Source organism: Camponotus vicinus, unplaced genomic scaffold (genome assembly GCF_025532165.1).
Source record: "Camponotus vicinus isolate PSW18456_S1 unplaced genomic scaffold, iyCamVici1.0 SCAF_13, whole genome shotgun sequence".
Classification (NCBI taxonomy): domain Eukaryota; kingdom Metazoa; phylum Arthropoda; class Insecta; order Hymenoptera; family Formicidae; genus Camponotus; species Camponotus vicinus.
Window position 1 is genome coordinate 10,203,057 of NW_028141949.1, and position 72,089 is coordinate 10,275,145.

At 38.3% G+C, this 72,089-nt stretch overlaps 2 protein-coding genes, 1 long non-coding RNA gene and 2 pseudogenes across 3 annotated transcripts in view; all 5 read left to right on the forward strand.

Annotated features, from left to right (window-relative positions):
• Positions 1-425, forward strand: part of LOC145963957 (uncharacterized) — a 3,534-nt gene extending 3,109 nt beyond the window's left edge. The window contains exon 3 of the mRNA XM_083086319.1: positions 90-425. Coding sequence (XP_082942445.1) covers positions 90-425 — 336 coding nt within the window. The remainder of the gene's footprint in view (positions 1-89) is intronic.
• A 23,348-nt stretch (positions 426-23,773) lies between these two features.
• Positions 23,774-31,255, forward strand: LOC145964442 (uncharacterized; annotated as a pseudogene).
• On the forward strand, positions 28,647-29,824 carry LOC145963865 (uncharacterized). The gene is made up of 2 exons (XR_014436269.1): positions 28,647-29,222; positions 29,598-29,824. It is a non-coding gene; the product is annotated as an uncharacterized LOC145963865 (long non-coding RNA).
• Positions 31,256-52,405: 21,150 nt separating the features above from the next.
• On the forward strand, positions 52,406-54,204 carry LOC145963958 (uncharacterized; annotated as a pseudogene).
• Positions 54,205-61,802: 7,598 nt separating this feature from the next.
• LOC145963959 (uncharacterized) lies at positions 61,803-66,303 on the forward strand. Its single transcript, XM_083086321.1, has 3 exons — positions 61,803-62,162; positions 63,937-64,754; positions 64,851-66,303. Exons 1-3 carry the CDS (start codon positions 61,803-61,805, stop codon positions 66,301-66,303), a joined length of 2,631 nt encoding a protein of 876 aa, XP_082942447.1.
• Positions 66,304-72,089: the final 5,786 nt, after the last annotated feature.

The following is a 72,089-nucleotide window of genomic DNA, read 5'->3' on the forward strand; positions in this document are numbered from 1 at the left end:
TGTTATCAATATTTGAATTAAAAAAATAATTATAATCGATTACTTTTTATGTTAGTAAAATGTAATTTAATATTTTTTTCTTTTTTCAGATACCTGGAGATATTGAACAAATGTGTATTGAAAAACAAAACAAAATGTCTCAGATGAATCTTACAATGCAGCCTTTTATTATTGTTGTTGGTCCCGAAATAACTTCCATCGATAAAATATATGTGCGACTCGACAAAACTATGTATGAAATACCATCTGTATTGAAGGCCGTTGATGTACTTTTTAAAATATTTATCACTTTTAATGCGTGCTATCCAAAAGAATGCGAGAATTTTTGGTATTTGATTCAATGGAGCATCTATGAAATTTATACATCTTCGGACCAAAAAATTCCATTTGTTTGCAATATTTTACATAAATTAAAACAAGGTTAGTTATTTTCTTACGTTTTTAAAAACGATTATAATTTTCTGAAGTATTTTTAGAAATTTTATTAACTTCTAGCCCTTTCATTTTTTGTAAATCAATTAGCAAGCTTTTTTTAGATTATTATTTTTAAGCAATATTTGTATGCAGCGTTTTATTTTTTGATTTTCGTATTAATCTGCGCAATTCTATTCATTAAACTTATGAAATTGATTAATAGATATTAAGTACATATATAGATATTAAGGTAAAGAAAAATAAAATTGGAGATGGAACAATCAATCAAAATAAATTGTCAGTTTTATTTAAAGCAAATTTCTGGAGATTACTCAAATACATATCTAAAACATTTGAAATCTCATCACTCATTTGAAATATCGTATAATTGTATTTTCTCAAATTGTTATAGAAAATTTTATAAATTTTTTACTTTGGAAAAACATTTAATAAAATGTTCATTTCGAGTTAATCAAACAAAATCAGTTTCCAATAAAATAATTCAAAATGATACACTTATAATAAAAGATATTCGTCATGAAGAAAAGTCTACACATAATTTCTCACTCGATTATGATAATTCTCCAAAAGAGAAAGATGTATTAGAATCCGATGATATTCGGAATTATGTTATGAAATATATCGCTAGGTTATATAACAAACCTAATGTTCCTAGATTGTCCAAGAAATTGTTGAGGAATTGAAGGAAGTTATTCAGAATATTTCAGAACACTTTCACGATAAATTGAAAAAGGAATTACCTAATGAATTTCAAAATATTTTAAAAAATTGTTTTAATATTTTAATATTAGATGATGTTGGAACAGAATACAAAAGATTTGAATATCTCAAGAAATCGAAATTTTTTATTCGACCGGAATCTCTCTTTATCGGTGATTTATATGATGATAGAAAAGATCGACAGAAAACAACTCTAACAATTAAGAAATGCGAAGGTCAAATTGTTTCAATGCGTGAAATATTAAAATCTTTACTAGAAATACCTAATTTTTACAAGGAAATATTAAACATCATTAACACTGATAGCTCTTCGTTATATACTAATAAAGTGTATGCTAATCTTTGTGATGGGACCATTTGGAAATCAATACGAGAAAATTATGGTGATCGAATAGTCATACCGTTGTTCTTATATTACGATGACATTGAAACTGGAAATCCTTTGGGAACAGCAGCAGAAATTCATAAAGTAGGTGCATTATATGGATCTATAGCAACTTTACCTCCTCATCATGCTTCCTCATTAGAAAACATTTTCTTAATACAATTTATTTATTCGTCTGATAGAACGCACTTTGGAAATACCAAATGTTTTAATAAAGTCATTGAAGAAATAAAATTTTTAAGTAACACAGGAATTGTTATACATATGTGATAAAAAGAATTGTAAAAGTAGAGTATATTTTGTTGTAATAGCTTTACTAGGAAATAATTTGGGTCTCAATAGTCTTTTGGGTTTTAATGAGAGTTTTGTTAGCGAACATTTTTGTCGTATTTGTAGAACTCCAAAATCTATAACACGCTGTGCAAAATTTGAAAATGAAAATTTATTGCGCACATTTGAAAATTATGCTCAAGATCTTGTAAATTTTTCATGTGGTGTAAAAGAAGATTGCATATTTAATGAAATCCCGCATTTCGATTGTACGACAAATTATACGTGCGATATAATGCATGATATCTTTGAAGGAGTTTGTCGATATAATCTCGCGAAGATCATACATTTTGTAAATAAAAATTATGTAACATTAGAGCATTTAAATTACCGAATTAAATATTTTAATCATCAGTCAGACTTTGATCGAGGAAATAAAATTCCTTTGATTAGAAATGATCATATCAATAAAGGTTATTTAATAATAAGCGCAGCCGAAATGTCAGCGTTGGTATGCTATCTCTCTTTTCTCATCGGAGATCTTGTACCTGATTATGATGAAGTTTGGGAATTCTATCTCATATTGTGTGAAATTATTAAAATAACCACAGAAAATGTTATATCTGATGATCAAGTAAATTATCTGAGATATTTGATTTTTTCACATCATGAGATGTTTATGCGATTATTCAAGGAATAATTAAAAACCTAAATTTCATTTTTTAATTCATTATCCTGGAATTATTCGAAAAATGGGACCATTAAAATATTTGTCTTCCATTCGATATGAGGGATTTCATAAGTTATCGAAAACTTATGCATCTGTTGTGACTTCTCGAAGAAATATTATTTCATCACTTGCGATAAAATTAAAACTTCAATTTTCTTATAGATTATTAATCAACAAAGGTATCGATGACTTATTAAAAATAGGAAGAAACATAGGAATAGCGTCGATTGAATCGACTAACATTTTCCAAATAGATAATAGGCACTTGACTGAAGTTTCGTGGGTAAAATTTAATAGCATTTTATTTAAACGTAATTTTGTAATAATTGCAAATCTTGATGAAAACAATTTATTATTCGGAATAATGATTCATATTATGTTGGATGAAAATAGAGATATTTTTGTTTACTACAGAAAATGTGTTACTTTAGGTTTAGATATACATTTCAAAGCATATGAGATTTCTTTACCTTGCGGAAATAATCAGACAGAATTAAATGTAATAAAGATTTCAAAGTCATTGAATGAGAACATGCAATTATCATATTTCGGGTAATGGCAGATATTTTATTTCAATATTTAATATTTAAGAACTATTTTGCATGATTTATAATTAAGGATATATTAAGTATTATTTAGGAAATAATAAATATTTTTTATAATATATCAAATTATAATACATTAAAAATTATTTAGTTAATCGAAATATTTGATATTACTGCTACTTTATTGAAATTTTTTCATAAAATATAAAAAAATTAATGTAAGAACTTATACGTATTTTGTCGTATCTAGATTTATTTATAGATATGAGATGTAGATATAGACAATGTATTTTGTATTAGATTGTGTTAATAAACGTTTCGAAATATTTTCTCAAATAAATAGATAAATATTTTATTTATATTCATAAGTCAATCTTTGAGTACGAAACATATATAAATTCTTATAAAATTTTTTCTTGTAATATTTTGTGTAAAATATTTTATTATAGGATATTAAATAATAAAATAAATTAATTTTAACGAAATGTGTTATAATTGAAAATCTCATTGAATATTTTATATTCAAATAATATTACATATTATATATTACATAGTTATTTCACATTTCGTTAAAACTAATTTATTTAATTATTTAATATCCTATAATAAAATATTTCATACAAAATATTACAAGAAAAAATTTCATAAGAATTTATATATGTAATATATATATATATATATATATATATATATATAGTGTAATAACTATCACTAAGTAATTTGCTAATATTTACTAAATCATCTGTTTATAATTATCATATAATTTTATAATTTAGTAACTATTACTAAATAATTGATTTATATTTACAAATTGATTTGTTATACTTATCGTACTATTAGGTAATATTTACTAAGTAATTCAATAATTATTAATAAGAAAATCATTTATATTTACTATATCATTTTGTTATAATTATCATATGTAATTGGTAATAATTATCAAATAATTCAATAATGTTTAATAAACAATCTGTTTATACTTATCAAATCGATCGGTAACACTTAACATTACTTGGTAATAATCATCAAACTTTGTTAATATTAATCAAACCGTATTAAGTTTTGCTAAAATTATTTGTTAACATTAACCAAATTATTTTGTCTTAATCACCTATACGTTTAGTTGAAACTATTTCACCACAGCGATGGGTAACATTTACCAAGTTTGGATTATTATAACCAAGCCTTTTTTTCAGTGTAATGATAAAATTGAAACGTTATGTTAAATACGTAACATTTATGTATTTTGATGAATGTAGATGTGTATACTCTAAAAAGTTCACAATTGCTACATAACAGAAGAATGACATGCATATATCATTCAAAAAAAATATCTGGTGCACATTTTTATAAACTTTTTTTTAATATATAATTTTACTTTCTATATTTATAATTCTATATTAAGAAAATGTATCACATACATTTTTCAACAAATCAGTAATAACAAGGCAAATGAACCACACGCGTAGCTGGTCGACGCAAAACACAAAAATTATATTAAGTGAAAGATGTATTAAAATACACACATAATAATGTTTAATAGAAGTAAAGAATAAACAGTTCCAATAATCAATATGTAAATAAACGCAGACGTTGACCATAACCAACCACAAAACCATGGAAGCCCTTTTGGAGGAGGATCCGGGCCTAAGGATCGAGAAGGAAAGGAGACCGCTTTTTCGTAAAGACAGATACCTGTCATCAGCTCTATTGACATCAGAAATAGATTATCTTCTAACCTATCGAGCGAACAAGAGGGCTCTGAAGAAGGAGCATATCCAGCTTCTTGAAAAAGTAGAAAGATCTGATGCACGTGTTCTAAAAAGTGAGGGGTTCCTTCCCTGGGCCTTTAAGAATTGGAGATATATGGGGGTCTCAACAGAGCCTCTGACCCCCTTAACAACAGCACTAAAAGTGGCAGAGCACGCACTTAGGATATCTCAGAAGGACTATGCAGACTTAGACAACACGATAACCATAACACCCGCCTCTGAGCTGGCTATGGCGTACACAGTGAAAAACAATTTCGACAAAGTTATCCAGCAAATCACGTACTCAACAGAGTTCCACCAACACTACCAACATGGGAGATATGCATGTGATGCATTTAGGAATCTCCATCTTATTTGGCAAGACAAGACAACATGCTGGTTAGTCACACACGTGCATTTGGTAGCGTTGCGAGATGCTATCAACTCTTGGTTCGATGCATATTTATATGGCTTATGCACATCTGACAAGTATACAGGCTTCAACTTCTATGAGGAGATATGTGTTGTTTTGGAGGCAGGTAGAGATTTGGTTGCCTCATACGGAGCGCTGTCCTACACACTTATAAAATCATGGCCGTCGTTGGTCATTGCAAGCATTCTAAGAGACACAGAAGGGAAGACCATCTTCTTCAAAACACTGGAAAGCACTCTAATACCATTCAAAATGACCACCTTTTATAAACTGGCAACAAGAGCACTTATATCCGACATTCAAGTACACCTTGCACTTGAGCTTACAGGGTTACGGAAATGTTTTGGTCACCAAGACATAGACATGGATGCAAGTGTACGCACCTGGGTGGAGAAAGGAACCGCAACAAAGGGACCATGTAAAACAATGTCATGCATTCTTGTCTGGGCATTTAGATTGGAGTTCTGCCGTCAATTTTACAAGATGCACAAACGATGGCCAGTCCTGTACATAGGAGACCAAACCCCCACCAAAATTCGGAGTAGCTATCAAAACAATGTGTGGGCTGAAAGGTCGACCCAACCCTGGACTCCGGAAGATTTCCAACATGTTCAACTTGAGAAGAATCTAGATTTTGATTATCACATAGATCTATCAGATCTTCTTTCCGATAAATCAATAATCCCAGAGAGAGGTCAATGGATATATGAGTATGATCAACAAGCCCATAGAACAAAATATGGAAGGTTCCCAACAGGTCCACCTCCAACATCCATGAGTGTAATTGCATTATCTAAAAAGAGACAAGATAACAACAGATGAGGTTTTAAATCAAATTCAAACAAACACAGTTCCTGATTCCTGGAAGGTGATGGTTGCGATTGCAAAGGAGAGAGAGTTTAAGCATACCAACGCCCGTTTTTACGGAAAAATGTGCTTTGAGATGCGACTTTACCAGACTGTTACAGAGAAAAATATAGCAGATCATATTTTTAAGTATATAAGACATCAATCCATGACCATGAGTGAAGAACAGCTTACACGAACCATCCTACGCATGAACACCCCGGTCTTACACCTTGAAGGAGAAACGTATGTGTTCATTGTCTTAGACTTTTCTTCCTGGTGTACCAACTTCCGTTATGAGTTGGCCACCCCCTTGTTTTCTGAGTTGGATCGATTGTTTGGTTTGAGAGGAGTTTATGCTTTCACTCATAAATTCCCGATATTGTCCTATCTGCTATTTCAAGACAGATTTGAGCCGCCTTGCCAAGGCCCTACTGGACTTCCACAAGAGGGGCCGCGATGTTACACCTATCCCGAAGCTTGGTTGGAGGGCCTGCGCCAGAAGGGGTGGACACTGGCGACTATGTTGATAATCTTATTAGCTTCATGGCGATGCGGGACGTCTGCCTCTCTTTTGGGGCAGGGGGACAACCAGGTCATTCTTCTTAGGATCCCCCCAGAAGATCATCTGGAGAGAAGAGGTGTGGATCAAGAGGGGTACATCAATTTGTTCTTAACTGTCTTGAAGGACTACTGTGCTCAAGCTCATATTGTCATAAAATTGGAGGAAACATGGCACTCAAGAAATTTGTTCGAGTACTCACGAAAGTATCATTACAAGGGAGCTCAAGTCAGTGGATGCTGCAAAAGGATAACTAGGCTAGCCAGTGAGGCAAATCAAGTGATACCCTCTTTGAATGGAGATCTTGCAGGTATTTTTTCAACAGGAGCAACTGCAACAGCAGAGGACACAACTCCGAGAGCCTCATATTTCTGCACTGTAGTGGAGGCCGCTCTCTCACTCTTCGTGTACGCACCTAATCTCCTGACTGAGCCCTGGGAGTATGTCTGCTGTCTTCTATTAACAACTAGATGTTTAGGTGGGTACCGTATTACAATATACGCGCAATTTTGTACACGTGCTGTGCAAGACGTTTTGAGTGCAAATCTGCACCTCGTGAGGACAACCCTGAATGACCCTATTCTTGGTAAGCAAATGAGACGAGCCTTCACTCTTAGGTGCGGAAGACACAAGGATTTTCTTTCTTTAATCAAAGACCCTCAAAGCATACCCTTAGACATACCAATGCAACCAGAGAACTATGTACGACGTGAAGTGAGGAAAGGAATAATTGATTTTGATGTAAATGAAGATATAAGATGTCTTTTCTCCCTAAACGCGGACCAATACCAACAAGATCTTGTAAATGATCTGGCAAATATAAAACCCTGTAACCCCAAGCTCTTAAACAAGCTATATGCGCTATCAAATGTCGGATTACAGGAAAAATGGACAGGTATATTTGCCAATACAAGATCGATACATCAAACAGCCTTTAAAAGTTGGAGCAATGAACTAGAGGTAGTAGAGACTGTAAAGAACCTGGAGGCAAGATATGCACTTTATCTTCAGAAGAGAAAAGAGGAAAAACTTGCCCATTACCAGATACACCCAAGCCGTCCGTGAGACAGCGTGGGGCATTGAGATTGAGGGGATCACCATGCCACCACAGCAGGAGCAAACACAGTTCTTCTTCTGGGATCGCATTCCAGCTCCTTATGCTAGCCGATCTATATTGATAACAGAACAACTCGAAAGGATGATCACCAAAACTCACTTCAGAGGACAATACACCCCATACTTTGGATCAGCAACACGGTTAAGAGCGAAACGTGCAACACTGCAGGTGATAGAAGTAGGGAGTGTGGTCAACAGCGTTAAGCAACTAATGGAACTTCATGGATGGGTTAAGGGAAACGAGACACTAACTCAGTTAATTGAAAGATTGATAACAGAGAAAACTGACCTGTCAATGGGTGACCTTGCAAAGTATACACGTGAGGTTTACTCAGGGGCGATATCTCACAGACTACCCTGTCCAGCTCTGAGAAGAGGTGGAATGGCCAATTGCAACCTGAACCATGCTAGTTTTTACAAAGTAACATCTGACACAGCATTGGAGTATGCTAAAGGGGGTACAAACTATACAATCTGTTTCCAAAGTTGCTTTTTGTACGGGCTAGCTGTGTTGGCTCATCGGTACGAAATCTGCCTACCTACACCCAGACAAACAGGACTTGTTTTTTACTGTAGTGGTTGCACATGGATTCTCCCTCCAGAGACCTTCACATTGGATGCTGTGACATACAAGGGGCTGCCTCTTAATAGGCGTTTAGATGCCTTGCATCATAAGGATGTATTTGAAAGATATCCGTTGAACAGACAAGTGGATGCAGCCATATCTTACACGGTAATATCTGCTAGAAAGTTTGCCGCATGGATTGTGGGGAGGAGAACCGTAGATCGGATAACCACTCTTGACAACAGAGAGGTAGAAGAAAGCCTTACCCCAAGCTTTATAAATCTGGCTGAGTTCAGTCGATTACAGGCGCCTTTATTTCTCTGCTCGTATATTTTTTATTGTACCCTGTTTGATGCAACATACTTTCTTCATCAGTATGATTATTTCAATGACATTCTGGAGGGCTATGAGAAGAACCCTTATGATGTTCTCTTAGATACACTTTTAAAATGCGGACATTTGCATACTCTTTGCGTTATGCTGAATATACCTGCCTCTCTCTAAGGTGGGCGTGGATATTTGAGGCTCTTGCTTTATAACCTTGTGACTCGTCTTTGTGATGATATGAAGCATATCCTTATTACCGCTTACATCCTCACACAGGAGGACAACATTGGTCTGGTCATAAGAGCCATGACTATTTGGTTATCTACAAACGAGATAGATTGCCACTTCACTACAAATATGACTAGGGAGGACGTGGATGACGTCATCCGAAGAGAGTATAGCGATTACCCATCATTGATTCCTCCTTGTGCCTTATCAGAGGAAGATGCCATTGCTTTGATCCGTCAATCTGAAAAGGAGAAACATGTTCCTGTTCACTTGAAAGTGCAAGATATTTACATTTTGTCCCCGCTAGAGGAGGGTTCTGTATCTGTCAATGCTGGCACATGCTTGTACTCTCTGTACCCTGTTCTTGAGGCCTCGGCCCTTGCCGAGTTGTGTGAGCGCCCTGAGTTTATCACCAAAGTGACCATGGACTATTTTGTCACCACGCCTGACAAAGAAGGCCTCTGCTACGCAATAATGGCACACACTCTTTTTCTGAAAGGAGGTTACCCACATGATCCCCATCAGGAGCACTGGGACAGAGACCCATTATACTTGGCTGAAGACACCTGTCCACTGATTTGGGAGAAAGCAGAATACTTGAGGAATAGCCCGCGCACAAGACCAGCTGTTCCTGACGGATCTTTGGTTGTGTTTTGCGCTGACAACCATGCGGAGCCTGTGATGAACTTTGGATTCATTCTGCAGTCATTTGCAAGCCATATCCCATACAAGACAGAGATTACTTATCGCTGTCATGCCATGCCGAGCAGACTTTGGGCTCTTTGCAAATACCCGTATGAGCCAGTGGATCATACTCCTATCCCAGACATCTATGACAAAAGACACGTATCGAAGAGGATTGCCTTGAAAACTTTGGAGTTCTACCTCAGACACGAGCTTGCTAAACCATCTTGCATATCACCTTTTTCCGAAATCTCCATGCTTTTGGGTTGTCTTCCGACCACACAATCAGATCTCATAATTAGTATTCGGTCAAAAATTAGACATCTAGTTCACGGATTAGTTCCCTCGAAACTCCGCCATGCCAAAACATACGAACATCTTCTCACAATACGAAGAAAAAGACTAGTAAGGACACTAGTGGCAACACAGATAGCCAAATGTCATGTTTTATATGCGTTTCTGAGACTTCGTGACTGGGAGAAGGTAGGTTGTAGAGGATCCAGCCAATATCATGTACATGAAACTATGACCCAGTATAGGCTATGCTGGAGACAGTGCGGCCGTGAGTCCGAAACCGTCGACTATGCAGCGGTTGTTTCTACTTTTTGCCTTGCTTTCCCTGCATAATTTATTACTAGTATGTATTGCGCTCTATTAATTTTCTTATAATTTTCATTTTATTTTTATTCATTATGACTTCTTTTTTTGCTTATTCTGCTTTTTGTTTTGCTTGGTATTTGGTTGCGGGAATGCGTGTTGCTCTGCCTGTTTTTAATTTTTTCAGATCCTGGTTTATCATCTATTTGGATTTAACATTTATTGCAAAATAAGACGCTTCATTCTCGGTTGCGAGGCGGAATTTTCTTGAGCTGTCATCGCCCGTATTATTCCGAGAACATTTTTCTTTTTTCTCCATCTTTTTTACTCAGCTCCGATCTGTGTTTGAGAGCACAGGTGAGTAACGCATGTATCGCATGCGAAACGGCGCAACGTACTGAGCTGAGCGAAAAGAAGCTTTAGGCATACCGATGGAAAGGAGGGGAAGGGGGCAGAAATTCAGGTACGGAGCGAGCAAAGAAAGTAGCCATAATTATTTTGAAGGAAAAGATTTTATAATAGGAAGATAAGCTTTGTCTAGATTGATGGTGTCATTTTGTACATTCAAACTATTTTTTTGCAGCGTAATGTGAATCATTTCAGAAATGATTCTCCTTAAAAACGAAGAATCTTCATCTAAAATTTTCACTTCATCCCAATTAAATTCGTGTCCTTCTAACCTGTGTTGAGAGACAACTGAAAGGGATTCGAAGGGCCTATTAATGTTAGATATATGTTCCTTGACCCTGGTGTTGAGCTGTCTGCTGGTCTGCCCCACATAAGATGCTGTACAATTTTCGCAGCAGATTTTATACACCACATTAGAATGATTTACAGATGGCAAAGGATCCTTGTAAGCTTTAATAAAACGATTTAATTTGTTTAAGACCACAAAAGCTAATGATTTGTTCAGCCTCGCGGCGACATCTTTGAAATGTTTAGAGACACCATCAATAAATGGAATAACAAAAAAAGGAACGAGAGGAAGAAGGAGGGGAAGCAGGAGAAGAGGGGGGAACGATATTACTACATATGAGAGATTTAATTCTATGTGTCACAGTAGTGAAAATAAATTCTGCAGGATAACCATTCATAAGTAGTGTGTCAAAAATAAATTTAAAATTCTTTTCATGATAACGCGGGTGAGATAACTTAAAGATTTTATCAGTGAGTCCAATGACGACACCCTTTTTGTGCGCTAATGGATGTTGCGAAAAGAAATTTAAAAAGCGACCAGAAAAAGTCGGTTTTCTATACCAATCGAATTCGATATGGTTGTTGTTAATGATAATAGACACATCTAAAAAATTAAGGCAATTATTATCCGCAATTTCGATCGTAAATTGGAGTCTTTCATGGAAAGAATTAAAAATTTTTAATGTGAAATCAGTGAAAGAAGAAGGAATAATCAAAGCAATATCATCGACGTATCTGAAATAGAAAGGAATATGGAAAGGAAGGCGTGCAATAGCCTTTTCCTCTAGATCTTGTAAGACTAAATCCGCGCAAATCGGAGAAAGCGGGGACCCCATAGGAGTGCCGAAAATCTGTTTGTAAATGGTCCCGTTAAACTTGAAAAAAGTGGAATGGAGAACTAATCTTAACACAATTAAAAATTCATGATATGGAATCCTGATTTTATTTTTTAACATGTCGCTTAGCGACTCCACCAATAATAAGATCTATCGGAACGTTCGTGAAAAGAGACACTACGTCGAGCGAAATGAGTTTTAAATGTTCTTCCACGTGTAACGTGCGGTTTTCGTACCGCAGAATCTCAGCTTCGGATAGCCGTCGGTTCCAGGTGGCGGATAGAATAATATTTCGCGGGTATCTGTTTAGAAATATTTTATTTGTGTCTTGAATGAGTGTACAGAAGTGTGAGTGTGTGTGTGTGTGTGTATATATGTAGGTGAATCGGTGTAGGTGAGAGTGCGTGTTTACAATTGCGCGCGTGTGAGTGTGTGTTCGAGTGCAAGGCCGTTCGAGATTTCATAGCGCGGGCCGCAACCCTACGGATCTCGTACCGGGATAATCGCCGCGGTTGTATTCGGCGTGAGTTATGCGTCAGAATACGTCGCTCGGTATACTCGTCGGGTGGAACGTGCCCCGGAACCCGTAGCGAAGTTAATAATTGTTACAATTAGTAGCGCGGAACAATATAATTCGCGCTACGTGCGATATGCGATCGCACGTGCGATACGGCGCGCTCGTGTTTTTGCGACTCGTCGGGCGCGTTTTTGTCGCGTTTCTTGGCACGGTTCTTATTGCCTCAGCTGTGCGGCTTAAATCGGTCGGCTTTAAATCCGGTCTAATATATTCGGGTTGCCTTTAATTATTTCCCCGGATGGAAGTCGGGTTTCGGAAGGCGTCGCGACGCTAGCGAGCGTCGGAGGCGGCTCGTGTTCCACCTCATGAAGGCGCGACGCCTGATCTTGGATCTGGTTTCGGAGGCGATTTCGAAGGCGCCGATATCAATCGGTAGAGGCAGCGTTCGCACTACCTTCTGGCCTTTTTACTCTCGCCAGGATTTCTCGTGTTTGCTTGCTTGCCGTCAGACTAGCTTAGCTGCTCGAGAGGGATCAGAAGGATCTGTCCGTATGTGCCGCCGAGAGCCCGTTTTATACTCGGTTAATTGCCCGCGCCGGCGTAATCGGTAATTACTCCCACCGAGCGGCGGTAAAAATATCGGAGCGGTTCGGGTCCGCCCGGGGGAGTTCGGGGTGCCGAGCGCGGGTTCTCAACTGTCGGCTCCCGACGGCAGTGTCGCGATAATCGGTTATCGTACTTCCTACCCGGTTGTTTCCTAAGTTATTAAAAATGGGCACACAGCGCCTCTGCCAATGCCCGACCGATGTTCGTCGGGCGGCAGCTTCCGGCCGGTGTTCGCCGGGAAACGATGCATTCGGGGGTGCATCGTTACACACGTATAAATTGTTTAATTTGTCAACTAATTCGTAGCTGTTACATATGTGGCTCTTGGCATGAGGTAAATTATCATATAAACAATTATGGAGAAAAGTCGCAAATTTATGGAGAGGACTGTTGATGGATGAAACAATGATTCTTAACGGGCAATTGACTTTGTGAATTTTCGATAAACCATAAGCTCGTGGTAACACTCCATCGCTAGTCAAAAGTGATCTCTTAGTAAAAGAGGAAATATAATCTTTCTGTTCCCACCTCTTCAAAACAGAATTGAGATCGTTAAAAATTTTTTTAGTAGGATCAGTCTTAACTATCGTGTAAGTCTCCCTGTCACTCAATAAATCGCTCATCTTCGCTAAATAAGTATCCCTGTCGAGTACAACAGTGGCATTGCCTTTATCAGCTCTTGTAACAATCACTTCTGGATGGTCAGCCAAAAAAACTTTAGTAGTTTTTGCCAAATTAAATAAGCTCCGATCAAACTCAGACATAATGTTAGACGGAGAAGCTCGATACTCTTCCAAACAATGTATAGTATGATTTCTAATCTGGTGGGATACCTCTGAATCTAACCTTTTTACATTGCATTCGATGTATTTAATAAACTCAAAAATAATCCGATGTGAGTTATTCAAATTCGGTAGACTGAACTTCTCTCCTAATTGTAGAAGGCATTGTACCTCAAAATGGACGTCAACGGATGACAAATTGATAAACCACTTGTTATTAACAGAATTTAAACAAGAAACAGAGGAAGGAAGGATGGATGTACCGGGGTTAATAGAGATTTTCAAAGGGACAGCAGGAAGGGGGGGGAGGGAGTGGAAAACACAAAGGTAGAAGAACTTTTTTCAGCACCAGAAGCACAATTATATGATCTCAATTTTCGTTTATAGTTAATCATGTCTGATTGAGGAGAAAAACTGCAGTAATAAGAAAAAGTGAGTGACCGGTAGAGAGCTTTTTTCTTTTTGGTGACCATCCATCCAAGCTTGTTATTCAATCTATGTCTCTTGCTTTCAAAAAGGCGTCGGAAAAAACGAAATTGTCTGTTGAAAAAATTGTCTAGTAAATAAGCTGGAATTGAATTATAAATTACACGGACAAGATGTAACTCTTCTAAACGATTACGTCGCAAGGATCTATGTGCATCCGCAATCTCAATGTTTAGGATACGCAACGCTGTTCTAAATCTAACGCAATTATATGTAGCAACCGACCTCCTATCTGCAAAAGAGACATTCATCAGATTATTCGATAGATGTTGGGGGAGTAACTTATGTCTTTTGCACTCTTTCAAGAATCGTATTCTTTCTCGTATTTTTATGATTGAAATGTGAATGCGAGATCATTTCTTTAAGCTGTTTTTTACATTAATACCGAAAAGAGACTGAATATAATTAAAAAAACTGAAATTCTGAGAACGCATATTCGCCAGCGTGATATTAAAAGGAATAAGAATTAACAGTGGTTACAAAGATAAGAATCAACAAATCAGTAATAACAAGGCAAATAAACCACACGCGTAGATGGTCGACGCAAAACACAAAAATTATATTAAGTGAAAGATGTATTAAAATACACACATAATAATGTTTAATAGAAGTAAAGAATAAACAGTTGCAATAATCAATATATAAATAAACGCAGACGTTTCGATCCTCTCGGATCCTTTTCAATGCTATAAAAGTATTACAAAAAAATTTCAAAAACATAAGAATCATGATGCAATGTCACGCTCGGAGTCGTCGAAAAAATTTTTTGCTAACATACATAAGTTTATCGTAGAGTCAAAATTTAAGTAACGGAAATGACAATTTTTAAAATCGAAATAGATAATCCATAAAGTAGTGACAAAAGAATTTCGCAAATATAAATTTAACTTCGCTGTGGTAATGCCTGCGAGTCCGCATGTTACTCACCTGTGCTCCCAAACACAGATCGGAGCTGAGTAAAAAAGATGGAGAAAAGAGCAAAATGTTCTCGGAATAATACGGGCGATGACAGCTCAAGAAAATTCCGCCTCGCAACAGAGAATGAAGCGTCTCATTTTCCAATAAATGTTAAATCCAAATAGATGATAAGCCAGGATCTGAAAAAATTAAAAACAGGCAGAGCAACACACATTCCCGCAACCAAATACCAAGCAAAACAAAAAGCAGAATAAGCAAAAAAAGAAGTCATAATGAATAAAAATAAAATGAAAATTATAAGAAAATTAATAGAGCGCAATACATACTAGTAATAAATTATGCAGGGAAAGCAAGGCAAAAAGTAGAAACAACCGCTGCATAGTCGACGGTTTCGGACTTACGGCCGCACTGTCTCCAGCATAGCCTATACTGGGTCATAGTTTCATGTACATGATATTGGCTGGATCCTCTACAACCTACCTTCTCCCAGTCACGAAGTCTCAGAAACGCATATAAAACATGACATTTGGCTATCTGTGTTGCCACTAGTGTCCTTACTAGTCCTTTTCTTCGTATTGTGAGAAGATGTTCGTATGTTTTGGCATGGCGGAGTTTCGAGGGAACTAATCCGTGAACTAGATGTCTAATTTTTGACCGAATACTGATTATGAGATCTGATTGTGTGGTCGGAAGACAACCCAAAAGCATGGAGATTTCGGAAAAAGGTAATATGCAAGATGGTTTAGCAAGCTCGTGTCTGAGGTAGAACTCCAAGTTTTTCAAGGCAATCCTCTTCGATACGTGTCTTTTGTCATAGATGTCTGGGATAGGTGTATGATCCACTGGCTCATACGGGTATTTGCAAAGAGCCCAAAGTCTGCTCGGCATGGCATGACAGCGATAAGTCATCTCTGTCTTGTATGGGATATGGCCTGCAAATGACTGCAGAATGAATCCAAAGTTCATCACAGGCTCCGCATGGTTGTCAGCGCAAAACACAACCAAAGATCCGTCAGGAGCAGCTGGTCTTGTGCGCGGGCTATTCCTCAAATATTCTGCTTTCTCCCAAATCAGTGGACAGGTGTCTTCAGCCAAGTATAGTGGGTCTCTGTCCCAGTGCTTCTGATGGGGATCATGTGGGTAACCTCCTTTCAGAAAAAGAGTGTGTGCCATTATTGCGTAGCAGAGGCCTTCTTTGTCAGGCGTGGTGAAAAAATAGTCCATGGTCACTTTGGTGATAAACTCAGGGCGCTCACATAACTCGGCAAGGGGCGAGGCCTCGAGAACAGGGTACAGAGAGTACAAGCATGTGCCAGCATTGACACATACAGAACCCTCCTCTAGCGGGGACAAAATGTAAATATCTTGCACTTTCAAGTGAACAGGAACATGTTTCTCCTTTTCAGATTGACGGATCAAAGCAATGGCATCTTCTTCTGATAAGGCACAAGGAGGAATCAATGATGGGTAATCGCTATACTCTCTTCGGATGACGTCATCGACCTCCTCCCTAGTCATATTTGTAGTGAAGTGGCAATCTATCTCGTTTGTAGATAACCAAATAGTCATGGCTCTTATGACCAGACCAATGTTGTCCTCCTGTGTGAGGATGTAAGCGGTAGAAAGGATATGCTTCATATCATCACAAAGACGAGTCACAAGGTTATAAAGCAAGAGCCTCAAATCTCCACGCCCACCTTGGAGAGAGGCAGGTATATTCAGCATATCGCAAAGAGTATGCAAATGTCCGCATCTTAAAAGTGTATCTAAGAGAACATCATAAGGGTTCTTCTCATATCCCTCCAGGATGTCATTGAAATAATCATACTGATGAAGAAAGTATGTTGCATCAAACAGGGCACAATAGAAGATATACGAGCAGAGAAATAAAGGCGCCTGTAATCGACTGAACTCAGCCAGATTTATAAAGCTTGTAAGGCTATCTTCTACCTCTCTGTTGTCAAGAGTGGTTATCCGATCTACGGTTTCCTCCCCACAATCCATGCGGCAAACTTTCTAGCAGATATTACCGTGTAAGACATGGCTGCATCCACTTGTCTGTTCAACGGATATCTTTCATATACATCCTTATGATGTAAGGCTCATCTAGGCTTTTTTTTTTGTACGCAGGGGAAATCCTCATGGATACCCCCTCTCCCCGGGGAGGGAGAGGGGATTATGCCGGACTCTTACCGGCTAAAACCCCTGCGGGTGTCCTCCACGGCGGTGACACGGGGGGGCCACGGGTACGCCACCGGCACTCTTCCGCGACCCCCCCACCGCGTTCCCTCGTTGTAGCCGGGAGGGAGAACACCCGTCCACCTCCCGGCTCCGCCTCCTGGGGTCTGTCCCGGTAGGAGATCCCCCGCTCTCCCGGGTACCCCACGCCGTAGCCCCCAGACACGGGACCTCTTCCACTGCTGGGCGGGGCGGGGGGGAGGAGGGGGGACCGCACGAATAGGTCACAGGACCTCCCACAAGCCTCAGAAACCTCCCCTCATGTACGCCCCGCTTATAGGCTCATCTAGGCTCATCTAGGCTCATCTAAACGCCTATTAAGAGGCAGCCCCTTGTATGTCACAGCATCCAATGTGAAGGTCTCTGGAGGGAAAATCCATGTGCAACCACTACAGTAAAAAACAAGTCCTGTTTGTCTGGGTGTAGGTAGGCAGATTTCGTACCGATGAGCCAACACAGCCAGCCCGTACAAAAAGCAACTTTGGAAACAGATTGTATAGTTTGTACCCCCTTTAGCATACTCCAATGCTGTGTCAGATGTTACTTTGTAAAAACTAGCATGGTTCAGGTTGCAATTGGCCATTCCACCTCTTCTCAGAGCTGGACAGGGTAGTCTGTGAGATATCGCCCCTGAGTAAACCTCACGTGTATACTTTGCAAGGTCACCCATTGACAGGTCAGTTTTCTCTGTTATCAATCTTTCAATTAACTGAGTTAGTGTCTCGTTTCCCTTAACCCATCCATGAAGTTCCATTAGTTGCTTAACGCTGTTGACCACACTCCCCACTTCTATCACCTGCAGTGTTGCACGTTTCGCTCTTAACCGTGTTGCTGATCCAAAGTATGGGGTGTATTGTCCTCTGAAGTGAGTTTTGGTGATCATCCTTTCGAGTTGTTCTGTTATCAATATAGATCGGCTAGCATAAGGAGCTGGAATGCGATTCCAGAAGAAGAACTGTGTTTGCTCCTGCTGTGGTGGCATGGTGATCCCCTCAATCTCAATGCCCCACGCTGTCTCACGGACGGCTTGGGTGTATCTGGTAATGCATGGGCAAGTTTTTATCTCATTTGCTTGGGGGTCCTCTTTTCTCTTCTGAAGATAAAGTGCATATCTTGCCTCCAGGTTCTTTACAGTTTCTACTACCTCTAGTTCATTGCTCCGACTTTTAAAGGCTGTTTGTTGTATCGATCTTGTATTGGCAAACATGCCTGTCCATTTTTCCTGTAATCCGACATTTGATAGCGCATACAGCTTGTTTAAGAGCTTGGGGTTACAGGGTTTTATATTTGCCAGATCATTTACAAGATCTTGTTGGTATTGGTCCGCGTTTAGGGAGAAAAGACATCTTATATCTTCATTTACAACAAAATCAATTATTCCTTTCCTCACTTCACGTCGTACATAGTTCTCTGATTGCATTGGTATGTCTAAGGGTATGCTTTGAGGGTCTTTGATTAAAGAAAGAAAATCCTTGTGTCCTCCGCACCTAAGAGTGAAGGCTCGCCTCATTTGCTTACCAAGAATAGGGTCATTCAGGGTTGTCCTCACGAGATGCAGATTTGCAAAAACGTCTTGCACAGCACGTGTACAAAATTGCGTGTATATTGTTATAGGGTACCCACCTAAACATCTAGTTGTTAATAGAAGACAGCAGACATACTCCCAGGGCTCAGTCAGGAGATGAGGTGCGTACACGAAGAGTGAGAGAGCGGCGTCCACCACAGTGCAGAAATATGAGGCTCTCGGAGTTGTGTCCTCTGCTGCTGCAGTTGCTCCTGTTGAAAAAATACCTGCAAGATCTCCATTCAAAGAGGGTATCACTTGATTTGCCTCACTGGCTAGCCTAGTTATCCTTTTGCAGCATCCACTGACTTGAGCTCCCTTGTAATGATACTTTCGTGAGTACTCGAACAAATTTCTTGAGTGCCATGTTTCCTCCAATTTTATGACAATATGATCTTGAGCACAGTAGTCCTCCAAGACAGTTAAGAACAAATTGATGTACCCCTCTTGATCCACACCTCTTCTCTCCAGATGATCTTCTGGAGGGATCCTAAGAAGAATGACCTGGTTGTCCCCCTGCCCCAAAAGAGAGGCAGACGTCCCGCATCGCCATGAAGCTAATAAGATTATCAACATAGTCGCCAGTGTCCACCCCTTCTGGCGCAGGCCCTCCAACCAAGCTTCGGGATAGGGGTAACATCGCGGCCCCTCTTGTGGAAGTCCAGTAGGGCCTTGGCAAGGCGGCTCAAATCTGTCTTGAAATAGCAGATAGGACAATATCGGGAATTTATGAGTGAAAGCATAAACTTCTCTCAAACCAAACAATCGATCCAACTCAGAAAACAAGGGGGTGGCCAACTCATAACGGAAGTTGGTACACCAGGAAGAAAAGTCTAAGACAATGAACACATACGTTTCTCCTTCAAGGTGTAAGACCGGGGTGTTCATGCGTAGGATGGTTCGTGTAAGCTGTTCTTCACTCATGGTCATGGATTGATGTCTTATATACTTAAAAATATGATCTGCTATATTTTTCTCTGTAACAGTCTGGTAAAGTCGCATCTCAAAGCACATTTTTCCGTAAAAACGGGCGTTAGTATGCTTAAACTCTCTCTCCTTTGCAATCGCAACCATCACCTTCCAGGAATCAGGAACTGTGTTTGTTTGAATTTGATTTAAAACCTCATCTGTTGTTATCTTGTCTCTTTTTAGATAATGTACAATTACACTCTTGGATGTTGAAGGTGGACCTGTTGGGAACCTTCCATATTTTGTTCTATGGACTTGTTGATCATACTCATATATCCATTGACCTCTCTCTGGGATTATTGATTTATCGGAAAGAAGATCTGATAGATCTATGTGATAATCAAAATCTAGGTTCTTCTCAAGTTGATCATGTTGGAAATCTTCCGGAGTCCATGGTTGGGTCGACCTTTCAGCCCACACATTGTTTTGATAGCTACTCCGAATTTTGGTGGGGGTTTAGTCTCCTATGTACAGAACTGGCCATCGTTTGTGCATCTTGTAAAATTGACGGCAGAACTCCAATCTAAATGCCCAGACAAGAAGGCACGACATTGTTTTACATGGTCCCTTTGTTGCGGCTTCTTTCTCCACCCAGGTGCGTACACTTGCATCCATGTCTATGTCTGGGTGACCAAAACATTTTCATAACCCTGTAATCTCAAGTGCAAGGTGTACTTGAATGTCGGATATAAGTGCCCTTGTTGCCAGTTTATAAAAGGTGGTCATTTTGAATGGTATTAGAGTGCTTTCCAGTGTTTTGAAGGAGATGGTCTACCCTTCTGTGTCTCTTAGAATGCTTGCAATGACCAACGACGGCCATGATTTTATAAGTGTGTAGGACAGCGCTCCGTATGAGGCAACCAAATCTCTACCTGCCTCCAAAACAACACATATCTCCTCATAGAAGTTGAAGCCTGGATACTTGTCAGGTGTGCATAAGCCATATAAATATGCATCGAACCAAGAGTTGATAGCATCTCGCAACGCTACCAAATGCGCGTGTGTGACTAACCAGCATGTTGTCTTGTCTTGCCAAATAAGATGGAGATTCCCATATGCATCACATGCATATCTCCCAAGTTGGTAGTGTTGGTGGAACTCTGTTGAGTACGTGATTTGCTGGATATCTTTGTCGAAATTGTTTTTCACTGTGTACGCCATAGCCAGCTCAGAGGCGGGTGTTATGGTTATCGTGTTGTCTAAGTCTGCATAGTCCTTCTGAGATATCCTAAGTGCGTGCTCTGCCACTTTTAGTGCTGTTGTTAAGGGGGTCAGAGGCTCTGTTGAGACCCCCATATATCTCCAATTCTTAAAGGCCCAGGGAAGGAACCCCTCACTTTTTAGAACACGTGCATCAGATCTTTCTACTTTTTTAAGAAGCTATGCTCCTTCTTCCCTCTTGTTCGCTCGATAGGTTAGAAGATAATCTATTTCTGATGTCAATAGAGCTGATGACAGGTATCTGTCTTTACGAAAAAGCGGTCTCCTTTCCTTCTCGATCCTTAGGCCCGGATCCTCCTCCAAAAGGGCTTCCATGGTTTTGTGGTTGGTTATGGTCAACGTCTGCGTTTATTTATATATTGATTATTGCAACTGTTTATTCTTTACTTCTGTTAAACATTATTATGTGTGTATTTTAATACATCTTTCACTTAATATAATTTTTGTGTTTTGCGTCGACCATCTACGCGTGTGGTTCATTTGCCTTGTTATTACTGATTTGTTGATTCTTATCTTTGTAATCACTGTTAATTCTTATTCCTTTTAACATACATTTTTCTCAATAATATTATATATGCATACTATTTCTTCAGAACGCTTAAAAATGTCAACAAAGTACATATTTTTTATGTTTACTATGATATAGAAATTTTGTTATTACTTTCTTATTACAAGTACGCGCTTCGCGTGCGTCACATAATGTATATATACATAAGTATATTTGCATACACAATATACATATAAAAAATAAACTGTGATACACACACAATAAATGTGTGGTGTACGCGAAGCACGCGTTTGTAATGTGTAGTCCTTCCTTAAAAAAGACATGATTGACATATGTTATCGCTTTTAAATTATATATAAATATATCGCAACTTTTCTTTCTCAAAATCTTTCATTTTCTTGTTTCTGCATAATTATCCTCTTTTTACGAATTCTTTTTACAAGGTTTAAACAAAAATGTATACATTCACATCAATAAAATACTGTTAATGTTACATGTTTAAAATAACGTTATAATTATGTCATTAAAGTTGCATAGCATTCATGAAGTTTTTAAAGTGTACCCATTTACATTCATCAAAATACATAAATATTACGTATTTAACATAACGTTTCAATTATATCATTAGAGATACGTAGTATTTATGAAGTTTTTAGAGTCTATACATTTACATTCACCAAAACACATAAATATTACGTATTTAACACAACGTTACAATTATATCGTTAGAGTTACATAGCATTTACAAAACTTTTAGAGTATACACATTTACGTTCACCAAAATACATAAATGTTACGTATTTAACATTACGTTTCAATTATACTGTTAGAGTTACGTAGCATTTATGAAACTTTCAGAGTATACACATTTACGTTCACCAAAAAATACATAAATGTTACGTATTTAACATTACGTTTCAATCATATCGTTAGAGTTACGTAGCATTTACGAAACTTTTAGAGTGTACTCATTTACGTTCACCAAATTGCATACATATTACATAACAAAGTAACGACAAAATTACATAACAATTTTATGTAAGAATTATAGATTCATTATGTTATTGACATAACTGATACGTTATAGTTTCATTTTAATGATCTGTAATATATACATATAGAACATTATGTAATTGTTACGGAAATGAGTCCTGCGTGTTTACTGGGATAATATATATAACAATATTCGTTTATTATTTGCATTTTATTTTTATTATGTATCGATCAATAAAAGTTTCAAATTTTGTTTATCATTATTTGAATTTACGCGGCATACCGCTATCAAAAGATCTGTTCTTTTAAACTGAACTAAATGTACTAGTTTATAGATGTATTAGTTTGTACTAGTTTATAGTAGAATATATCTTTTCCACTCTACATTGAAACCAGAAAGAGAAATTCTGAACCAATCCAGATAAAAAAATAGATCTAAAATTAGAGGGACAACCGTAGTTTTCTATAATTTAATTGTTTTACAGGTATATATGAATGTGCTTTTACGAATGCATTTTTGTGTAGCTGTAACAAAGTTGTAAATAATTATAACAATATAATTTTCCTTAAAACATCGGTATTAAACGCATATGCAAATAAAACTGTAGTGTATATGCTATTGTCATTACGAATAATAAAACTAAAATCAATTATGCAAATAAGAAACGGGTTAATTAAAGTGAAGGAATAAATAAAACAACCTATATTTAAGGTTATGCTTAACACTTAAGTTTTGCAAATTTATTATTATTAGGTGATAAACTTAATTCTTGCCGCTAAATATTGTATATGTAATATTTAGCGGCAGGAATTAAGTTTACCACCTAATATAAATATTTAGACAGTATTGTTTTAAATATTAAGTGCTATTTCTTTCTTTAAAAATTCATTTTAATCATAAGATATGTTTTCAATTTATTAAATATTTTACTCATAGTAAATAAAGAACCGTTCTAATTGTCTTCAACGCTTGACTCAACACTAGACTCAACACTAGATTATTATTTATAAATTACTTTTATTTAACATGACTAAATTGTCACTGTATTTTATTGCGTATCGTTTGCATTTGATATTGTGATAAATTCAAAAAAATATTTCCATTGATAAAATCATGTAAAACTGATTAAAATTACTTTTAAAAAGTAATCTTTTTCCTAAGTAAATTTATTAATTATCAATTTTACATGAACATTTTTTTCTAGATTATTTCTTAAAAAATAAAAAATTTTTAATTCTACAAATATGTATTTTATTGTATTTTGGAAAGAGTGGTGTGCTACCATACCAAGTTGTTGGTTATTTAAGGAGTCTAAAATTTTTAAGTGGCCACCAAAATCTAAAAATCCTACTCTTGAAAGCATTAAAGTAACATTGCCAAAAGAAAATTGGAGGAAATTGGTACAATTCATTATAACAGGTTTATAGGACCATTTGGTAGGTTTAAAATATCAATGTACTTTATCTTCAGATTTTTAGTATATATTATTTTGAACATATATATATATATATTCAAAATAATATATATATATATATATATATATTATTTTGAAGCTACATATAATGAAGCCAGAGATATTGAAATCCAAGCTCTTAATATTTCGACTAATGACGAAGATGCATTTGAAGCAATCACAAATAAAGCAACTAATTGTAAGTCACTTCCCATGAAACGTGCAATCAATAAACCACGCCGACTTTATTCTTCCGATGAAGAATATGATAAGAAATCATGTAAGTATTTAAAGTCATTTTAATTTTACAAAATTTTAAATTAAAAAATGAAAACATTTTACTTTTTAATATTTTCTCTTAAAATGTTATAAAGCTCTATTTCTCATATATGTATATATTTTTATAGATGTTAGAAATAAAAGACTTCCGAAACTTCAAAAAAATAATATTCCTCTAGATGAAGATAAAGAATCTAATGAAAAATCTGAAAATTCTAATGAAGAATCTGATGAAGCTGCAGAACAAATTCTAAAACCTCACAGTAAATCATTAAAAGAAATTAACTGATTAATTATAAATTAATAATAATATATTTATTTAATAGTTTATTTAATAGTTTATTCAATTTATTAATTTATTAATTTAATAGGCCCTCATTTTCTTATAGATATCCAAAAGAGTTTCCAAAAACCTCCAACCAATTATACTTCAAAGAATAAAAATAAGGAATTTACAAGCGAAGATGAAGCACGTAATAATAAAATTTTGAATATAATCGATTATTTTAATGTTATTTACTTTAAAATTTTGATTAAATTTATTATTCGTTTATTCAATAAAACTTAAAATTTAAATTTTGAAAAAATGCATTTAATCAATTCTTCCACAGGTGTAGCAAAGTGTTTTGTTGACAACGAAAACAATAACATAAAAGGTTTTGAAAGTCAACCTTTGGAATATGGAGATTTCTTTAGTCAGGATCCACTTCTAACGAAACAATCTGAACCAACAAACAATAATGTTGAATCAAATAATGAAATATATATATCTGAAACATTAAATGATCTAAATGACACGAATCAAATATCGTTGCAACAAAATATACTTAGTAAGTTAAAAGAAAACGAAAATTGAAATAAATTTATATGTTAATTAATATTAACCAAATAATTATCTTCGTAGATTCAGCTCAATTGGATAACGATAAAATATTAAAAAATAAATCAATTATTCATAATGTCGTTGAAACTAGTAAGTATTACATACATTTATACATTTAATAAATGTAAATTGATATAACATGAATTACATATAACAAACTTATTCTATGTAAGATTATCATTACCTCTAAAAATTAATGTATTAAAAAAAATATCAAGTATTAATATCTATAAAAATTCTCTCTGCAGCACATATACAAAATAATACTGACCGACAAAACGAACGATGTACGTTCGAACATCATGAATTATGTTGCGGTAAGAACAATTATGAAATTAACAAAACAGTTATAATGGCAATACGAGTCTAGTGTCGATGTTATAACACATTTATTTATATTACAATCAAATAAATATTGATATTAAAGCATACAAAGAGAGGATAGCGAACGTTTCGACCCTATTTTTGGGTCATCTTCAGCGCGAAAGTATATAATAAAAGATAATATAATAACAATGTGTTTTATATCGGAGTCTGTTACAAAGGTTGCTGTTTAAAGCGATAATAAATGTCTCGGTATCTCATTATCTTGACGATGCCTACGTAAAAACAAAGAACAAAAGTAAAATAAGTTAAATAAATAATGTAATTAATATGAACAAAGAAAGAAAAAGTACTAAATTAAACATGAAATTCTGAGATTGGAATGTTAATTTATTAAAATTGATCTAAATATAAACTGAACATAAAGTCAAAGAAATAAATAAATAAGTTATAAATAAGTTAAATAAATAATATGACTAATATGAACATAGAAAGAACAAAGTACTAAGAATTACATGAAAATTACGAGATTGAAATTATTTTAATGTCAATTTATTAAAAATGATCTAAATAAACTGAACATATAGTCAAGAAATAAAAATTAAAAGGTTAAACAGATAAGAAGTTAAAACTACGGAAATAAGACTTACTTCCAGGCATCGAAGATAATGACGCGCCGAGGAGATGAATAAAGAAAACTTAACATCTCCGAAGACAAAGATCGACTCGTCTTTAACGGATAAATGTGACTTATATATAAACGGTAATATATAAACGGTTAATATCAATATTTATTTGATTGTAATATAAATAAATGTGTTATAACATCGACACTAGACTCGTATTGCCATTATAACTGTTTTGTTAATTTTATATTTCGAGTCTTATATTTATTAATTTTTGTAATTTAAACGCTGGCTGCAATAATGCGTTCCTACTCGTTCTTCAATAGTATTAAATTTACGTTTGGTGATGAAGCGGTCTTGTCCTTTAAGAAATGGATTAAATATCAGAAATTAATTATTAACTGTAAGGTCAAGATTGAGTTTTTGCGTAATTGTATTATGTATAATGTCACTCCGCCACACATAGATAACTGCTTTAAGACGTTTAAAAATTTCACACATCCTAGATCTGTTAAGAAATTTAAACTCTTCAAACATGTGTTTACAAAAAAACTATTACGTATTGAAATTAATGACTGTTTTTCTTTATCTGGATTCGCGCGCACTCAGATTTACAAAATCTCTAAAGTTATGTATTCTCGCGTTCCTGTGTCCGTTTGCAATTCTTTCTTTTCTAAACAAGCGGGACCATTGTTTTCCTTTTTTTGTAACCAACGAGAGAGACTCAACAAGAAATTTGCCTCTCTACGATCTAGGCGTAATGCCTTTCTCCAAAAGTTAGAAACCATACATTATTTTTGTAGCTTTTCTTCTACGTCTGGGAATTTTGGAAACCTAAATAATATGAAGTTCTCCTTTAAACTTCCGGAACCGGCCCTTCATTCCGATGACATTATTGAGATCAAAGTTGATTCTGGGTCGTTTATCAACAACCACTATTCCCTTTGTGACATTAACAAAAAATGGTTTGTTAATTTATCGTCCATTACCATCCCGAAGAATATACAATCCTTGTTACAGCTAGGCGAGAATTTCAGTCTTCCTACACAGAACAATGACATGCTAACAATGGAGTTCATCAAGAGTTTTGAAAATAACATAAGAAAACTTCCTGCGGTCAGCCAATCAGCTATTCGGAGTCGATCGTTGAACACTATCAACAATTTACCTTCTTACTCAGTTAAAAGAGACGAACTTGATGAGACTCTGAATAGACTTACATTAGCTACAAAAAAGTTTCTTAACAGCAACAAAAACCTAATTTTGACTCGTGCAGACAAAGGTAATGTCACAGTTGCTTTAGACAAAGACAAATATGTTAGAGAAGTCGAAAATCTTTTGATGGACACTGACACGTACATGGTGGTTGGAAGAAGCCCTGTCAAGAAGTTAACAAATAGTTTACGTGAAATTTTAACGAGATGGAGGAAGTCGAATTTCATCTCAGCTTCCACTTACAAGTCACTTTATTACAGTGATGGTAATTTACCGAGAGCTTACGGTTTACCCAAAATCCACAAACCGAACTGTCCATTTAGAATAATTGTTTCATCCATAAACAGTCCTTTGTACTTTTTAGCCACATATTTGCATAAGATCATGATTAAGAGTTTTCCGGTTTCTCACAGCCATGTCTCCAACAGTTGTGATGTGGTTAAAAAACTGTCTAATACATACCTCGACAACAAATTCAGATTAGTTTCGCTGGATGTAATTTCTCTTTTTACTAACGTGCCAACAGATCTGATTATTGACAGCGTTTCTTCCAGATGGAGTAATATCTTGCCAAACTGTGACATACCATGCAATGAATTCCTTTTAGCAGTTAAGTTTGTGTTGGATTCATCCTTTTTCACCTTTAACGACATCACTTACAAGCAATCCTTTGGCACGCCCATGGGCTCCCCCTTGTCTCCTATTGTAGCTGACATAGTGTTGCAGGATTTGGAAAACAAAGCACTTCTTTCCTTAAAATTTACTCCCCCCTTTTATTTAAGGTATGTTGATGATGTTCTGTTAGCCATTCCTCCTTCTTTTTTTAAAGATACTCTGGACACTTTCAATTCTTTCCATCCTCGTCTACAATTCACAATGGAAATTGCTGTAGACAATAAAATTAACTTTTTAGATGTGACTTTAATTTCCGACAATAATTTTATAATTTTTGACTGGTACCGTAAAGATACCTTTTCCGGTAGATACCTACACTTCTTATCTCAACATCCTCTCTGCCAAAAAAGAGGCACAGTAATTGGTTTAATAGACAAGGTTTTCCGCTTGTCTCACCCTGTTTTCCATTATAAGAATATTAAATTGGCTATCAACATCCTTTTAAGCAATGGATACCCTTTAAATTTTATTTTCCACACATGTGTTGACCGCCTTAAGAAACACCTTTTCAAACCAAATTCCTCAGTGAATAATACCCAGGTCATAAACACAAATGATCACATTACTTATTTCACGATACCATACGTTCCTTCAATCTCCGGGCGTTTTAAACATATCGTTAAGGATTTGGATGTTCGACTCTCGTATTACAGTATCAATAAAATGAAAAACTTCATCAGGGCTCATAAGGATCCTCTTCCTACTTCCAATTCTTTGAACGTCATATACAAATTGAACTGCATGGATTGCGATGCGTCCTACGTTGGACAAACTTGCAGACAACTGCATACCAGAATCAACGAACATCGCAGCCACATTAGACATAACACTAATTCTCAATCAGTCATCACGAATCACAGGGTTGGTTTTGATCATACTTTTGATTGGGATGGCGTTCAGGTTTTGGATCGAGAACCATATTTGAGTAAAAGATTGATCTCCGAAATGCTATATATCAAGAGGCAAAAAAATGGTCTCAATTTGCAAACGGATACTGAACGTTTACCAGAAATTTATTTAAATATTGTCAACAACTTGCCAAAAATTTAACACAGTTTCTATCATAACAAATAGGTCTGCGACTTTGCGTATGTGTACATTTATACATTATTTGACTCTCTTTACCGTTTATATATAAGTCACATTTATCCGTTAAAGACGAGTCGATCTTTGTCTTCGGAGATGTTAAGTTTTCTTTATTCATCTCCTCGGCGCGTCATTATCTTCGATGCCTGGAAGTAAGTCTTATTTCCGTAGTTTTAACTTCTTATCTGTTTAACCTTTTAATTTTTATTTCTTGACTATATGTTCAGTTTATTTAGATCATTTTTAATAAATTGACATTAAAATAATTTCAATCTCGTAATTTTCATGTAATTCTTAGTACTTTGTTCTTTCTATGTTCATATTAGTCATATTATTTATTTAACTTATTTATAACTTATTTATTTATTTCTTTGACTTTATGTTCAGTTTATATTTAGATCAATTTTAATAAATTAACATTCCAATCTCAGAATTTCATGTTTAATTTAGTACTTTTTCTTTCTTTGTTCATATTAATTACATTATTTATTTAACTTATTTTACTTTTGTCCTTTGTTTTTACGTAGGCATCGTCAAGATAATGAGATACCGAGACATTTATTATCGCTTTAAACAGCAACCTTTGTAACAGACTCCGATATAAAACACATTGTTATTATATTATCTTTTATTATATACTTTCGCGCTGAAGATGACCCAAAAATAGGGTCGAAACGTTCGCTATCCTCTCTTTGTATGCTTTAATATCAATATTTATTTGATTGTAATATAAATAAATGTGTTATAACATCGACACTAGACTCGTATTGCCATTATAACTGTTTTGTTAATTTTATATTTCGAGTCTTATATTTATTAATTTTTGTAACAATTATGAACTTCTTATCTGTTGGTTAATTAAATTGTAATATATCCGATTTCTTTTTATAGCATCCTGCCGTAGAGATATTCAGACAATTAAAAAAACAATAAATTCAGTTTATCTTCTTGTATTGGATATGAGTAATGAAGCACCTCGCGATGCTACCAATAATCTTGCTTTAAACTTGCCTATTACATCAGAAAAAGAATTGAAAGACTTTGAAATATTACTAAAAGAAGATGCTGCAGCTCGGTCACAATATGTGAGTAATTTCATATTGTATTTCAAAATTTATTTTACATTTTAGCGTATATATTTCTTATTAAACTATGTTTTATCAATTATTTCTAATGTATTTTTCTATAATTTTTTTACATTGAAAATGTCCTTACATATTTTAACTAAAGTTAAATATCATTGCATCACAGAAAAAAATGATAAAAAATATTGGTGGTACAACTTTCCAAAAACATGTACGAAATGCTTTAACTGCTACCTTAACTGATCAAATGGCATATAAAATGTCATGGACAGGACAAAAAAATTCGCTAATGGTAAAAGAAATGAAGATTATGGATTTGATAATTGGTATTTATCTTTTTGCATACTATTTTATTATTTGCTTATTATTTTTCATTTTTCTTTAAGGAGTATGTTTAAACTAAAATTTAGATATTTATACGCTTAGATATTTATATCTTATTAACTTTTAATGAAAACAAAAATGTTTGCTTCCAATTTACATAGTTTCTTTTCTATGTTATTTATGTAATCATTAGTGATACTATTTTACATTTTATTTTTTTATATTATTTTATATATGAATAGTTCACTATATATAAAATTTCACCTTTATTGTATACCTTTATTAGTTAAACAATTATTTATAACTACTTATTTATACAAAATAAATTTTTAGAACATAACAATAATCAAAATAAAAAATAAACAATCAATAAGAAAATTTAAGCATATTCCTTTATTATCCATTATAACTATCATCATATTTAATAATGATGACAATGATTATAATGGAATTCTTTCTTACATTTTTTTTATAAATACTAGCATTAATGTTGTACATATATATTTTCTATTTGAAGTTCGTTAATATAATTTCAAAAATTGTTGAGATTAAAAATTTAGTGCTTTATAAAATATATATCTATATTGTATCTATATGTTATAAAATATCTATATAATCTAATAAATATTTTATAATTTAATTATTTTTATTTTTCTATTTCAGAGATAATTAATTTTCCAATAGATTCTACGATTGATAAAATAGCTGTTATTAAATCATGGTTACCACATTCTGGCGATCATCTTCCTAAAGAAGAAAGAACAAACAAAAAATAAAAATAAGCATTTAAGATAAGATTAGATTTTCCATTAGATCATATTAAGTCATAAATATTCAAATTACCATATTTTACGTCAAATATACAAATTACATATTTTATGTCAAGCATATCTGAATAATATGGAAACAAACATATATTTTTTTTAAGTGATTATATTGTTACGTCTCTGGTTTATCATTCCCTGAGCGCCTTCATTCCTTTCATCTCCTGAACATCATCGTTAGGAGGGCTGTTTATTAACAACCGGCTTGCGGTTGTTTTCCGGTACCATATTCGATTTGCGATCGAGCTGTTGTGCCGAGAGAACGTATACTCCGACGGCTGTTTGTATTAATGAATCTTGGGCTATTATATCTTGTCTTATTGTCATATTTCATTCTTTTAATAAATTCCCTTCGCATCCTAAGACGTTTGATTCATTTCGGGCGCGAGTGAGTGAGAGGACGTGAGAGGCTCTATTGCGAGATAACGCAAAAGCCGCCCCGGAGGACGTAACATTTTGGGGGCTCGTTCGGGATAGAGCGAGCGACGAGCTACGAAGGATTTGAAGAACATGACGACACAACATTCGCCGAGAGTTACCCGCTCGCAAGCTCCGCTCCGAACATCACCGAACGGAGAAGTTCCTTCTGGGGAAGACGTGCTGCAAGCTGCGCTTCAAGAGTTACGACTGATGCGAGCAGAACGAGAACGGGAACACGCACAATTCGAGGTTTTGTTGCAGCAAAGAGACGAGGAGCTGCGTCGACTGGAGCAGAGAATTGCTACGCGGAAAGACGAACAGCTAAGTCTTTCCGATAATAGAGCTTGCGGGGATGTAACGAATGATTTTCGTGCGAGAACGAGCTTCAAATTGAAGCCTGATATTTTTGATGAGAAAGTTCCGCTGCGGGAGTTCTTCTCCCAATTTCTTTTGATCGCGCGCGCGAATAATTGGGATAAACCGACAAAAACGATTGCTCTGGCCGCGAGTCTAAGGGGTAAAGCGCGGACGGTTTCAGAAAACGTGGAAAATTTCGAAAGTCTGAGTTTTTTGGAATTGAAATCAAAACTAGAACTTCTTTTTGGAGAGGGAAATTTGACACAGAATTACTATTCTCTCTTCACGAATCGCAAACAAAAATTTGGGGAAGATTTGGCTTCTTTCGGTGCTAAGTTAGAGAGATTGTCGCGATTAGCTTACCCAGAGTGTCCTTTCGCGGTTAGAGACAAAATTGCGTGCGCACAATTTGTCTCGGCTCTATCGGATAATTTTTTGAGGAGGACTACAATTAGAGGGAATAACTTCACTAAATTTGGCTGTTGAGAGAGCGAAAGCAGTAAAAATTATTCAAGGGGAGAGTTTTGACAAAAAGAAAGAAAATTTCGGGAGATTTAATAGAAATTTTGAGAGGGAAATTTATCAAAAGGGGGAGAGAAACGACGCGCGAAAAGAGAAAGAAAAGGGAGAAAATGATATAAAAAAAAGAGAAAATCTTTCGGGAGGGAAATGGCGAAGAAATAATTTTTCCTCTAAAGGGAAAGAATGTTGGACATGCGGGAAAACGGGACATTTCCGTACAGAATGTCCTGGGGAAAGGGGAAACGCGGTTTAGTTGAGCTGCGCGGGGTGAGCTCGACTTATACGCAAAAAGCCCCGATTGTTAATCGATTTGTAGATTTAAGCATTTGTAGGATAGGGCAAGATAATTTTTATTATGATGGAAAGATTAATGGTAAAAAGTGTTCTTTTAAGATAGATATGGGCTCCGATATTTCAGTTTTAAATAAAAAGTTGGTAAATAGAAATATGAAAAAGATTCGAATTAAAAATTGTGTAACGATGCACCCCCGAATGCATCGTTTCCCGGCGAACACCGGCCGGAAGCTGCCGCCCGACGAACATCGGTCGGGCAATGGCAGAGGCGCAGTGCGCCCATTTTTTAACGTTTAGAGAATAACCGGGCAGGGACTCTCAACTATTGAGAGACTACCGTCGGGAGCCGTTACCGGCGGCTGAGAACCCGCGTTCGGCACCCCGAACTCCCCCGGGCGGACCCGAACCGCTCCGATTTTTACCGCCGCTCGGTGGGGGTAATTACCGAATACGCCGGCGCGGGTAATTAGCCGAGTATAAAACGGGCTCTCGACGGCACAACCAGACAGATCCTTGCGATCCTCTCAAGCGCCAAGCTAGTCAGAAGGCAAGCAAAGCAGCTCAGAGAAATCCTTGCGAGAATAACAAGGCCAGAAGGTAGTGAGAACGCTGCCTCCGCCGATCGATATCGGCGCCTGTGAAATCGCCTCCGAACCAAGATCCTTATCAGGCATCGCGCCTTCACGAGGTGGAACGAGAGCCGCCTCCGACGCTCGCTAGCGTCGCGACGCCTTCCAAAAACCCGCAATCCATCTGGGAATTATTAAAAGACGATCCGAATATCAAATAAGATTAAAGCCGACCGAATTAAAGCCGAACAGCTGAGCGCTACGAACCGTGCATAAAAACCGCGACAAAAACACGCCCGACGAGTCGCAAGAAAGCGATAACGCGCCGATACCGGGAAACGGGCGAGTGCATCGCGCCCGGAAATAATTGATACATTTATACACACACACACTCGACACATCTGTACATATACATTTATACACGCGCATACACATTCACACACACACAACGCATCTGTACATATACATTTATACACGCACATATACACGCGCATACACAACACATTTGTACATTCACACAGGAAACAATAAAGACTTATTGCACACACATTTCCGCGTTACCGAATTATTGATTCCGCCACTTGGATCCGACGGCTATCCATATAATTGCGTTTCCGCGGTACACGAAAAACCGCCCGTTACAATTGTAATCTGAGATATCCGACAGGAGAAAAAGTATTAATCGAATTTCAGGTTGAGATTAAAATAGAAATTGGAAAATATTCTATTCTGATTCCCATGTTCGTTGCTAAAATAAATGATGATTGTTTATTGGGAGCTGATTTTCTTCGAAGGATTGGTTTGGAAAATATTTTCGATCGTGAATTCAATGAATCGGGGTTGATGAATGAAAAAGAAATTTATAATTGTTCTCGGATTGAAGATTCCCCTACAGTTCCATCTATCTTGAAAGAACTTTTTGAAAGTGATTCTGTGAATTTGGAAATTACTCAAAGGAAAATTTTTGCTGACTTCTTGAATAATTTTCGTGATGTGTTTTCTGAGAATATTGTGGCTGGTAATTGTGATATTGTAGAACATGTTATCAATGAAAGACTCTTTCCCCATAAAGCAGGTACCTCGTCGAATTCCAATACAAATGAGAAAGGAAGTAAATAAAATACTTGAAGATATGAGGACGCAAGGAATTATTGAGGAATCGCAGAGTCCCTGGGTTTCTCCGGCCGTTATGGTGAGGAAAAAGGACGGTACTTTGAGATTTTGTGTGGATTACCGAAAATTGAATTCTTCCCAGAATTGACGATATTTTAGATCAGCTATCAGGTAATTCTTGGTTTTCTACGTTTGATCTAAAGAGTGGATATTGGCAATTAAAAGTCCGACCTGAGGACAAAGAAAAGACGGCTTTCTCTATCGGGGTCTTTGGCAATTTACGGTAATGCCGTTCGGTTTATGTAACGCTCCCGCTACATTTGAGCGTTTGATGGAAAAAGTTTTGCATGGAATATTATCAAAAAAATGTCTAGTATATTTAGATGATGTGATCATTTTTGGAAAAAGTTTTGATGAAATGTTTGAAAATTTAAAGATAGTATTTCCGCGATTTAGATAAGCTAATTTAAAAATTAATCTAAAAAAATGTATTTTCTTTCAACATAGTGTTAAATATTTGGGACATATAATTTCTGAGGAGGGCGTTATTACAGATCCGGAAAAGATTGCTGCCGTGAGAGATTGGCCGACGCCCCATACGAAGAAACAATTGCGAAGTTTTCTCGGGTTTTGTTCATACTATCGGAAATTTGTGAAAGGATTTTCTTCTTCGGCAAAACCCCTGTACACATTAACGGAAAATAAGATTAAATTCGTTTGGGGATATGAATGCCAAAATACTTTCGAAAAATTGAAATTTATGTTAACCTCTTCTCCGGTGTTATCTTTTCCTAAGGGGGAAGATGGATTCATTTTAGATACGGATGCTTCTAATATTGGTATCGGTGTGGTATTATCCCAGAAACAAATGGGAAAGGAAAAAGTCATTGCTTATTTTAGTAAAGTACTTAGTAAGGCCGAGCGGAATTATTGTGTTACACGTCGGAAATTGTTAGCAGTAGTTGATTCTTTAAAATCTTTTCGTCATTATCTTTTAGGTCGAAAGTTTATGATTCGTACCGATCATGTGTCATTAAAGTGGTTAATGTCTTTCAAGGATCTAGAAGGACAACTGGCTCGTTGGTTAGAAAGATTACAAGAATTTGAGTTTGAAATAGTTCATAGAAAGAAACAATCCCACAAAAATGCCGATAGATTATCGAGACGGTTATGTGAGGCAAACGGATGTGAATATTGCGCTAAGGTCGGAAGAAAAAGCACGGAAGAGACCGGAAAGATGGTAGCTCGCATTGTATTAGGAGGCGAAGATCTTGAGGAATGGCGTGAAGCACAACGAAAGGATTCAAGTATTTCGTTTGTTTTACAAGGGAAAGAAACGGGAAAGAGGCCATTGCATTCGGAAGTTCCTATTGGAGACGATTCAGCTCAGATTTATTGGTCTTACTGGGATTCTTTGGTCCTAAAAGATGGAGTTCTCTATAAGAAATGGGAAGCCCCGAATCTTAGAACTAGTTTTCTTCAGCTAATAGTTCCTCGTGATCGAATTAAAGAAATTTTGGAAGAAGCGCACGATTCTCCGTCGGGAGGACATTTTGGAGTAAATAAAACTCTGGAAAAGATCCGAAAAAGATTCTTCTGGGCAAGCTGTAAACAGGATGTGGAGAAATGGTGCAGGACGTGTAAGATTTGTGTTTCGAAGAAAGGTCCGTTGGGAAAAGGGAAGTCTCCTTTACGAATTTACAACGTCGAAGTTCCGTTAGAAAGGGTACAAATAGATATCCTTGGTCCTCTTCCGTTGACTAAGTCAGGGAATAATATCTGCTCATAGTAGATTGTTTTACGAAGTGGGTGGAAGCTTTCCCTGTGAAGAATATTAGAGCCGAAACAGTGGCTGAAGTTTTTGTAAATCAGTTCGTTTCCAGGCACGGGGTGCCTATTGAAATTCATACGGATCAGGGAAAAAATTTCGAGTATCAGTTATTTTCAGGATTGATGCGACTACTCGGAATCAAGAAGACAAGAACTACTGCTCTTCATCCTCAGTCTGATGGCCAAGTGGAACGTCAGCATCAGACGATAATTAATTATTTAGCGAAATACATCTCTGAAAATCAGAGGGATTGGGACCAGTGGGTTCCTATGTTTCTCCTAGCCTACAGATCTTCGAAGCATGAAACTGCAGGAGTGACTCCTGCAGAATTATACTTTGCTCGAGAACTTAGGCTGCCTGTAGATTTGTTGCAAGGAGGTCCTAGATTTGATGAAGAGAGATTGCCTCCAGGGAGAGATTATGTGGAAAATTTGAAAGAGAAATTAGAAGAGATTCATTCCTATGTTAGGGAACGTATGGTTTTGAAGTCTTCTCGAATGAAAGCACGATATGATCGAAAAGTTAGAAGAGTTCTCTTCAAAGAGGGAGACAGAGTTTGGTTGTTTAATCCTCGAAGAAGTAAAGGGAAGGCTCAAAAATTGCAGAGCAATTGGGAGGGCCCTTATTCGATAGTGAAGAAATTCAATGATGTGGTTTATTGTATTCAAAGAACTCTTAGACACAAGAAGAAAGTGGTACATGCAGATAGATTAGCTCCTTTTCTCGAGAGAACTTAGAATTATAGGAGTAGATTGGAGCCCGGAAAATTTCTATCTATTGTTATTAGTTTTTTTCCCCTTAAAATTCGGGGGAAATTTTATTGATTGAAAGGATAAACTTCTTTTCTAGAGCCCTCGATCAAAGGGGAGGTTTGCCTTAAGGGGATTCTAAAGCGACGGGCGAACTCCGACGGATTAGCGCCCCCATCTAAATGTAACTAAAAATGTTGATAATATCGATAATTAATATCGACATTTTTAGTTCCGCCATTACCGACATTATTATTGCATAATATAATAGAAAATGCAATCTTTTGGATTGTATTCAATATATTGAAATGAGATAATATCATATATATATTTTTATTGATTTATATACAGGGTGTCCAAAAAGTTCCGATACAGTTGAATATCTCACAAACGGTGCATTTTAGAAAAAAATGTTTCAGGCAAAAGTTGTATGGTTTCAAGGGGGACATAAGGTGGTACCATTGGTTTGACCTTGAAGAGTCATTTGAAGGTCACGTGAAGGTTACTTCAATTTTTTTAAATGGAACACCCTATATATTTTTGCACATTCTTGTAGCTTATTTCGAGAGCTTTCCAAAACACTATAATTAAGTACCTTTTCGTTAAGTACTTTTTGAGTTATGAGGCTTGAAATAATTTCTTAATTTTACATAAACCGTAAAATATCTTGTAAAATATTCAGATTTCGATTATCTTACCTTAATACTTTTATGTACAAAATAATGAGAGGAATCAATTGGTGTAAAGAAAACACATAGTTGTTTTTAAGAAAAAATATGGAATTGTTAATTGCAAATTACATATTTTTTCTTCAAAACAATGTGTTTTCTTTACACCAATTGATTCCTCTCATTATTTTGTACGTAAAAGTATTAAGGTGTAAAGAAAACACATAGTTGTTTTGAAGAAAAAATATGTAATTTGCAATTAACAATTCCATATTTTTTCTTAAAAACAACTATGTGTTTTCTTGACACCAATTGATTCCTCTCATTATTTTGTACATAAAAGTATTAAGGTAAGATAATCGAAAAATGAATATTTTACCAGATATTTTACGGTTTATGTAAAATTAAGAAATTATTTCAAGCCTCATAACTCAAAAAGTACTTAACGAAAAGGTACTTAATTATAGTGTTTTGGAAAGCTCTCGAGATAAGCTACAAGAGTGTGCAAAAATATATAGGGTGTTCCATTTAAAAAAATTGAAGTGACCTTCACGTGACCTTCAAATGACTCTTCAAGGTCAAACCAATGGTACCATCTTATGTCCCCCTCGAAACCAAACAACTTTTGTCTGAAACATTTTTCTCTCCCGGGCTTGGTTTTCGAGATATTCGACTGGATGGATTAAAATGGGCCACCCTGTATGTATATAATATATTTTATACAGGGTGTTTGGAAATTCAATCGACAAATTTTCAGAGATTGTCGGGGGCACCATAAGAATCATTTTTTGCAAATGAACCTGGGGTCGGAAACATGTTATTACATCGCTACGGCATACGGAGTGTTCGAAAGAGTCGAGACCTCGAAATATTTATTTTTTTTTTTTTTGAAGCACTGCAACGCTGCCATCTGTCAGTGGACAATAAGCAGCACTAGTGTCCGAATATCATTCGGTTTTGATGTTGCAACTAGTTAGAACTCCAATGAGCCCTTAATCTATGTTGTGTATCATCCTTCGTTGAGTCTGAAGCGATGAGATAAGTCAAGTGTGTTTACTCTTTTTAGCCCTTGAAACATATATTTGTGGAGTTAAGAAGATCCGAGGCCAGAGAGTTTGGATGCTGGTTGAGACGTGTCATGTAACTTACGCTGTATTTAGCTATTTCATTTCGAATTGTGTTGATTTTTAGATCGTTGTAGATTAATTTGTTACTAATGTAGGGTATGTCTAGCATTGTACGTAGAGTTTTTGTTTGGAAACGCTCTAGGATATCGATGTTGCTCTCTCCTGTAGTGCCCCACAGCTGTATTCCGTACGTCCATACCGGTTTCAAGATTGTCTTATAGATGGCGATTTTGCTTTCGGGAGAGAGTTATGAGCGTCTGCCTGTGAGCCAGTACATTTTTCGTAATTGCGTGTCTAATTGTTTTCGTTTAGTCCATATGTGTTTCTTCCAGTTTAGCCTTCTGTCTAAATGCATACCGAGGTACCTGGCTTCTTCTGCCTGTGGGATTGCAGTTTGATTTATATAAATCTGTGGGGAAGTTTTTTTTCGTAAGGTGAATGGACAGATTTGGTTTCATTTACTTTTATTCTCCACTTGCTTAACCATTTCTCCACTTCGTCGAGATTTTCTTGCAGGTTTCTGGAGGCGATGTTGTGATCTGAGTCTATTGATATTAGCGCAGTATCATCTGCAAAAGTACCTATTGTAACTTTTGGGTGCTTTGGAAGGTCAGCAGTATAAAGAACATAGAGCAAGGGCCCGAATATACTTCCTTGTGGGACCGACGCTCCTATGGGTTTTAATTTTGACAGTGAATCTTGGAATCTAATCTCAAAACATCTCTTCTCCAAGTATGAGTTTAGTAATAGATAGAATGGTTGTGGCAAAATTTTTTTGATTTTATACAGTAGTCCAGTGTGCCAAACTCTGTCGAACGCCTGGCTGATATCAAGAAATATCGCAGAACATATTTTTTCCTCTCCAAGGCTTCATTGATTTTGTTTACCATTCTATGTATCTGTTCGATAGTGTTATGCTTTTTCCTGAATCCAAATTGATGCTGGGGTATGTGATCTTCAACCAAGGGTTTGATTCTTTCCAGTAGAAGTTTTTTGAACACTTTTGATATCTGAGGTAGTAGGCTGATTGGGCGGTACGACGTTACTTCGGTTGGGTTCTTTGCTGGTTTCGGTATTACAATGATTTGTGCTATTTTCCATTGTGCTGGGTAACACCCCGTCATGAAGATTCCGTTAAATATAGCAGTCACTAGCTTTATTCCTTTTTCAGGGAGTTGTTTGAGTACTTCTGTTATGAGGTCGTACCCAGGGGATTTTTTGTTTTTTAGTCCCTTGATTGTTCTAAGTACTTCCTTTAGAGTGACACTTTCTATAAGTGAAGACGTACAGTGCGGTGTATCTAGAAAACTCTATTTCATTGTCATCGTTTAGGTTGCGTGCGGGGATAGGTTCAAAGACACCTTGTAGGTGCCCAGCAAAGTAATCGGCTTTCTCTTGGTTACTTCTTGCCTAAAGATTGTTTGTTTTTTTAATGGGTGGGTTGTGGTTTACCGGTTGTTTCAAGTTTTTAGTGACTTTCTATAATGAGTAGTCAGTGCTTGCAGTATGAGTTAAGGAGTATAGCTTGTCCTGCAAGGTTTTTTCTTTTATTGATCTTATTAGTTGTTTTAATTCTTGGGTGCATCTATTGAAGTTGCGTTTATCCTCTGGGTAATGTGTTCTTTGCCATATTGATCTGAGTTTACGCTTTTCCTTTATTTTATTTCGAATGTTTAGAGGATATTCATTATTCTGGTGTGTCCTTTTCCTGATAACTGGTGTTGCCTTCCAGGCCGCTGATTGTATTACGTTATTGAGGTTTTTCACGGCTGTCTCTATTTGTTTAGCGCTCTTCAGGGGCATATCCAGAACAATGGTTTCATTTATGTTCTGTTTAAACCTTTCCCAATCTGTATGTTTGTTGATTAGTCTTAACGTTTCTTCCTTGAGTATTATATCTGTACTGATTGTTAGTATTGTTGGAATGTGGTCAGAGGAAAGGTCGGTGACTGATTCAACATTTAAGTAGTTTAGATTTACACCTTTGTGTACGTAGAAGTCAAGAAGGTCTGGTATTTTATTAATATCAGTAGGCTAATGTGTAGGTTCACCTATGGAAGAGCACTCTAAGTTGTGTAGTTGTATGTACTTGTATAGTTGGCGTCCGCGTGGTGATATTATTCTAGAGTCCCAATAATGATGTTTGGCGTTCCAGTCTCCACCTGCTATGTATTTTAGGCCAAGCGTAGAAAAGAAGTCGTGGAAGTGGTCTGAAGTTATAGCATGTCTTGGAGGGCAGTATATGGCCGAAATGTTAAGTGGACCGTTATGTCCAATTATAGCTATAGTTGTTGCCTGCAGGAAGTCATTTTCATATTTAGGTAATGCGTATTGTTTTATTTTGTTATTTTGTTTTTGACTAAAATTCCAGTGCCTCCGTGTGCCTTGCCCGATGGATGGTTTGTAAAGTAGCAGATATAGCCATTCATTCAAAAGTATGATTTAAATGTAAGTCTTGTTTCCGATATTAGCATTATATCAATGTCTCTTGTTTTTAAATATATTTCAAGTTCGTGTCTGCGTTCAATTATTCCGTTGGCGTTTCATTGCGATATTCTTAAGTTGTAGATCATTTTTGAGAGTGGAGGACATGACCGATAAGTTGTATCATACGATCCATAGTTCTCTCGAGTAGTCTTTTTACTAGGTTTTCGATACGTTCAAACATTGCATTTATTAATAATGTGAGGTCTGGCATTTCAGCTCTGTCAGCGTAGGCGTTGGATTTTTCTTTATGTTTAACTATTTCAGCGTAAGTAGCATTTTTGTGTTGGGGTGCGCTAAATTGCGTCGTCTTGGTTAAAGATTGAGGTCTGTTAATTTGTGTCAATTTGGGGACAGATTGCTCTAGATTTATGTTGGTTGGTGGTTGCTGCTCTTCTTTCTTTCTTGGTTGTTTCTGTCGCAGTGGTTCCAGTATTTGCGTTCGATATTCCTTGTATTTGTTGCAGCCTTTGTAACTCACTGGGTGTTCTCCTTGGCAGTTTGCGCATTTGGCTGGTACTTGGGCTGATTTTTCGCAAGTACCAGTTGGATGTTCTTCTCCACATTTCACGCATCTGTATGGCCTCCCGCATTGGTTTCTAGTGTGCCCAAAGCGTTGGCATCTTTTGCACTGAGCTACTTCTCTCTTTTTGTATGGGACCTCAAATTTGACGACTTGGTTGTTCAAGCGTTTCAGGTTAAATATGTCTTTATTGTTTACTTTAGGTTCTAAGTCCAGGAAAAATAGTGGTAGAGGTTTCTTGGTGCTTCTGTGTAGTACATTTGTAATATTTCTTATTTCGTGTCTTATTTCATGTTTTTGAAGCTCGGTAGTTATTTCTTTTCTATCAGCTGTATGGTGGATTCCTCTTATGACGACACGGTAGGGGCGTTCATGCTTTAATTGATATGTGTAGTGACTTATATTATTATCTGTGAAGTGTTTCCTTATAATCTTGTATGTGTTGATGTCAGTTGGCATTAGTTTAACTATGTGACCCGATTTCATTGTTGTTAATGTATATTTAGTTAGGTCATCGTTAACTATTGTTTTAAGGATTCTTTTTAGTTCGTTGATTTCAAGTACACCGGTAACAAAGATAGGTTCAGGTCTCGGTGGCTTAAATTCCTTCTGTTTATCTTCTGATCCAGTTTTTGTGGTTTCCTCGTTGACTTCTGTTAATATCTCGAACCTATTGTTTGTTGGTATTTGATGTGTGATGTGTTTAGATTGTTTGATTTGTTTAGTTGTGTTTTGCGGGCTATTTTCGTTTCGTTTTCTCTTGTGTTGTGGTTTGTCAAACTGCCAAATTGTATTTATTTTCTCATTGCTTGCTGTCGTTAAGCAGTTATTTTCATTTGTTGGCGCAAACGTTTAGTATTAAGCGAGCTCAGCGAGTTGCTTCTTGGTCGTGTGTCTTTGATGAGCATATTTTTATTGAAAATTTGTTGAATTAGTTTATGGGAGTGGCTCATTGGCGCACAGTACAATTGGACACGTTGCAATTGCACACCGTGCTATTAGACACATAAGATTGCGCACCGTTCGATTGGACACATTACATTTGCCCACCGTTCAATTGGACACAGTTCTTTTGCGCACAGTTCTTTTGCGCACCGTTCGATTGGACACGTTACATTTGCCCACCGTTCAATTGGACACAGTTCTTTTGCGCACAGTTCTTTTGCGCACAGTTCTTTTGCGCACAGTTCTTTTGCCCACAGTTCTTTTGCGCACATTACTTTTGCCCACATTACTTTTGCCCACATTACTTTTGCGCACATTACTTTTACCCACAGTTCAATTGCGCACATATACTTTTCCATGCGAAGGGAGGTTCCACATGTGTTTGCAACGGGGGGGTGGGGGGTGGGGAGGCGGGGGGCGGGTGTGCAGCTGTGCGTGTACTTTGAAACGCAAACTGGGATTCCACATGGGTTTATAAAACTGTGGGCAAAAGTAATGTGCGCAAAAGAACTGTGGGCAAAAGAACTGTGCACAAAAGAACTGTGTCCAATTGAACGGTGGGCAAATGTAACGTGTCCAATCAAACGGTGCGCAAAAGAACTGTGTTCAATTGAACGGTGGGTAAATGTAACGTGTCCAATCGAACGGTGCGCAATCTTATGTGTCTAATAGCATGGTGTGCAATTGCAACGTGTCCAATTGTACTGTGCGCAAATAAAGGCTTCTCTTAGTTTATCAGTACTCATTTTATTCCCACGAGTAGGGACGAAGTAATCGGTCACTCATGGGGTGACGCCCTTTCCCATGAGAAGGCTACTTGAAACGACAGGTCGCCCAGTCTGTCGAGTTCGATCGCTTTTGATTGGATATCCCACCAGCCATACATCTCCTTGGCGCGGTACCTCACCGTGGGATTGGGGAATTGTTTTATAGAGGTTTATCTTCCTCGTAGCCCGGGCGGTTAAGCCGAGACTCCCGGTCCCGCGAAACATGACCGCGGGATTACGGCGTATCTTGTGTAGTTGTCAGTTTGCTAGTTTTTGGTCCACCCCGGGTATTTTATTTCCCCGGTACCCTCCAGCAAGCTGGTGAGCATTCCTCAATCCGCCACCTGGGGAGGCGTCCGATGGGGGACTAGCATAATCCCACACGAGGGACCTCGAAATATCACAAAAAATAGAAGTTTTACAAAAAATTGTTTCAAACAAAAGTTGTAGGGTGTAAAAAGGTCTATTTACTGGCGCCATGTGTTTGACCTTGGCGTCGCCAAGGTCACCTCGAATTTTTGAAATGGAACTGTTTGGTACAAACGGTCGTCGATGTGTCACGACGGCACAATAGCGACGATCAAAACAAGGCATCATCGAGAGAATTCGGGAAAATTCGGCGATTCTCGGGAATCGGGCAATAACCGAAATCAGTGAGACGAACAGGCACTTCGCCTCGAGTCCTTGATCGACACAGTCACATTTTATTAACTTCGTGCTCATTATGTGTATTATACGCGCGGCTATATAATTGTAACGACTGCGAGCTTCGTGATTTGAGCTCATTTTTTCCACAATAAATCTTGTGAGATCAAGAATCGAGTCCTTACTGAATAAATTATATCCAGTATTCCCAGTTTGTCCTCGACAAAACGGCCGTTACATACCAGCAAAATTTAAACGAAATTGTGGACGAATAACTGGGACGTCGATAATTCGACGATACATTATATCAGGGATACGCAACTGGCGGCCCGCGGGCCGGATCCGGCCCGCGAGGTTTTCCAATCCGGCCCGCGACAGTCCAAGCTTGACTCACAGAAAAGATAAATTAAATTTTTTGCACATAACGCCAAATTGGTTTTTTTATGCGATATAGCGACCGGAATCACCGAGATCCCAAGCACACACACAACCAGCAGATTTTGACAATGGAATATCTAATTACAGGCCTGACAGCGTGGGCGTCCACGGAGCACGCGAAGAGGAGAACATGCCACCTCTCCGCGCTATCTCTTCTCATCTCTCCTCTTTGGCTTTATCCCCACCCCAATCTACACTCTTACACAGTCACATGTCTCAAGACGGTACGCCTCGTGCGTATGGAAGCGTTAGCGGGGAAACTCGCGCGGTCAGGCCTGTTAGACTCTAATATCGAAGCCACTCGCTTTACTCGATTAAGAGACATTTGCTTCTTGGCATTTATCGTTTGTCGGTTCGATGGAACAGAAAACCGACTCTTTTTTGTTTGTTCTTTGCTGCTAGCCGAAAGCCGAGCGCATACGGACGCGTGACATAAGCAATTCTCGGTTGTATGCTTGCTTGAGACGTCGCAATATCGCATTACTAATCTTTAATTTAGTTGCGGATTTTATTTTTTGTTGTCTTGTTCACGATGTCTGAGTCAAAGCGTCGAAAAATCGATTTCGAAAATAGAATATTTAATGAAAAATGGACTGAAGAATTTTTCTTTGTTCTTCCACTCCATAAAAATGCGAAACCAACATGTTTAATTTGCCACGAAACAGTTGCTGTGTGCAAAGTAGCAAATATAAGTCGCCATTATGAAACAAAGCATTTGAAAAGATATGACAAAGATTTTTCAAAGGGTTCTTCACTTAGAATTGAAAAAGTTAATGCCCTTCGTTCATCATTTGAACGCTCTCAAATGGTAATGAAACGTTCGATGTCCGAACAGGAAAAATGCACTAAAGCATCTTTACGTGTTGCATGGATTTTGGCCAAACATATGGTGCCATTTTCATATTCCGAGATAGTCAAAGAATGTTTGATACAAGTCTCAAATGCGGTTTTCGATAATAAGAAAGAAATTGCAGAAATGTTTAGCAAAATTCCACTATCTCGTGATTCCGCGATTCGTAAGACCGAAATTTGCGCAAAATCAGTTCGTGAAAGTATATTAGCAGATCTTACTAAAACACAGTTTTTCTCGCTTGCGATTGACGAATCTACAGATATATCTGATGTAGCACAAATGGCTGTGTTTATTCGTTATGTTCTGAATAATAATTATAAAGAAGAACTCTTGACATTGTTGCCATTGCATGATCGCACAACTGGTCAAATATTGTTTGAACGTTTCCAAGAATTTATGAACAATAATGGCCTCTCATATAAAAATATTCTTTCTATAGTCACTGATGGTGCACCAGCAATGATAGGAAAAGCAAATGGTTTTGTAACACTTTTGAAGCAAATTAATTCTAAAATTATTTCATTACATTGCATAATTCACCAAGCAGTTCTTTGTGCAAAGCTTTCGGGTGATTTCAAAAATGTCATGAATACAATTATGAAAATTGTCAATTATTTGAGATCTCACTCAGCATTACAACATCGCTTACTCCGAGCATTTCTTGAAGAATGCGATTCTGAATACATTGATCTTCTTCTGCATAACGATGTTCGCTGGTTGAGCAAGGGAAATGTACTCAAAAGATTTATAATTTTGCTTAATGAAATTTCGGATTTTCTTAAAAGTAGAAATACAAAAACAGCTACCGAATATTTTGAGTTTCTTTGTAATTCAAATAATGTTACTAAACTATGCTTTTTGGGTGACATGTTCTCACATATCAATGACCTGAATCTGGCTTTGCGAGGAAAAGGAAAACTGATTTGTGATATGTGGGAAAAGATTAAAGCTTTCCAAAGAAAATTAAAATTGTTTGAGAATGATTTGAATTCTAAAGAGCTGATTCATTTTCTTTTATTAAAAGCACATTTTAAAAGCAATGTTAAAGAAATTCCACAGTTTGAGGAATACAAGTTTTCTAAAAAGTTTGCAACTTGAATTTACTTCCCGATTTACTGATTTTGATCAAATTGGCGACTTATTAGCAGCAATACAAAGCCCATTCAGTCTTGAGACAAATGGTAATTGGATTAATACAGCAGTGCAACTGTTCACTCTTGAAAAGGCTAAATTGCAATTGGAAATTATTGAATTTCAAGAGAGTACTGTGCTGCGAGAGAAATTTACCACAACAGATATAGCAAAATTTTAGATAGACACACTCCCTGAACAATCTTTTCCAAATCTGAAAAAAATGGATACTGTGCTATGTACAATGTTTGAATCTACATATGTTTGTGAAGCAGCATTTTCTAAAATGAACATAATAAAAAATAAATATCGAAATCGAATGACTGACGACCATTTGCGCGACTGCATGCTAGTAGCCAATACCACTTATGAACCAAGTTTCAAGAAACTAGCACAAGATAGGAAAGCAAATTTTTCACATTAAAAATGCCTTTTATAACAATTAAAAATTAAAGTAATTGCCTTGTCACGAAGTTATCAGAATTTTGATCTCAGCGATATTAATAAAAAAACAAATAACAAAAAATATATAAAAACAAAATAAAAAATATAAGAAAACATAAAAAAACAAATAAAAACACAAAAAGTAAAAAAACAAAAATATAAAAATATAACAAAAACATAATAAAAAAACATAAAAAACATATTAAATATAAAATAATATATAACCAATAAAAATACAAAAAACAAAAATAAAAAACAAAAGCCCTAACCCTAACCCCTAACCCTAAATACAACCCCCTTTTTTACCCCCCCCCCCCCCAAAGGGATTCGACGTTGCCTCACCTCCACGTGGTGATTCCTGGGTGATGCAAAGAAGGCAAACATATTTTAGCTGTTGCGGCCTGCAGTATAATTTCAAATTTTACATTTGGCCCGCCAAAAAATCTAGTTGTGTATCCCTGCATTATATGGTCCTTCGAGCCGGATTCATCTTGGAGCGAGCGAGATCACGGAGTCTGCTGCAGCACGGAGGGAGCATATTCTCGAGGCGACTTTTGACTGACTGCATGTCTCGACCGCTGCACCTGTGAAATTTGGGTGAGCTGTTCGTTTTCTTTTGCTGTGCCAATCATGCGTAATTGTGATTTGTAATTTATCGCGAAGGCACTCAAGATAAATCATGCCTACAATCGACCACAGTCCGCCGGGCGCGTCGGCGTCGGGCGCGTCGGCGTCGAGCGCACCGGTGTCGGGCGCGCCGGGGGCTCGTTCGAGTGACACGGCAGCGTTTAGACGGCGTCGAACCACGTTGAAGGCATCGTGTACGCGAATCGAAACATTTGTTAATAACGCAAACGCCGAAACGCCAGAAAATATCGCGCACATAGAAAAAAGACGTATTCGATTGGATGCAATTTGGAGCGAATACGACGAGTTGCAATCGCGGATCTAAGCGATTGATGAACAGGAAGAGAGCGATCGAGTGATTTTCGAAGAATCATTTTATGCAGCGTGCGCGCGGATTCGGCATTTGACGCGGCCTGTTCCGGCGCAGCAGGCGGTGCGGCCGCGATCGGAGCCGGGCTCAGCGGAGTCCGTGGATTCAGCCACTCATATTCGTCTGCCGAAATTAAATTTGCCATCGTTTTCTGGCAAATACGATGAGTGGTTTCCATTTTGTGATACCTTCACGACGATAATTCATAACAATGACGCGCTATCAAGCGTTCAAAGGTTTCAATATCTTGGGGCGTCCTTGACCGACGAAGCGATAAATATTGTCAGACCGTTGGAGATATTGGATCGAAATTATGATGTAGCTTGGAGCCTATTGAAGGAACGTATGACAACAAACGTGTTCAGGCTCACATAAGGGCGGTGCTCGAACTTTCGGCAATGACTAAAGAAAATGCGATCGAGTTGCGGCGGATGTCGGATGGCGTATCGAGACATGTGAGAGCATTAACCGCGCTGAAGCGTCCGGCTGATAGCTGGGACGACTTATTGATTCACATTTTGAGTTCAAAGCTGGATCCCGTTACTTCTCGCGAATGGCATGCCTCACTGAAGGGCTCGGAATTGCCCACATTAAAACAATTTTTAGAATATATTGCGCACCGCAGATATTAGAGTCCGTAGAGAAAGGAGCCGGGGATGCATCCGGTCGAATGGATACGCGTTCGCAACGTCAAGTCAATAACAAGCGCCAAACGGTATGCGCGGCAGTGGTTCGCGGCAGATGCAATTATTGCACCGGAGAGCATGCTATTTATGCATGCAGGGAATTCATCGCGCTTTCTGTTGATCGACGAATTGCCGAAGCGCGGTGGCGGGGTCTGTGTCTTAATTGTTTGTGTGTCACAACTCACACGGCGAGTAAGTGTGTGTCGGGCGGATGCAAGACTTGCGGATTAAAGCACAATACGTTGTTGCATTTGCAACGGGCGGAAGTAGAGACAAGGAATAACGATGGCGCGTCGATGTTGGAGCGATCGTCGGGGTTTTCGGGTTGCGTAGCCGCGAGCATGCATGCGAGCGTTAAGCGGGGCGATCGCGACGTGTTGTTGTCGACGGCGGTTGTTTATGTTTTGGATAGACAGGGGTCACGCAAACCATGTCGGGCATTGCTCGACTCGGGTTCGCAGGCCAGCTTCATATCGAGCAGCCTTCTCGAGCGGTTGCAGGTAGAATCTCGCCCGGTAAATGTTTCTGTTTCGGGAGTAAACGGAGCATTATCAGCGTCGAATCGAGTCGCCGAAATAAAGCTTCGATCATGTGTGAATTCGTTCGCGACACGCTTGGAATGCGTGGTCGTGGATCGAATCACAGATAGAATTCCCGCAACTACTATTATGCGTCGAGCGTTTAAGCTACCATCGGGACTCGTATTAGCGGACCCGCGGTTTAACGTATCGGCGGGCATTGACATGCTTATCGGAGCGGATTTATTCTGGGGACTTTTATGCGTAGGACAAATCGGAGCATCCGATTTTGCAAAAGACGTTGTTGAGCTGGATTATTGCGGGACGCACCGTCGGCACTGCGCAACCGTTAAGTCGAATGAATGCACTGCACGTTGCTTTGAGTGGGGCAGGCTTACATGAGAGGGTAGAGAAATTCTGGCGTGCGGAGGAAATAACAAGCATTCGCAACACATTTACGATAGAGGAACAGGCGTGCGAGACGCATTTTTTAAAAAACGTGGCGGTTAAGGTAGATACGTGATTAGGTTACCGGTGAAGGAAGATGTGCTAGGCCGTGTCGACGAGTCGAGGGATATAGCTTTGAGACGCTTCGGTTTGGAGAAACGCTTGTGGTGCGATCCGGTGGTTAGGATCTCGTACATTGAATTTTTACGCGAATATGAGAAATTAGGACATATGAGGCGGATTTCGACGCAAGATCGCGAGGAGGGGGTATCGATCTACTTGCCGCACCATAGTGTCATGAAGGGTGAAGGTCAGGATGCCAAATTGCGCGTATTTGATGCGTCGTGTAAGACCAGTACAGGGATTTCGCTGAATGACGCGTTGATGGTCGGACCAACTATACAACAAGATTTAGTATCAATATTAATGCTGTCGTAACCCGACGAAATAATAATTTAATTAAACTAAAAGTAAGAGATATTAAGAAATAAAAATATAAAACGTGACGAAAAGAAAGCAAGTCACGGCGAAAGCTGAATAAGCATAACAAAACGGAGCACAAACCGCGCTCCGGACCAGGGACACCTCATCCTTCTTGTACCCAACGATATATAAACCGATCACCACGACGGGGTGGCAGAAGAAAACCTGAAGTCATCAACAATACAAGCCGCCACATTGACTAAGTAAGCTCGCTACGCCTAACCCTAACGTATAAGACAAACACAAGAGTAGTGTAAGAAGGCCAGTGTAAGAAGAACGACCGAAATATATTCCTTTAGGGAGCGTCCGAAATGGCCACGTTCGAAATGGCCACGGATAAATTTGACCACTTTCGAAATGGCCACGTTCGAAACGGCCACGTTCGTAATGGCCACGTTCGGAACGGCCACGTTCGAAATGGCCACGTTCGAAACGGCCGCGTTCGTAATGGCCACTCGTTCGTAATGGCCACGTTCGAAACGGCCACGTTCGTAATGGCTACTCGTTCGTAATGGCCACGTTCGAAACGGTCACGTTCGAAACGACCACGTTCGGAACGGCCACGTTCTAAACGGCCACGTTCGGAACGGCCACGTTCGAAATGGCCACGGATAAATTTGACCACGTTCGAAATGGCCAGGTTCGAAACGGCCACGTTCGAAACGGCCGCGTTCGTAATGGCCACTCGTTCGTAATGGCCACGTTCGAAACGGCCACGTTCGTAATAGCTACTCGTTCGTAATGGCCACGTTCGAAACGGCCACGTTCGAAACGGCCACGTTCGTAATGGCTACTCGTTCGTAATAGCCACGTTCGAAACGGTCACGTTCGAAACGGCCACGTTCGAAACGGCCACGGGAAATATTGAATAAAGTTCGATTTGACCACGTTCGTAACGGCCACGTTCGAAACGGCCACACGTTCGAAACGGCCGGGAGGGTCCCGTTAGCGCACGGTGCAATAGCGCACCAACCCGATAGCACACGAAAAATTGACACAATTCCCGATAGCGCACCAACCCGATAGCACACAAAGTAAATCGCGCACAATCCCGATAGCGCACCAACCCGATAGCGCACGGGTTCACTTTGCAACTTTTCACGCGAAGCGAGGGGGACGGGATGGGTGCGGGAGGGGGGCCGAAGGCCCCCCCTTGCCGTTCCGAAAGTGGCCATTTCGAACGTGGCCATTACGAACGAGTGGCCATTACGAACGAGTGGCCATTACGAACGTGGCCGTTTCGAACGTGGCCGTTTCGAACGTGGCCATTTCGAACGTGGTCAAATTTATCCGTGGCCATTTCGAACGTGGCCGTTCCGAACGTGGCCGTTTCGAACGTGGCCATTACGAACGAGTGGCCATTACGAACGTGGCCGTTTCGAACGTGGCCGTTTCGAACGTGGCCATTTCGAACGTGGTCAAATTTATCCGTGGCCATTTCGAACGTGGCCGTTCCGAACGTGGCCGTTTCGAACGTGGCCATTACGAACGAGTGGCCATTACGAACGTGGCCGTTTCGAACGTGGCCGTTTCGAACGTGGCCATTTCGAACGTGGTCAAATTTATCCGTGGCCATTTCGAACGTGGCCGTTCCGAACGTGGCCGTTTCGAACGTGCCCGTTTCGAACGTGGCCATTACGAACGAGTGGCCGTTACGAACGTGGCCGTTTCGAACGTGGTCAAATTTATCCGTGGCCAAATTATATCCACTCATTCCTTTACTATCAAGTACGGAGTGTCTACATTTGTTGCCTGGGTCCTAATCCTTTGGGCGAATATCCTCGAAGGCCCGCCCCCCCACGGTGCGGGCACAACAAAAAAATGGTGGCAGCGGTGGGATTCGCCTGTATCAAGTGAGACAAAGGAAATAAAAAACGTCGTGACTGCACACACCCGCTACTACAACGAAAAGCAGAGAAGTCAACTAGGAACTTCCCGGACACCCGATATAACGAAGTAACGACCGGACTGCAACCCAAGGAGGAGACGACCTACCTCAACCGTGGAGGACAACGCAAGAACTGCGACCAAAAGAGAATGCTGCTCATTGCACTAATGTAAGTCGAACGAAGCAATTATTATAACGCGTGGATGTCGGAAGGACAAAACAAACGATCAAACAATAGAACGAACACATCGTGGCTACATAGCGATTCTGCGGAAAGAGCGATAACGCGTAGTCTATTAAGCTCGCAGAGACTAGCAGAGACCGCGCTTCAAGATATCAGTAGTAATGTGCGTAAAAATTTAGAAGCATACTACTCAAGCGACAGCTCGTCCGAAAACGAATACGGAGCGAACGTAATAATTGAACGCGAATATTCATTTGGCGAAATAGATTCGAGTTTAATCGCGAACACCGACGACGCGGAGTCAGCGGTTAGCTCGCTCAGTAGAATAACACATAGGCGCGAATTTTCATTAACATCATACGATTCGAGTATTTTCAATCCCGAAATAATATATCGCGAACGTGGAGACATGACACACGCACCACAGGGTACATCGCGAGACATCACTTCCGTAGAAGTAAATAGAGAAATCAATCGATTACGAGAAGAATTGGATAACGATATCACGAACGCTCGATCGCAACAAGAAATAAATAATCCACCCGACGAATTCAGAGATATGATGCAAGCAATGATGCAGGAGATTAGAAACCTGCACGTCGAAATGAATGATGTCAGAGAGAGGCAAAGAAGACAGAGTACCGGACGCCTCACGCCATTAGAAGATAGACGCGAACCAACATACGACCTTTCGTTCGACGATGTACGACATCATCGGGGACGCGGACATCTACCGTTGAAAGAAGCACGCGGTTTAATACCAGAATTCGACGGATCAGAAAACTACAGGAATTCGTAAGTGCAACAACGTACGCGGTTGAAAATATTAACCCGTTAGATGAAGTCACATTATTAGGCGCAGTATTATGCACGAAACTAAAAGGCAGAGCGATGCTAGATTTTCAAACGCGAAAGATTCGAAATTTTGCACAATTGAAACAAGAATTAGAAGCCTGTTACGCCAGTAAAGAGAATACGACACATCTACAAATAGAGTTCAATACGTTAAAACAGAAAACCGGCGAAAACGCAAGAGCATACGGACTTCGAACAGACAAGTTAGCGATGGAACTATACGAATCAATGCTAGACGGACAACAGTATACGACCGATCAAAAACGCGTAATACTCAATATTATCCAACAACAAGCCTTAGAGAATTTCCAGATCGGATTAAACGACGATATAAAAACAGTAGTGCGATCCCGAGGTTATACGACACTGCAAGAAGCAATATCGGCTGCGAGCGCAGAAGAGAAGGTCAAGGGACCGGCGATAGTCAGCACACGACCAAAGAGCGCTGCGACGCCGACATATTACCGTGACTAGAAATGTCATACAATGCCAAAAATGCGGAAAATTAGGGCATCATCGGCGAGAATGCCGTACGAGCCGTTACGCGACACGGTTTTCATTACCGAAACCGGAGCGACACTCGCGCGTAAAAATACCATTGACAAATACTGCAACCATTGCAAGAAAACTGGCCACAATCGCGAAGAATGTTGGCTGCTACACGGACGACCTAACAGGGATCGACCTAACCGCCAAAAGCCGAATCAAACGGCACGAGAAAACAAAAATCGATATAATCACGACAGAAAGAAAAAGAAGACCTACTACCCTCAAGAGAGTGACGAAGAAAACAAGGAAGAGGAAAAACAGAGGCCCGCCAGCGAGTATCACGTATCGCACATAAGACGAACACCTCACACGCACACAGGACTGGATTTAGTTGTATTACCCATGCAGGAGGCAAAAGGAAGAAAAATAAACCTATTTGCGATACAGGAGCGGCCATTTCACTTATTAAAGTAGGAAAGTTAAAAGGAGAGACAATGATAACCGAGGATAAAATAGTCCTCACAGGTGTGACCGGATACAAGATCCACCCAATTGGGCGGATAAACGCCACCATAAACCTACGAGATGGGAAAATAAAACACAGACTGTACGTCGTGAAAGACGATTTCCCTTCGGAATATAAAGGAATATTGGGAATAGACTTCCTTAAAGAACAAAAGGCGATATGTAATTACGCCACAAAACAGCTAAGAATCGGACGGAATATACTAAGACTATATCCTTATCGGAAGATCACGTTACAACCACGGAGCGAGACGATAATGCAAGTAGCAACTACAATCAACATGATGGGGATAACCAGAGCAGAAGAAATAATACCAGGAGTATTTATAGGAAACTGCCTAGTAGAGCCCGAAAATTTTTTATTCCCCGCGAGCGTAATAAATACGAATGAAAACGAGGTCGAAATACTAATACCTCAAATATCACTAGAGGAAATTAAAACCGAAGAAACAGCAGAAGTAAATAAAACTTGCACAAAAGCGGAGGGGAAAATCTCCCGACGCACTGAGAAAATATTGCAGGATCTCCGCACTGGACATCTAAACAAAGAAGAGGAAAGGTCAGTAAAGGAAATCTGCGAAGAATGTAGCGACATATTCCACACAGAGGGAGAGCCGCTCACATGTACAAATACAATGACACATCGAATTGCAACGCAAGCGGATAGCGCAGCGGTCAACATACGACCGTACCGGCTACCAGAGAAACAAAAAACCGAAGTCAATAAACAAATGCAAGAGATGCTAAAGAATGGAATAATTCGAAAAAGCGTAAGCCAATGGAACGCACCCTTATTGGTTGTCCCGAAAAAACCAGATGCGTCTGGAAAACAAAAATTGAGAGTGGTAGTAGACTTTCGAAAATTGAACGACCTAACGGTAGGCGATTCATTCCCTCTACCGAATATCACCGACATACTAGATCAATTAGGAAATGCAAAATATTTCACAACCCTCGATTTGGCATCAGGGTACCATCAAATCGAAATGGAAGAGAGCGACAAATGCAAGACAGCGTTTTCCATGCCATACGGGCATTACGAATTTAATAGAATGCCGTTTGGATTAAAAAACGCGCCCGCCACATTCCAACGTTTAATGAACGCGGTGCTAAGCGGACTACAAGGAATAAAATGTCTAGTATATTTAGATGATATCGTAATTTTTGGAGTCAGCCTAACGGAACATAACAAAAGATTGAGAGAAGTATTGAGAAGATTGCGGGAAAATCGACTGAAATTGCAACCTGACAAATGCGAATTTCTGAGGAAAGAAGTTACGTACCTTGGACATAAAATAACGGAAAACGGAATATCACCGGATCCAGCTAAATTAGAAGCTATAAAACATTTTCCTATACCAAAGAAGGTTAAAGATATACAAGCATTTATAGAACTAGCCGGATATTATCGAAAATTTATCGAAGGATTTTCCAAGATAGCGAAACCGCTCACGAAACTAACGAAGAAAGGAAAAAATTTCGAGTGGACGCAAGAACAACAAAACGCTTTCGAGACATTAAAAGAAAAGCTGACGACAGCGCTGGTATTAAAGTATCCAGAGTTTACGGAAGAATTTATAGTAACAACGGATGCCTCCGACTACGCAATCGGAGCCATATTATCACAAGGCCAGATAGGGCAAGACCGGCCAATAGCATATGCAAGCTGTGTACTGTCAAAGGCGAACTAAACTATAACACGACCGAGAAAGAATTACTCGCTATAGTATGGGCCGTTAAGCATTTCCGACCGTATTTATATGGAACAAAGTTCACCATTGTCATGGATCACAAATCGCTTGTATGGCTATTCAATGTCACCGACCCCGGATCCCGATTAATCAGATGGAAACTTAAACTAGAAGAATACGATTATGTAATAATACACAAGCCCGGGACAGCAAACAGAAATGCTGACGCGTTAAGTCGGCATGTGGCGGACATCAACGCGGTCGAAGAGAAAGAGACAGACGACGTTACGACAAAGAAAGAATATACAGAGGACGAAAAGCAAAGAATACTATATGAATATCACGACGTACCCTTAGGAGGACATCAGGGAATTGAACGCACGATAAACCGGATTCGAAGGACCCACGATTGGAAAGGGCTGACGAAGGACGTCGAAAACTATATAACGAAATGCGAACTCTGTCAGAAAAATAAACTGTCAAGAAAAAACAAAGCGCCATTAATATTAACAGATACCGCCGACAAACCATTCGAGAAATGCGCATTAGATATAGTAGGACCATTAACAATTACAAATAAGGGAAACAAATATATATTAACCTTCCAAGATAATCTGACGAAATTTAGCAAGGCGATACCGATAGTGAACCAAGAAGCCGCGACAATCGCGAGGGAATTCACAACTAAAATCATATTCGAGCACGGTATACCAGAAAAAATTCTAACCGACCAAGGAACAAATTTCCTAAGCGAGATATTCAAGAATACTTGCAAACTATTGAAAATCGAGAAAATACAGACGACAGCGTATCATCCGGAAAGCAACGGAGCACTGGAACGATCACACCGGACACTAGCTGAATACCTACCGACATTATATAAATGCAGATCAGACCGACTGGGACGAGTGGATTCCATACACAATGTTTACATATAATACAACCCCACACACAGCAACAGGATTCACCCCATTCGAATTGATTCACGGGCATACTGCGATTCTACCGACAACGCTATCACAACCTCCAAGACCCACATATACGTACGAAGACTACGCGAACGAACTCAAAGAAAAATTGCGCGCGACGCAACAAGTTGCGAAAGAGCATATACGCAACGAAAAGATGAAGGCTAAAGGAAACTACGACAGGAAGACACGTGAAACGAAATTCGAAGTAGGAGAAAAAGTCCTATTACACGACTAAACAGTTCGCCGAGGACGATCAAAAAAACTAGATTCCCTATGGATAGGGCCTTACGTAATCATCGGGAAAAATTCCGACGTGAACTACATGATCAAAATGGGAAGAAGAACAATACGCGTACACGTGAACCGATTAAAAGCCTTTATCGAACATTAAACACATGCAAAAAAAGAGAAAGAGAGAGGGGGGGAGGAAAACGTTAACAAACCTAAGAAAGAATTAGATAAAAGACAGCGAAAGCATAAAACTCTTTAGGAAAACGCACGACGTAATATGATACCCATGTATTGCAGGAGTCTCACTGCCCTGAGCGGAGGCAGGACAGAAGAACCTGACACCTATGAGACAAATAAAAAAAATTCCAGCACGAACCAGGCATATACACTCACCCGCAAAAAAAGCGGTACACCTAAAATTTGAGAAAATTTCATCAAATTTTAAATGATCATAACTTGGTAAATAATGATGATAAAAATATGTTTAAAAAAACAAAATGAAGGCTGTAATGTCCACTTTAAGAATATTTAAGTGGCAATTATGCTCAGCCATTGTTTTCAAAATGGCGGATAAGGAAGTGAAAGGATGTAAAATTGATTATTAAAGGATCGAGTTTGGGACGGTGCACGGCGTAAATCAGGCAACGCAGCCCAATGAGACCAAATGCTCGTGAAAGTGTGGAGTGTTATCTTTAAAATGTTTTTTTACCGAGCTCGATACGATGATTTTTCGCTGAGTTATTCCGAATTTAATTAAAAACGCTCTTTTTTCTTCTTCAATTTGCAGCTCAGCGAATAATTATCGTATCGAGCTCGGTAAAAAAGCATTGTAAAGGTGATACTCCACACTTTCACATGCATTTCGTCCCATTGGGCTGCGATACCTGATTCACGCCACGCACTGGAGCAAAGCGGGAACCTTTATTTATCGGTTTTGTATGCTTTCATTTATCCGCTATTTTGAAAAAAAATGGTTGCACATAATTTCAATTTAATTTAGGTGTGTGTGTGTGTGTGCTCGTTTGTATACCACAAGGATAAGGACCCCGTGGTTCGTCAGCTCCACAGTATTTAAAGACTCCAAACCCTCCTTGTGGTGTGTGTGTGTGTGTGTGTGTGTGTGTGTGCTCGTTTGTATACCACAAGGATAAGGACCCCGTGGTTCGTCAGCTCCACAGTATTTAAAGACTCCAAACCCTCCTTGTGGCGTGTGTGTGTGTGTGTGTGTGTGTGTGTGTGTGTGTGTGTGTGTGTGTGTGTGTGTGCGCTCGTTTGTATACCACAAGGATAAGGACCCCGTGGTTCGTCAGCTCCACAGTATTTAAAGACTCCAAACCCTCCTTGTGGCGTGTGTGTGTGTGTGTGTGTGTGTGTACGGGCGCACGCATGTGTGTATTAATAGTGGGTATGACCTCCTCGTGCGCGTATTACCTCATTCATACGATCAGGCATACTCTGTATTAGTCTTTTTATTTCATCCTGCGTAATTGCATCCCATGCATTTTGAAGAACTCTTTGAAGTTCTTGCAGTGACTGAGGTGCAGGTACGTGATTTCGTACTTTCTTGCCGAGATTGTCCCACAAATGCTCAATGGGATTTAAATCCGGACTACTTGCTGGCCAAACAAGTCGATTTATGCCAACTTCATCGAGGAAATCAAACACTCTTCTCGCAGTGTGTGGTCGAGCATTGTCTTGCATAAACAAGAAGTTCTCTCCGATAAAGGGTGCATACGGAACAACATACGGAAGGAGTATGTCTTCCACGTATACATCTGCGTTCATGTTCCTGTCAAAAAAGTGCAAATCTGTATGAGCGTCCGCTGAAATACCTGCCCAAACCATCACAGAGCCTCCATTGTAGCTGTACCTTTCACTTACAGTACAATCTGCAAATCGTTCTTCACGACGACGATAAACTCGTTCTCGTCCATCTGGAGAATAGAGACAAAAACGAGATTCATCGCTAAAGAGTACTTTGCCCCAGTCTGCGTAATTCCAGTCTCTATGCGCAACTGCAAAATTGAGTCGAGCTACGCGATGACGACCTGTAAGAAAAGGTACAGCCGCTGGCCTGCGCGAAAACAGATTTTGTTCCGCTAATCTTCTCCGAACGGTGTCAACGGATACATTGCAATTGTGGACATCCCTTAAATTGTTTCGAATTTGAACAGCTGTTCGATGTCTGTCTCTTAATGAATTTAAAACAATAAATCGGTCATCGTTTTCATTGGTACGTCGAGGGCGCCCAGAACCAGGCCTCCTCTTGAAAGAATTGGTGTCTAAGTACCTGGCATAAGCACGTTGCACAGTTGACACTGACAGATCAAGTGCCTCAGCAACGTATCTTCGACTTCTGCCATCTTCAATTAAAGCAACAACTTGAGCAGCTTTTTCTGGAGTTATCGTTGCCATAATCGAGAAGTAATTTCGAGAAGAAGTAATTAATTATGGTTTCAATAGATGAAGTCGCAAGGAGCAACGCGTCTAGAGAGCTAGCAAATCAATCGCATAACTTGTACTATAGTCTTTCAATGTTTTTTCCGTTTGAGACGTGCTGATGCCAGGTACATTGAAAGACTATAGTACAAGTTATGCGATTGATTTGCTAGCTCTCTAGACGCGTTGCTCCTTGCGACTTCATCTATTGAAACCATAATTAATTACTTCTTCTCGAAATTACTTCTCGATTATGGCAACGATAACTCCAGAAAAAGCTGCTCAAGTTGTTGCTTTAATTGAAGATGGCAGAAGTCGAAGATACGTTGCTGAGGCACTTGATCTGTCAGTGTCAACTGTGCAACGTGCTTATGCCAGGTACTTAGACACCAATTCTTTCAAGAGGAAGCCTGGTTCTGGGCGCCCTCGACGTACCAATGAAAACGATGACCGATTTATTGTTTTAAATTCATTAAGAGACAGACATCGAACAGCTGTTCAAATTCGAAACAATTTAAGGGATGTCCACAATTGCAATGTATCCGTTGACACCGTTCGGAGAAGATTAGCGGAACAAAATCTGTTTTCGCGCAGGCCAGCGGCTGTACCTTTTCTTACAGGTCGTCATCGCGTAGCTCGACTCAATTTTGCAGTTGCGCATAGAGACTGGAATTACGCAGACTGGGGCAAAGTACTCTTTAGCGATGAATCTCGTTTTTGTCTCTATTCTCCAGATGGACGAGAACGAGTTTATCGTCGTCGTGGAGAACGATTTGCAGATTGTACTGTAAGTGAAAGGTACAGCTACAATGGAGGCTCTGTGATGGTTTGGGCAGGTATTTCAGCGGACGCTCATACAGATTTGCACTTTTTTGACAGGAACATGAACGCAGATGTATACGTGGAAGACATACTCCTTCCGTATGTTGTTCCGTATGCACCCTTTATCGGAGAGAACTTCTTGTTTATGCAAGACAATGCTCGACCACACACTGCGAGAAGAGTGTTTGATTTCCTCGATGAAGTTGGCATAAATCGACTTGTTTGGCCAGCAAGTAGTCCGGATTTAAATCCCATTGAGCATTTGTGGGACAATCTCGGCAAGAAAGTACGAAATCACGTACCTGCACCTCAGTCACTGCAAGAACTTCAAAGAGTTCTTCAAAATGCATGGGATGCAATTACGCAGGATGAAATAAAAAGACTAATACAGAGTATGCCTGATCGTATGAATGAGGTAATACGCGCACGAGGAGGTCATACCCACTATTAATACACATATGCGTGCGCCCGTACACACACACACACACACACACGCCACAAGGAGGGTTTGGAGTCTTTAAATACTGTGGAGCTGACGAACCACGGGGTCCTTATCCTTGTGGTATACAAACGAGCACACACACACACACACACACACACACACACACACCACAAGGAGGGTTTGAAGTCTTTAAATACTGTGGAGCTGACGAACCACGGGGTCCTTATCCTTGTGGTATACAAACGAGCACACACACACACACACCTAAATTAAATTGAAATTATGTGCAATTTCTGCAATTTCTGCAATTATGTGCCATTTTTTTTCAAAATAGCGGATAAATGAAAGCATACAAAACCGATAAATAAAGGTTCCCGCTTTGCTCCAGTGCGTGGCGTGAATCAGGTATCGCAGCCCAATGGGACGAAATGCATGTGAAAGTGTGGAGTATCACCTTTACAATGCTTTTTTACCGAGCTCGATACGATAACTATTCGCTGAGCTGCAAATTGAAGAAGAAAAAAGAGCGTTTTTAATTAAATTCGGAATAACTCAGCGAAAAATCATCGTATCGAACTCGGTAAAAAAACATTTTAAAGATAACACTCCACACTTTCACGAGCATTTGGTCTCATTGGGCTGCGTTACCTGATTTACGCCGTGCACCGTCCCAAACTCGATCCTTTAATAATCAATTTTACATCCTTTCACTTCCTTATCCGCCATTTTGAAAACAATGGCTGAGCATAATTGCCACTTAAATATTCTTAAAGTGGACATTACAGCCTTCATTTTGTTTTTTTAAACATATTTTTATCATCATTATTTACCAAGTTATGATTATTTAAAATTTGATGAAATTTTCTCAAATTTTAGGTGTACCGCTTTTTTTGCGGGTGAGTGTATTTTGAAAAAATAGGAAAAATTAATCAAGTCGAGTCCACATGGAAAATGGTGATCAGAGCAGACGTCACAGTAATGGACCACCGACAAGAACAAATAACGGGATATATGGCACAAACAAGAGCATTATGCTACGACAAGCCATTAAAACAAAAAATGAAAGAAACATGCAGCATATTACTACAAGTAACAGAGAAGGAATATAAAAAAGCAGAAACCTTATTGACACGATTAAGGAAAACTTACCAACTAACGAAGAAAACACGAAGAGGACTAATAAACGGCCTCGGAACAATAGCAAAAACGCTATTCGGCACCATGGACGCCGACGATGAAAAGATCATCACTGAACAATTAAAATTAATAAAGGGAAAACAACAAACGCTGCAGCACGCATTAAAAAATCAAGTAAGAGTATTAAACGCAACTATCGCACATGTGGACGAATCAGAAAAAATTATACAAGAAAACGAAGAAAGATTTCTAAATATAACGGAAAAGATGCGACAAAGTTGGCTACGAACGGCAGCAAGTTTTGGATATAGAGAAGAGATGGACGAACACTTCATTGTATTAAATGCAATCATTAGAGATCTAATAATCGATACTACAGACATTATTGACCACCTAACCAGCGCAAAAAGTGGAATAATAAACATAAAATTAATACCGATTGAAACGATTATTGATAACCTTAAGGAAATAGCGACACAAGTACAACAAGGAACGCACTTGCCCTTTCAAATAACACAGGAAAATTGGGGAACAATCGAAAAATTTATAGCGATTAGCGCATACTACGATAACGAAGGCATAATTACGGTAATAAAACTCCCACTAATTATGTACCCCACATATGATATAATAAAGGCAACACCCCTACCCACCCACGAACAAAACAACACCTTTATATGTATAGAGGTAAACCAATACCCATAATAGCGGTAGACATGGACAGCCGAACATATTTTACAACCACGGAAAACGAATTAGAAAGATGTATGCGAAATAACAACGAATATGTATGCGAACAAAACTATCCGATACATCATGTAGATGACCAAGCGTTGTGTGAAATACAGACATACGTACAACTAGAAAAAACACAGACAACTGTAACATAAAATACGTACACACGAACACAACGATATGGACAACGCTAAGTAACGCGAACACATGGATATATTCCACGCGAGCGAAACAGCAGGTAGAGATAACGTGCGAGAACGAGACGGCACGGAAAGTCGAGATTGATAGAACGGGACAGTTAACGATTAGAGGGAAATGTAAAATCGTAACACCCGACGTAATAATAAGAACGAAAAAATCTGCACTAGTAACATACATCAAAACACACATACCAGATTATAATTTAACACTAACGCCCAAAAAACAAACAGACAGACTACTAAATAGAATCGAGGCAATTAAGTAACGAAAAATAATAAAAAACCCATCAGAATTAATGGAACTCAGCAAAACATTGACCGACATAGACGAACAAATAAACGAAGACAACCTACAGATACGAGAACATATACTATACCCGGCGATCTCAAGTATCACAGGGACGGTAATAATAATCAGCCTTGTAGCGATAACTTATGCGATAAAAAAAGAACCAAGCGAAAAAGAAAGCACCGGTCAACGCAAAATTAAACCCAATAAGCATACCGCGAGTATCAAGAGAACATATCTACGACAGACCCTACCAACCAGACTCACCGACAAACACACAGCAATATTATACTAAACAAAATAGATATAATTGAAAACAGGTAAAGAAAATTTACCGCCAGTAAATTTTCTTTCCCCAAGGAGGGAAGGATGTCGTAACCCGACGAAATAATAATTTAATTAAACTAAAAGTAAGAGATATTAAGAAATAAAAATAAAACGTGACGAAAAGAAAGCAAGTCACGGCCAAAGCTGAATAAGCATAACAAAACGGAGCACGAACCACGCTCCGGCCCAGGGACACCTCATCCTTCCTGTACCCAACGATATATAAACCGATCACCACGACGGAGTGGCAGAAGAAAACCTGAAGTCATCAACAATACAAGCCGCCGCATTGACTAAGTAAGCTCGCTACGCCTAACCCTAACGTATAAGACAAACACAAGAGTAGTGTAAGGCCAGTGTAAGAAGAACGACCGAAATATATTCCTTTACTATCAAGTACGGAGTGTCTACATTTGTTGCCTGGGTCCTAATCCTTTGGGCGAATAACCTCGAAGGCCCACCCCCCCACGGCGCGGGCACAACAATGCGCTTTCGCGCGTTCGCGTACGCATTCACCGCGGACGTGGAAAAAATGTATCAACAGATACTAATTGATAACTCGCAAAATAGACTGCAGCGTATATTGTGGCGGAGTAACCCGAACGCGCCGATTGACACATATGAACTACTCACGGTAACGTATGGAACGAGCTCGGCGCCGTTTCTTGCGACAAGGTGCATTCAGCACTTGGCGCGGGAGCACGCCGCGGAGTACCCGCTCGGTTCGAAATGCGCGCTTCGAGATTTTTACGTGGACGATCTACTCACAGGAGCAGATACTATAGACGAAGTAGAACGCGTTCGGGAGGAAGTAGTTGAATTATTGAGATTTGGTCACTTCGAACTGCGTAAATGGTCGTCCAATTGCACACATTTAGTACGAAGGTTTGATACAAGGGCAAGGACCCTGAACAAAGACGCCGGAAATAAGGTTCTCGGAATCATATGGGAATCATTGGACGACGAGTTTCGCTTCAAGTATAATCGCGAGTCGGTATGTGAATCCATTACGAAACGCACAATACTTTCCGAAATTGCAAGCCTGTTTGATCCGTTAGGTTTATTGGGGCCAATAACCGTCGTGGGCAAAATAATTTTACAAGATGTCTGGCAGTCCGGGATCGGTTGGGACGAATCGTTGCCAGAACATATTCATGAGAGATGGCTAAGACTGAGGTATCAATTACCGTTTTTAAACAAATTAAGAGTACCTCGGTGAGTAGGAATCGGGGCTAACGCACGAAGCCTCCAGATACACGGATTTTGCGACGCTAGCGAGCGCGCCTACGGAGCGTGCGTTTATATACGCAGAGAATCGGATCGCGGTTGCCATCAAATTAGATTATTAACAGCTAAATCGAGAGTCACCCCGGTGAAAACGATCTCCATACCGCGTTTGGAGTTAAGCTCCGCGTTGTTGTTAGCCAGATTGATCGAAAAAATTCGATCGTCGATCGACTTGTCGGCAGTACGAATTGTACTGTGGACGGACTCCATGGTGGCGCTGCAATGGATCTCGTCTCTGGCGCGCAGGTGGACGACATTTGTAGCGAATCGCGTCGGCGAGATACAGCGCTTAACGGAAGGAGTAGAATGGCGTCACGTGCCATCGGCAGACAATCCGGCGGACGTTCTGTCGCGGGGAATCGGTTTATCAGAACTAGTAGAATATTCAATGTGGTGGAACGGACCATCGTTTCTCGGGGCGGAGGAGGCACGCTGGCCGAATAAAGAGATCGTCGAAATGTCAGCGGAAGCCCCCGAACAAAAAAGAATAGCTACGACGGTGACAATTATCGAGCGATCTACGGTTTTAGAATTATTAGATAAGCACTCAAATATTGACAAGATATTGCGAATCATAGCATATTGCGTACGTTTTATCAAGGCGCGTCAATTTAGACATGATGAGGTGATTGTTTCTCATCGCGAAACAACAACGGCGTTGCGAATGTTAATTAGAATCGTGCTAAGAGAAGCATTTCGGGCAGAATATTGTGCCATGAGCGAGAGTCGGGCAATAGCTAAGTCGAGTAAAATTTTATCACTAGCGCCGTTGTTTGACGATGACAAAATTATTAGAGTTGGAGGTAGATTGCGAAATTCTGCATTGTCATACGACGCTCGCCATCCGATGCTGTTGCCAAAGAGTCGTCTTGCGGATCTCCTTATAAAAAGGGAGCACATTCGGAATATGCATGCAGGTCTGCAGGCCACAATGTGTGCCGTGCGTCAGCGGGTTTGGCCACTGGCGATGCGATCGGTAACACGCAAAATCCTGAGAAAATGTGTCATCTGCTTTAAATGTAAACCGATTGCATCGCAGGCATTAATGGCGGATTTGCCGAAGAGTCGAGTAATCCCTTCTAGACCGTTCGAATTCACGGGTGTAGACTATGCCGGTCCGATATCTCTAAAGGAAGGCAAGCGGCGCAATGCTAAGATGCACAAGGCTTATATTTCTATATTTGTATGTTTTTCAACGAAGGCCGTGCACATCGAACTTGTAACCGATTTAACAACCGACGCGTTTTTAGCTGCATTAAAGCGGTTTATTTCGCGTAGAGGCAAACCGACATGCGTATATTCAGATAACGGTACTACATTTGTTGGAGCAAATAGAAAAATGAAGGAGTTTATACAATTGATAAATAGCGAACGATCACAAAATGCGATCAAGGAATTACTGTATTCGCATGATATTTCATGGGAGTTTATACCGCCCCACGCCTCGCATTTCGGGGGTCTGTTAGGCCGCCGTTAAGTCCGCGAAATTTCATTTATATCGAGTAGTGGGCAATGCAAACTTAACGTTGGAAGAAGCGCAAACGGTTTTGTGCGAAATCGAAGCAGTAATGAACTCGCGACCGCTTACACCGTTGAGCGAAGATCCGAATGATTTTTCATGTATTACACTCGGACATTTTCTGATTGGCACAGCATTAAACAGTTTTCCCACACCAGATTTGACAGAAGAAAAGGAAGGTCGATTGTTGCGATGGCAGCGTGTCGAGCATATTCGTCAACACTTTTGGAGGCGCTGGAGTGCAGAATAATTGCACACATTGATGGAGCGTCAGAAGTGGAGGACGAGCAAGGGCGGGAAATGCGAGATCGGAGGGCTCGCCTTGATTCAGCAACCGGGACTGGGCCCTTTACAGTGGCTGCTCGGAAGGGTGGAACAAGTGCACCCAGGCGCTGACGGCGTGGTCCGTGCAGCAACGATAAAAACAGCGCGAGGAAATCTAACCAGACCCATATCAAAACTGGCAATGCTGCCGTTGGAGAAAGACGATAAAGCCCGAAGAGAAGCTAACGACGATGGACGTTCTCCGGATGATTAGCTGTGACATTCGCAGCGTGCTTGAAAGGGGTCCTTTCAAGGCGGGCGGGATGTTTGGTACAAACGGTCGTCGATGTGTCACGACCGCACAATAGCGACGATCAAAACAAAGCATCATCGAGAGAATTCGGGAAAATTCGGCGATTCTCGGGAATCGAGCAATAACCGAAATCAGTGAGACGAACAGGCACTTCGCCTCGAGTCCTTGATCGACACAGTCACATTTTATTAACTTCGTGCTCATTATGTGTATTATACGCGCGGCTATATAATTGTAACGACTGCGAGCTTCGTGATTCGAGCTCGTTTTTTCCACAATAAATCTTGTGAGATCAAGAATCGAGTCCTTACTGAATAAATTATATCCAGTATTCCCAGTTTGTCCTCGACAAAACGGCCGTTACATACCAGCAAAATTTAAACGAAATTGTGGACGAATAACTGGGACGTCGATAATTCGACGATACAGGAACCCTCCACTTTTTATTGCATATTCTTGTAGCCCTTCTCGAGACCTTTTCAAAGCACTAATTTTACCAACTTCAATCAATCAATCAATTTATTATAAACTTCAGCTACATAGCCAAGAAGTGGACTTGGTTTACAAATAAACTTAATCATTCATACCCATTCCGCACACACCTAATACATTCTTACTTCATTTTACACTCCTTCTCCCTCCACAATCTCGCCAATACGTCGCCTTTCCTTTTCTCCAATACATCATTACATAATCTATTTACAATCTCATTACTGTTACTCCCTAACCCTATGAACCAGTCTTTGGTGTAATCACAGTCTTCAATATAGTGCCTAAGGTTATCTTTACCTTGACCGCAGAACACACACACCAATTTCTCATCCTCCAACCAGTACTTATTACCTTCCTCCATATTTCCACACATAGAGTTATAAGAATAGAGCGCGCGAGAGGACCGCTGGTGCGATATCAGCTTAGAGAGAGAACGCTGCATACGGGACTCGTCTGTCTCTCTCTAGCCCAGCCACGCGATTGGCTGTCTCCCACCACAAGCACTCCTACAACGTAAGCCCCCTTCCATCTAACCTAAACCCAAACAAGGGTCACAACTTAAATATAAGTTTAACCTTTACATTAGAACAAGTAAAATAGCTGCGCGGATAGCTGCGAATGTTTTTTTGGCGAAAGAATCGAGTTCGATTCCCATCAAATGTATTTTATTTTTTTGTTTTTTTTTTATTGTTTAAATAGTAAATTGATATATATTTTATTTTAGGTTATATAATTGATAAATGTAATTTCAATTATTAGTATATTATTCGTAAAAAAAAATTAATGAAACTTTTAATGTAAATATAAAAAATGATAATAAATTGTGTTTTTGTATAAATAATATTTTATTTTAAATGTTATATACGAATTTAATCGACAAAGGAATGATATACGTATGGAAGTTAAAATGAAAACTTACAATTATTTTTACAATCTTTTTTAAATACTTTATTTAAAAAATTATAATATCCTAAAAACTATACAGTAAATACATATTAAATGTATTTAATGCTTAAAATTTATAAATAAAAACATGCAAAACATAAATAATGAATCTATAATTATTTAATTACAAAACTTTGGTAAATAGTAAATAAACAAATACTGAAAGTTATCATTGGCCGCAAAATAAGGTAACTTTGTTATTTTTCATTCGAATACGATTAACTTTATCATTCATCAATCTACTTTCATGCAAAAACCTAATGTTTATATATTTTTTAATTATTAGTGTCAACAACTGATTCCTATGGCTTAATAACGGATCTTGTTCTAAAAAATGCTTATCATTAAGTATATCACATGGTAAATTAGTCAATGTTTCGCTTATAATTATTGATACAATTTTTTTATCAAAAAAATTTTTTTGCTCCCTAATAACTCTTTCCGTGCTTTTGCATATAACAATTACCCAGTCTGCTGCAAAATTTAAACCTCCTCTATTTTTTAATACGATTAGCTTTGGTGTTTTATCACAATTACTTGATCCGTCAATTAGTTTTAAACAATCAATACAGTGAATAGATCGCTTTAAATAATGTACAATTGATCCTGAAATGTACGCAATTATTTCATCTCGGTATTCACTATTACTCCAAGAACCATCCATTGTACAGTACTCGTGATCGAATGTACATTGATTTTTATTGGCTGAAATACAATTTTCTGAAGTTTCCGAAGTTTCATTTTCATTTGTGACGTTAAAGCAACCATTTGGTTTTACTGATTCATTTTTAGAGGTGTTATCTATAGTTACTAATAACGTATTATCTAATGGTGCACAGTTAGCAGATGATGAGATACAAACATTCAAACGATTGCTTAATAATTTCCGAATAGCCGAAAGGTATTGAATCGTTGTTGGATTATTATTGAAACTGTTCATCCTTCTAATAAGAGAAAAAAACATCTCTATATGGTCTTGAGACAATTTGTAACTCAAAAGATAATCGATATATTTATTATGCAATAAATAATAAGCAAGGTCATATATATTTTTTAAACATATTATGAACCCGACGAAACCTGTACACACGGTGGGACTTTCGGTAACTTTTTTCTTTATTTTTAGATTATCACCTGATTTTAACTTATTTTTTTTTGGTTTTTCATATATTTCCAATTTTTCAATATACGATACAAGGTAATCTATTTTTATTTTGAGCTCTGGTAACGAGTTGATTGTTACAGACGATCTGCCAGGATTGTTAGAATATTTACTTTTGACGTTAAGAATATCAAAAGTGTCATTAATATTCTTACAAAAAAGAGCTGTTGGATTAGAACCGATAAAGTCTTTTTCTTTCAACTGATATTCTAAAAAATTTAACGCAACTGATGTACTGTTACTCAGTGTTTGTGCCGCTAAAAATACTTTCATTTTCTCGTTTTGAAAATGAATATGACGATTTCGTATTTTTGTGGCAAGGTGAAGTTTTTCATTTTGCTGTTTTTCATTCAATTTTACAACATAAGACCAATCGATTGTGTCTTTGTTATCATATATTAAAGGTCCTTTGTTAGCAAAGTAATTTCGAATAAGCTTGAGGCAGTGGCAAGGATCGAAAAATATGTACACAGGATCCTGGGTCGTAGGATGAAGAAAAGATGGTTTAAAATCAATATGGCAATAATTTAAGTGAGCTCCGAGTAACTCACATGCCGTTTTGTGTGCTTTATCACCATCAAAAGTAACACTAATAACTTTGATGCCGTACTCGTGAAGTTTTATTAGTAAATCCTTCAGTAGAATCGATTTTTCTAAGCCATTCAAAGAGTTAATAAGGTAATGAGCAATTGGAGCTTTGAATGAACCATTAATATTGACCAACAAAAATACTAAAGCTTTTGTAGCTAATTTTTCTGTACCGTCATCATAATTTTCAGTTAATTGCCCTCCCAAATCTACCAAACCTTTCCAAGTACCAGTGGCACAATTCCACTCTTTGTGTTGCTTGATACTCATTTCATCAAACGTTATATTAAAAAAAACTTCTTTCGGCGACTGCTCTTCAACAATTTTTGAAATTTTTTTTATCATTTCTTCTGATATACCAGGTGTGTACTCTGTAGTAGTAAGCCATTTATTCAAAGTTTGATTGGATGGTAGGCACTTCAAAAAACTTTGTCTCATAAATTCATAGGCAGATGGAGAATGAAAATGCAAACTTTTAGCAAAATTTTTAAGGTCAGTTGGAAAGGGAATAGTTGCTTTTTTATTTATCATACGCTGAATGAGCTCTTGAACATGCGTTGGAAGTTCCTGTAGGATAAAATATTTATTAAAGAAAAAAAGTATTTTTTTATGTTAGTGAATTGTATTGGTGTGTTGAAAGGATGTGTTGAAAGGACAGTTTTATTCGTTGTAATCAAATAAATGAAATACTTTATTTAACATAACATTTCTTCTTTATTAACTTTAAAAGCATAAATATACTTTAAGTATATAATATTTCTTAACTTTCAGATTAAATTTCATTAATTCTTATGAAAAAAAGCACACACACATTCACACGATTGCTTATTTAATTACTGATTACTGAAATTCAATGTACATAAAAATATTCAGATAATTAGAAATTGTATAATTTTTCAGGTGTCCATTTTTCATTAAAAAAAATTACAATTTTTTATTTTATTACTAGAAAATAATGTACAAAACAACGTAAATAGGAAAACGTTAAAAAGTAAAGCGTGTAAATAACATAAACAAAAAAATATTTTGCCGTAATACAAATTCTGTGTATGGTACTTCAATTTGTATAAGAAATTTAAAAATATAAATAAAATACAAATAAATATGTAAAAATAAATGTAAATAATATTGTATATATAACAATAAATCTCGCATAATATGAGCTGAATGAAAATTGTGTGATTTATAATGATTATTATTATCGTTTGTCTTCTTTATCATGATTAAAATTTGTTAAAATAGAAAAAAGATTTTGAAATCTTTTATACTTGGTATAAAATAATTGAATATGAATAAATCTAATATTACACAATTAAAAATTTTAAAAAATTAAAAGAATTATTATAAATACACAAATGTATAGTGTTTGTGTTGTTTTGTAATATAGAATTTGATATAATTATAAATAAATTAAAGAGTAACTGCAAATATTGTACTGCAGCTGTTTCTTGATTATTTTTTAAGTCATTAATCATTCCAGAATACAGTTTTAATTTCTTATTTTTCCTGGAATTTTGGTTTCGAGCTGCAACTAATTTTAATCTTTGCACATCTACAAAATCTAAAAACTTTTGATAACTTTCTTCAGAACTAAAATCATGTCTGCTTAGGTACAGCACACAGTTGTCTTTTGTAAATTTAATTTTTTTCGCTGCACTTGGAACTTGAGACGTACTTTTCCTAAATCGTATAACAAATATCAAATTAATATGTGATACAATTTTATTTATATATATTTTTTATGTTACCTTTTCCTACTGTTAGCTACAGCATCATCAGAATTTCCATTACATTGAGAGGTTACGGTTAAACTGCTCTCTACGTGAGCTACTTCAGTTAAATTTCTCCCAGTGTTCATGTCATCTTCTTCGGAGTTTGTATGACAATTGATTTCTTCATTAATAGCTACAGTAGAAACCCTCTCAGTACTTTCATCCCTGTTTACATTAGCTTCACAGATACTACTACCTTTTTGCAAGG

Excerpts from the sequence above, each read along its gene's own strand:
- LOC145963959 (XM_083086321.1), top strand. The coding sequence starts at position 61,803 with ATGGTGATCAGAGCAGACGTCACAGTAATGGACCACCGACAAGAACAA. Across the intron at positions 62,163-63,936 it reads AGCACGCATTAAAAAATCAA|TACGGAGTGTCTACATTTGT; the intron begins GTAAGAGTATTA and ends TTTACTATCAAG. Across the intron at positions 64,755-64,850 it reads AACAAATTAAGAGTACCTCG|AGAATCGGATCGCGGTTGCC; the intron begins GTGAGTAGGAAT and ends TTATATACGCAG.